Source organism: Taudactylus pleione, unplaced genomic scaffold (assembly GCF_031769625.1).
Source record: "Taudactylus pleione unplaced genomic scaffold, aTauple2 ptg000039l, whole genome shotgun sequence".
Lineage (NCBI taxonomy): Eukaryota > Metazoa > Chordata > Amphibia > Anura > Myobatrachidae > Taudactylus > Taudactylus pleione.
In genome coordinates, this window is record NW_028284441.1 from 1,809,163 (window position 1) to 1,881,251 (window position 72,089).

The following is a 72,089-nucleotide window of genomic DNA, read 5'->3' on the forward strand; positions in this document are numbered from 1 at the left end:
TCATCTTCTCCACATTTTGTGGAAGCAACCTCCTACGCCTTTCGCTGACAAGGTTCCCGGCTGCACTAAACACTCTTTCGGAGTACACACTGGAGGGGGGGCAACTCAGGTAAAATAGAGCCAGTTTGTACAGGGAACTCCAAATTGCTTCTTTTTCCTGCCAGTACAGGTACGGACTGTCTGACATGCCTACTTGGATGCTGTCACTGATGTAATCCTTTAACAGACAGACGCACGCTTGTCGCTGCTGCTTTGAGGATGCAAGTGCGGCTACAGCCCACACAATTCACAAAGACAGAAAAAAAAAGAAGAATATTTTTATTGTTTGTGGAGCGCACTTTGAGGGTTACACCACCCTTTAACAGGCAGACGCACGCTTGTCGCTGCTGCTTTGAGGATGCAAGTGCGGCTACAGCCCACACAATTCACAAAGACAGAAAAAAGAAGAAGAATATTTTTATTGTTTGTGTAGCACACTTTGAGGGTGTCACCACCCTTTAACAGACAGACGCATGCTTGTCGCTGCTGCTTTGAGGATGCAAGTGCGGCTACATTGCACACAAGTCACAAACACATTAAAAAAATAGTTTTTTATTTTTTGGAGCACTTTGAGGGTTACACCACCCTTTAACAGACAGACGCACGCTTGTCACTGCTGCTTTGAGGATGCAAGTGCGGCTACAGCCCACACAATTTACAAAGACAGAAAAAAGAAGAAGAATATTTTTATTGTTTGTGTAGCACACTTTGAGGGTGTCACCACCCTTTAACAGACAGACGCACACTTGTTGCTGCTGCTTTGAGGATGCAAGTGCGGCTACAGCCCACACAATTCACAAAGACAGGAAAAAAAAAGAAGAATATTTTTATTGTTTGTGTAGCACACTTTGAGGGTGTCACCACCCTTTAACAGACAGACGCACGCTTGTCGCTGCTGCTTTGAGGATGCAGGTGGAATCTAGACGGGATTTGGAACCGGGGACACACTACCTCCATCAATTGTCTAAATCCCACTGCACTAATGGCGGATACCGGACGCACATCTAACACCAACATAGCAGTCAAGGCCTCAGTTATATGTTTTGCTTCAGGATGACTGCTGTCGTACTTCATCCTCATCGCTGGGGACTGTTGGAGGGTCAATTGTTTAGTAAAAGTAGTGATGTTCCTACTTCCTCTCTGGGATGATGAACAACTCCCAGCAGCAGCAACAGCACTAGGAGGAAGTGGTTCTTGATCTTTCCCTATTTTATTTTTATCGGAGAAAGTTTGGTCCTCCATTTATGTTATATTGATATATACATGTGGCTAAAGCGCACACAAACACAGAAAATATTTTTTTATTTTTGCTGGAGAGTAGTGCACTTTGTGGGTTACACCACCCTTTAAGAAATGAGCCAGCCGGCTCTTTACTTATGGGACACAGGCGCACGCTTGGCGCTGCTCTTTTGTTGATGCACGTGCAGCCACAGTGCACACAAGTCACAAACACAGAAAATAATATTTTTTTTGGATTGGACTGGAGTGTACTTTGGGGGTTACAGCACCCTTTAACGGTCAAGCCAGCCGGCCCTTTACTTATGACACAGGCGCACGCTTGGCACTACTTTGTTGATGCACGTGCAGCTACTGCGCACACAATTCACAAACACAGAAAATATATTTTTTTTTGGTTTGGACTGGAGTGTACTTTGGGGGTTACAGCACCCTTTAACGGTCAAGCCAGCCGGCCCTTTACTTATGACACAGGCGCACGCTTGGCACTACTTTGTTGATGCACGTGCGGCTACTGCGCACACAATTCACAAACACAGAAAATTATTTTTTTTTTGGTTTGGACTGGAGTGTACTTTGGGGGTTACAGCACCCTTTAACGGTCAAGCCAGCCGGCCCTTTACTTATGACACAGGCGCACGCTTGGCACTACTTTGTTGATGCACGTGCGGCTACTGCGCACACAATTCACAAACACAGAAAATATTATTTTTTTTGGTTTGGACTGGAGTGTAGTTTGGGGGTTACAGCACCCTTTAACGGTCAAGCCAGCCGGCCCTTTACTTATGACACAGGCGCACGCTTGGCACTACTTTGTTGATGCACGTGCGGCTACTGCGCACACAATTCACAAACACAGAAAATAATTTTTTTTGGGTTTGGACTGGAGTGTACTTTGGGGGTTACAGCACCCTTTAACGGTCAAGCCAGCCGGCCCTTTACTTATGACACAGGCGCACGCTTGGCACTACTTTGTTGATGCACGTGCGGCTACTGTGCACACAATTCACAAACACAGAAAATATTATTTTTTTTGGTTTTGACTGGAGTGTACTTTGGGGGTTACAGCACCCTTTAACGGTCAAGCCAGCCGGCCCTTTACTTATGACACAGGCGCACGCTTGGCACTACTTTGTTGATGCACGTGCGGCTACTGCGCACACAATTCACAAACACAGAAAATATTTTTTTTTTTGGTTTGGACTGGAGTGTACTTTGGGGGTTACAGCACCCTTTAACGGTCAAGCCAGCCGGCCCTTTACTTATGACACAGGCGCACGCTTGGCACTACTTTGTTGATGCACGTGCGGCTACTGTGCACACAATTCACAAACACAGAAAATATTATTTTTTTGGGTTTTGACTGGAGTGTACTTTGGGGGTTACAGCACCCTTTAACGGTCAACCCAGCCGGCCCTTTACTTATGACACAGGCGCACGCTTGGCACTACTTTGTTGATGCACGTGCGGCTACTGCGCACACAATTCACAAACACAGAAAATATTTTTTTTTTGGTTTGGACTGGAGTGTACTTTGGGGGTTACAGCACCCTTTAACGGTCAAGCTAGCCGGCCCTTTACTTATGACACAGGCGCACGCTTGGCACTACTTTGTTGATGCACGTGCGGCTACTGCGCACACAATTCACAAACACAGAAAATATTTTTTTTTTGGTTTGGACTGGAGTGTACTTTGGGGGTTACAGCACCCTTTAACGGTCAAGCCAGCCGGCTCTTTACTAATGACACAGGCGCACGCTTGGCACTACTTTGTTGATGCACGTGCGGCTACTGCGCACACAATTCACAAACACAGAAAATATTATTTTTTTTGGTTTGGACTGGAGTGTACTTTGGGGGTTACAGCACCCTTTTGCGGTCAAGCCAGCCGGCCCTTTACTTATGACACAGGCGCACGCTTGGCACTACTTTGTTGATGCACGTGCGGCTACTGCGCACACAATTCACGAACACAGAAAATATATTATTTTTTTAGCACTTGGGGGGAGCACCCCTGATGGACAGAGCACCCCCTGGACAACACTACAGCACCCCTTTAGGACTGGGACACTGCACAGGACTTTGGAGTGGACACAGCCCCTATGGAGAACTGACTGCACAACACAGTCCAGCCAGCCCCTATGGACTTTGAAGTAGTGGACACAGCCCCTATTAACAACAGCAGCACAGCACAACACAGCCAGCCCCTATGGACTTTGAAGTAGTGGACAACAGCAGCACAGCGCAGCACAGCACAGCACAACACTACTCTGCACTACACTACACTACACTACACAGCCCAGCCAGCCCTAACTCCCACCCTCCCTCTTCACTGTCCACAGCCGAGTGAGAAAATGGCGCCGACGCGGGTACCTTAGGATCCAAAACCCGTGAGACTCGGAAGGCGGGATGATGACGTTTTGCCTCGATTTCAGATCCGAGTCAGGCGGGAAAAGTCGAGCCTGACTCGGATCTGCCTCGGATCGGGGGGGCTCGGGGGGGTTCGGATTTCAGAAATCCCAACCCGCTCACCCCTAATTATTAGTCATGTCAATTGTAATTAAGCATCAAATTATAAATGTAGACAGTAGCACGGTCAGGATATCAGTAGCTACACATATATCAGCTGATAATAGGCAGTTAGTCTAATGTCATAGGGTCAATGGGCTGAATTTGACAGCAATCTCCAAACATAAATGCAGAAATTAAGAGTATCATTATTAGACATGGTAGAAAATGCAGAGAATGAATACGTCCAGCCCGCATCTGCTTGTGTGTATCAGCATATTTCAACCACACCAATAGGCTAAAAGTCTGGTCCAAACTGTATGATAATCTTCTTATGCCTTTGTGTCTCCATCTTAAAAAAGAGTAACTGATAGTCCGGCAGATAGAAATTGATTGCATTTAGCAAAGACCACGCTTTAGTATAAATAATATGTTTTAGCAAAATGCAATCTGGAATGTTATATACTATAGAGAACCTGTGTCACTGTTATCACTTTATAGCACCTTGCATGCTGAATAAACATTTGCACTGTTCATTTTCTGCTTAAACTATGAGACTAACCAAAGGTCTGGAAAATTGACAGACATCCTTGGGGTTGCCTATAAAAAGATGAAAGTCTTTCTACACAGGTGATTTGAAACCACGTGATGGGCCAAGATTATACAGCCAAGGTGCAGTGGTAATTTATAAATCAATTTGAGAATAATTTGATAATAAATCCAATTTTAAATGGTCTTGAACTACAGTAAATCTAACAAATCAAAGAAGTCACAATAGCTATTAATTAAAAAAGAATAAAAAAACTAAAAGACTTATTACATAACTTTAATTGATGGTCCACAAAAGTCCATTAAGGTTGTACTTGTTCTGTAACAGGGATTATTCTATAGGACTCTTTTCGTGGGAGACATGTGTCCTTATGACAATGTGCTTGACCTTTTCTTCTTAGATTAATTTTGACATCAAAGTGCATATTTTGGCATGTTTCCGATCTCTTTCCTCCCTTTTTAAGCAACACAACAGTTTCCCGCTAACTATTAATAAATCACTATGGAAGAAAAGTATTTGTTTAACCTGTGACACATTCTTGACAAATTGTATCAGAATAATCTGCTGGTATAATTCTTCTCAGAGAAGATGACCTACGTTACGCATGGTTTGGCGCAGTATAAGTGTATTTGAATATTCCATGCGTCAGTTTTCTGACGACAAACAACAAAAAAAGACATACATACTTCTATGGGAAAAAATGCCGGATATAATGTTTCCGTGTTCGTTTTGTTCCTGTCATGACACGGTATTCTAGCATATTGCTAAACCTCTTATTGACTACCCCTTGACTTTCTACATTTGCTTGTATTATCCACTACCCACAGGAGTCACTCTGCAGTAGCTGCAATTGTCAATGTACCACAAACAACCAGTGGTGGGAGCTTGGCGGTACAAATCGGTACAGTGTACCATTATGAAATGAGTAGCCAGTATGCTGTACCCGCCCGACCACCTGACTGCTGCCATTAGCTGCACACCTGTGCCATCTAGCGAGTCACAGCGCTCGGCGGCAAGAAGTACCCGGGCGCACGGGCCTGCCCATGAGTGACCGGAGGAGACGGACCCTGGCACGGGTGAACAGGGGCAGCCCAGCAGCTCCCAGAGCGCTGGTCATGCCTCACAGTGCCAAGAAACGAGGCGGGTGATGCACCACTGCAGATAACATACAATTACAAAGTAGACTACAGCAACTCAATGCTACTTAAACATACAATGCTACAAAAATAAAAAGCAAAAACTTTCTAAAAGGCTACATTTCCGAGAAGTACAATACATAGATTTGTTTGATAACTTCAAAATAATCCCACACACAAAGACACGCCTGACAACAGTTTTGAATTCTTAGATTGCCAGAAGTGCCACGGGGCATGATCTGTTGGAAAAGGGGTGACATTTCAGACAGAAGAAACTACATTTGAAACAGGTGCAATCCGTGCTCACCGTCACCAAAAGTAATATCAAGATAGTGTTTACTATAAGAGGTTGTGGGCTGCTGCTGCTGTGCTGTGGGCAGGAGCACTTTAAGAGAGTAGGGGGCCCGTGTGCAGCCTCCGTTTGGGCCACCTCCTCTCTGTCAGCGCAGGAGCGTGGTAGATTCTGGCTTCATGCCAGAATCTATTGCGCATGCGCGGTTCTCCGGGGAAATGGCGCCTGCACCTAATTTCCCGGGGACATCTTTTCTGCGCATAAACAGATCAATGGGAAAATGGCCTCCGTCATTTTTCCAGTGATTATTTTGCTACTCTGTAGCACTGGTCCGGCGCTGCGGAGCAGCACATCGGAATCTGCAGAGTATGCAAGTATGCACAAGATTTACCTCACGTTATGTATTAGGAATATTTTGTAGTCCCATCGGTGCTGGCTGTAATCTTGTCAGTTCTGATGCATCATCACCTCAAAGATAGGAGAAAACAGTGACTGTAATATAGTACTATATGTTCTGTAAATGTACATTTACACAGATATATTTAGAGAAAAACCTATAAATGATGTTCTTTTTAAGAAAACAATTTTGAAACTATGGCCCTCATTCAGAGCCACTCGCTAGCGGCAGTACGCTCGTTCCGAGCGATGTTCGCACATCTGCGCATGCGTACGGATCGTTATACGCATGCGCGAACCAGTCAGTGCGGCCGAAATTCATGTGCTCGCAATATAGCGAATGCCTGCTATTTTGAGTGACAGAATGAGGCGTATGTGGGTGGAAGGGGAAGGTGCTTGAAAATGAGGAGTGGAGATCCGAACGCAGGCGCGCTTAAAGGTCAAAACGGGCGTTTTATGGGTGTGCATAATTAATACAGCAGCGTCATTGACCACGTCACTGGGTTATTTTATAGCCAGAACTGCTCGCAAGATTGTGGTAGCAAAAACCAACCACAAGAATAGCGAGCAGTTCATACGCTGGTCGATGTACTCGATTAATCTAATAAATAGCGGACATGACGTATGGTGCGTGCGGCCAGGGGGCGTTTTTAACAAATAAACGAGCGTATGTTTTGCTCGCTCATTCAGACTTAGAGGTGTGAACAGACTGCAATTTGCGAACTGACCATTTGAATAGCCACCCCTTGTTTTTGAACGAACGACCGCAAATAGCGAACGGCTCTGAATCAGGCCCTATATCTCATATATAAATATGCTGTATGCTGTAATATATGCTGTATGTATTGTGTCCTGATGACGGCGTGGTAACCTCGAAAACGTTTGAGAATATACATCGTTTTTTCTTGTCGCTGTCTCCGAGTGCCAGTTCTTTCTCCTTCTATATATATATATATATATATATATATATATAATCCACATTGATGGCCGGCACTCCAACATATCAGTAAACTGAATGGCCCGGGTGCACATCCTGGTGGCCTGTGAATTGACCCCTAAACACATACATATGTGATGGAAGGCACTCCAAGGGCTTAATGAAAAATGACCACAGCACACCGCTGGACAGACCAATGTTTCAGATACTTTACTGCATTTCAGGTCCTTGAAAAAAGATGCAGTAAAGCATCTGAAATGTTGGTCTGTCCAGCGGTGTGCTGTGGTCATTTTTTCATTAAGTCCTTGGAGTGCCTTCCATCACACACATGTGTGTATATATATATATATATATATATAAATATATATAAACATTGGAGGGGTCAGGAACATGTTTCTCAGTCATGTGACTATTCTCACATCCCTCCATAGATCCACCTGTATTAAAATAAAAAGGGAAAAAGAGAAAGAAAAATGTAAACGTGTAGAAATGATTATTTAAAAAAAGGAACAAGCTCACCGCTTTAGGCTTTTCATCTTATGATTGGGTCTCCTTCTTCTGCTCGGTGTCCTTCAGATACATTGTAAGAAAACGTCCAAATCGTAGCACCGCGTACAGCACAGGGGACAGATGGTGGTAATTTGTAGCCATTGTGTCATACAAGGAACGTGGAACGTGTGGTGGCAGGATGTTACGGGCATTTCCATTCCAACTCTAATCTTGGAGATACCGATGACACAGCATGGTACTTCCTCTCCTTCTCCAACAGTGCGCCTGCTGTAGGTGGGAAGATGCAGCAGAATGAGCCTCAGGATGGGCCTCAGCATGAGGCGTTCTCCATTCTGCACAACTGCTACATGCTGGCTGGCAGTTGGCTCATTTCTTGATGGTCGTCTTCTTGGGGATGGTCTGTCCTTCTCTGTACATGATACATTCAAAATGTGTCATTTTGGGGGGAAAAAACTGCGATGTTTGGTACATACTGAGGAAGGAGGCAGTAGGTGACAGCAGCAGAAGTGTTACTCTAAACCAAACCAACAGTGTTACAATAACAGAAAAAACAATTACGAAAAATAAATAAAAATCTATTAAAAAAATTATACAATAAAAATAGATGAAGAGTAAACCCAATTAATAAATATATTATCAGATCCTAATCACACGTAAATATCCCTATAAAAAAGAACATGCATATGAACCATAATAGTCTTTCTACTACCAAAAATATATAAATCACAAGGAACTCCAATTAATTTTATCATTGAGCCCTTTAGGGCGAACCGTATCCAGTCGAAAAAAAACACTGTGCTTCCATATTAAGCAGAATTCTTGATCTATGTCCACCTCTCAGTGATCATGTGCTGGATAGAGGCCATAGAATGTCTGGCATCCTTAAAATGACGTGTCACTGGCTGGTCATTTTCTTTTTCTGTTAATGCCACTTTAATAGAGGATCTACAGTATATATAGGGCCATCCATTCGTGGAAGTTGTGTGTTGTTTGCCCTACATAATAAAGTCCACAGGGACAAATTATGAAAATATACTATGAATACGGACGTGCATGTGAGGACATGGTTAATCTTGTAAATTATATCCTTGTGTGGATGATTGAACGTTTTACCATTGATCAATTAAAAACTTGCAAGTGACACAATTCATGCACCTATAGTAATCCGGAGCCTTGGTGTATACATTCGTATTTGGGGCACATTTCTCCCAGTGATGTCAGTATGAACTAATAAATCTCGCAAATTACGGCCTCGTCGGAACGCTGCAATGGGTTTATTGATTGTAAACACTGAAAGATCTTTGTCTGAGGCCACTATAGGCCATAATGCCCGGGTAGCTCTCTTGATGATAGGACTCGCTGTTGTATAATCACTTGTCCATGGTATCAGTTGGTTTGTTGTCCTTCACCTAGGTACTAGGAGATCCTCACGTCGCAAATTCAATACTCTTTCTTGGCAACCCGCATAGTGGCTCAGTTGAAGAGGCACCTAGGAAAAAAAACTGGCATTTCTTCCCAGGTCTCGAGCAGGGTTTTATGCAGGAGAGACCTGGGTAAGGCTCAGTGTAAATGGGTCATCTGACCGTGGACTCATTTACAGCATGGTGATTGGGTGAAATTGGAAGGTGTCTTCATACAGGGAGGCTGTAATCACTCCCTGCCCGTTTTCCCGGTGACAACTGTGACATCAGACACCCCCCCAGAAGGAGAAATCGCACAGGCACAAAAATAGGAGACTAATACCACTGATCGCGCCCCCCCCCCCCCCACTGGATTTGCGCTGAGCTAAGGGGCTCCCAGTGCCCTCCTTCTCAGCGTCGCCAAATAGGATCTTTTATATTTTTCTAAGTGGGAATGGCAACATCTCTTACGATTAGGTCACGCCCCCCATTAGTAATGGTACCCAGGCCGACTCTCTATGACCCTGCATCTTTGAACGCAGCAGCTGTGCTAAAATATGCAAATGCCGCAGGCACCTCCTCCCGGCTTCTCTGACCTGTTACTGCATCTGGAGTAGGGATGAGCGGGTTCGGATTTCAGAGCACCCCCGATCCGTATCGTATGGGAGTCAGGCTCGACTTTTCCCGCCTGACTCGGAACTGAAATCTAGGCAAAATGTCATCATCCCGCCTTCCGGATCTCGCGGGTTTTGGATTCTATAAAAGGTCCTCTCGTCGGCGCCATTTCTCACTCCGGTTGTGGACAGTGAAGAGGGTGGGTGGGAGCTAGGGCTGGCTGGGCTGTGTTGTGCTTCTGTTGTCCATAGGGGCTGCGACCACTCAGTCCATAGGGACTGACTTGGCTGTGTTGTGCTGCTGTTGTCCATAGGGGCTGGCTCGGCTGTGTTGTGCTGCTGTCATAGGGGCTGGCTGGGCTGTGTTGTGCAGCCAGTTGTCCATACGGGCTGTGTCCACTCCAAAGTCTATAGGGGCTGGCTGGACTGTGTTGTGCAGTGTCCCATAAAGGCTGTAGTCCGAGAGGGGTGCTGTAGTGTTGTCCAGGGGGTGATCTGTGCATCAGGGGTGCTCCCCCAAAGTGCATTCCAAAAAAAATATATTTTTTTTTCTGTGTTTGTGAATTGTGGGGGTCATTCAGACCCGCTCGCGAGCAAAGGACACTCGCAAGCGGGTCGATCCGTCATGCGCATGCGCGAGACCTGGCGAGCGACGAGGAATACGTCGCTCGGTGTCTCGCACCAATGGGGGCGTGCTGTCGATGGTGAGTGACAGCACGCCCCCTTTGGTGGGCGTGCCGGGGGCGTGGCTGCCAGACGGAGACGTTCCCATGGGAACGCCTACCGTCTGAAGACGGCCCCACTGACATCAGTAATGATGTCAGTGGGAGTGATTGTGGCTCTGATAGAGCCAAAAGCAATCCTGGGCTTGCGGCAGCGAGACCCTATCGCAGGGTCTCGTCGCAAGCCCGATGGTCGCGATGGTCTTGACCATCGCGACCATCTTTTTGGCCGCCCGCATATGCTGTGGGTGGTAAAATATTTTCTGTGTTTGTGAATTGTGTGCACTGTGGCTGCACGTGCATCAACAAAGGAGCAGTGCCAAGCGTGCGCCTGTGTCCCATAAGTAAAGGGCCGGCTGGCTTGTCCGTTAAAGGGTGCTGTAACCCCCAAAGTGCACTCCAAACAAAATAAAAAAATATTTTCTGTGTTTGTGAATTGTGTGCACTGTGGCCGCACATGCATCAACAAAGTAGCGCCAAGCGTGCGCCTGTGTCATAAGTAAAGGGCAGGCTGGCTCGTCTGTTAAACGGTGGTGTAACCCCCAAAGTGCTCTTCAAACAAAATAGAAAAAAAAATTCTGTGTTTGTCAATTGTGTGCACTGTGGCTGCACATGCATCAACAAAGGAGCAGCGCCAAGCGTGCGCCTGTGTCCCATAAGTCTGTTAAAGGGTGGTGTAACCCCCAAAGTGCACTCCACAAAAAATAAACAATTCTTTTTTTTCTGTGTTTGTGTGCGAAATGTATGCGCAGTAGCCGCACGTGGATCAACACAGCAGCAGCACCAAGCGTGCGCCTGTGTCATAGGTCAAGGGCCGGTTTGGACATCTGGTCCGGACTGAAGGACATGCCAACAATTTTTGACAAGTCTACTGTCACTGCATATGATGCTGTCACCATTGACAGAATGGTGGAGGATTACATCGGTGACAGCATCCAAGTAGGCATGTCAGTCAGTCCGTACCTGTACTGGCAGGAAAAAGAGGCAATTTGGAGGCCCCTGTACAAACTGGCTCTATTTTACCTGAGTTGCCCCCCCTCCAGTGAGTACTCCGAAAGAGTGTTTAGTGCAGCCGGGAACCTTGTCAGCGAAAGGCGTAGGAGGTTGCTTCCACAAAATGTGGAGAAGATTATGTTCATAAAAATGAATTATCAACTCTTCCAGGGAGACCAGCCTCCAGAACGTACAGAGGGACCTGTGGTAGTGGATTCCAGCGGGGATGAATTAATACTCTGTGAGGATGAGGATGCACACAACACTGAAGAGGGTGAGGAATCGGTGGATGAGGAGGATGAGGATGACATCTTGCCTCCGTAGAGCCAGTTTGTGCAGGGACAGATTAACTGCCAGCTTGTTTTGTGGGGGCCCAAACGAACCAACCATTTAAGTCGTGTGGCAGACCCTGGCGCTGAAATGATTGGTTTGTTAAAGTGTGCATGTCCTGTTTATACAACATAAGGGTGGGTATTCTCTATGCTTCCAGCTCTTCGGCAAGACAGACTTTTATCGGAAGCCAGTGTCCTGGCATAAGCATATTGCTAAATTGCATGAAAATTTTGATTAGTTTTTATGTGGATTGTGATAAATAGGGCCCTAAGGGGCATATGTACTAAAAATCACAGAATTGAGGGAATTGGTTTTTTAATTTCCATTTCATATCATGTCAGGGTTGCCGACATTTGGCTCCCTCCTTCTGGGAGGGAGCTGTCTGGCAACCACACGGGGAGCGTATTGCTGCGAAAATGGGGCGTGGCCTGTAGCATAACACGTCATTGGGGCGGGCACAGGGCATGACAGCGCGATCGCGTCATCGTGGCCCAGCCCCCTCTTCACAATGCCGAGATTAATGGCATTGTGAGGCAGGAGGCGGAGCTACAATGACGCGGTTTAGCACAAATCCCGTCACCGCCCCCCCCCCCCCCGCCTGGCTCGGAACTGGAATCGAGGCAAAACGTCATCATCCCGCTGTCAGATTCTCTCTGGTTTTGGACTCTATATAAGGTCCCGCAATTGTCGCAATTTTTCATTCCGGCTGTGAGTTAGGAGGGAGCTGGGAGCTCAGGGCCGCTATGCGCTCGCAATCGGGTCGATGGTGGCCCAGTGTGCATGCGCACGACGGAGCCGGCTCCGTCGTGCGCATGCGCGAGACCCGGATAGCGATGCGCAAACCGTCGCTCCGGGTCTCGTACCAAAGGGGGCATGCTGTCGATGTTGAGTGACAGCACGCCCCCTTTGGTGGGCGGGCCGGGGGAGTGGCTGCCCAAACGGAGGCGTTCCCATGTGAATGCCTCCATTTGGGGGCGGCCCCACTGACATCACGAGTTATGTCAGTGGGAGAGATTTCGGCTCTGTCAGAGCCGAAATCTCTCTGGGGCTTGCGGCAACGAGACCCTACCTACCCTATCCTGCATTGCTACGCCTACTGCTGCCGCTGCTGCTGTTGCTGCTGGGAGTCGTTCATCATCCCAGAGAGGAAGTTGGAACACCACTACTCCTTTTACTAAGCAATTGACCCTCCAACAGTCCTTAGCGAGGAGGATGAAGTACGACAGCAGTCATCCTGTTGCAAAGCGGATAACTGAGGCCTTGACTGCTATGTTGGTGTTAGACGTGATTCCGGTATCCGCCATTACTGCAGTGGGATTTAGACATTTGATGGAGGTAGAGTATCCGTGGTACCAAATCCCGTCTAGATTCCACTTCACTAGGCAGGCGATACCGAGACTGTACAGAGACATCAGAAAAAGTGTCCTCAGTGTCCTAAAAAATGCGGTTCTACCCAATGTCCACTTAACCACAGACATGTGGACAAGTGGAACAGGGCAAACTAAGGACTATATGACTGTGACAGCCCACTGGGTAGATGTATCGCCTTATGCAGCAACAACAGCAGCGTCACCAGTAGCAGCATCTCAGAAACGCCAGTTTCAGTAAGAGGCACACCGCCGACAACCTCTTAGAGAAACTGAGGGAAATCATCGCAAAATGGCTTACCCCACTTAGATTCTCCTGGGGATTTGTGATATCTGACAACACCACCAATATTGTGCGGGCATTACATCTGGGCTAATTCCAGCAGGGCTAATTCCAGCACGTTCCATGTTTTGCTCACACAATAAATTTGGTGGTGCAGAATTTTCTGAAAAAAAACAAGGGCGTGCAGTCGTGTGGCAGACCCTGGTGCTGAAATGCTTGGTTTGTTAAAGTGTGCATGTCCTCTTTATACAACATATGGGTGGGTGGAAGGGCCCAAGGACAATTCTATCTTGCACCACTTTTTTTTCTTTGCAGTATGTACTCTTTGGGGCCTAGTTTTTCAAACTGCCATCCTGTCTGCCACTGCAGTGCCACTACTAGATGGGCCACGTGTTTGTGCCGCCCACTTGTGTCGCTTAGCATAGTCATCCAGCTACCTCGTTGCAACCTTTTGGCCAAAAACAATACTGTGAGGTGTTCAGAATAGACTGGAAATGAGTAGAAATGAATGTTATTGAGGTTAATAATAGCGTAGGAACAAAAGAAATAAAAAATTCTGTGATTTTAGCTGTTTTTATGCTTTTTTTCCCAAAAAATACAGATCCAAAACACAAAACCCAGAACCCAAAACACGGAAGGGTGGTTTTGGCAAAACCAATCCTGATCCAAAACACAAAAAAAGATCCAGATCCAGAACCAAAACACAAAAAGTGGCCGGTGCACACCCCTAGTTTATACAGCCGACTTGCTGGGGCCGGGAGGCTTGCCTGCCTTTCCGGGGGGGCTGGGAGCAGCACACAATTTTTGTGAGTCTCCCGCCTGAATCGGGAGGGTAGGCAAGTATGTATCATGTTTTAATTTTTTTTTAACAAACTATGGGGTCTATGTACTAAGCAGTGATAAGTGACAGAGTGAAAAGTGATAAGTCTGTGATAAGTGCCAGACAATCAGCTCCCAACTGTCATCTCACAGGCTGTGTTTGAAAAATGACAGTTGGGAGCTGATTGGCTGGCACTTATCACAGACTTATCACTTTTCACTCTGTCACTTAACACTGCTTAGTACATAGACCCCCATGTACTTTGAAGATAGTACTGTAACGGGGACAACGGTGGCAAGAACCTGTGTCCCCACGAGTTACATTCATGCGGGGCCAGCATAGAGGGGCGTGGCCGGGCACATTACACAGTGTTTAGGGGCAGAGCCAAGTGATCACGTCATTTTGGTCCCGCTACACAATGCAACGTGAAGCAGGGGGCAGGGTCATGATGAGGTGATTCAGCGCGAATCGTGTCATCAGCCCCCCCCCCCCCCCCTGCTGTGGGTGTTTGTGGTTGCATTTCAGGGGAGACTGGAGGGGCCAGGAGGCTTGTCTACTTTTCTGGGGGGCTGGGAGCGGCACCCAATTTTCGGGAGGGTCCCAGCCACATCGGGAGAGGAGGCATGTATGTACTAACTGCTTTGGGGCTCATTTACATTTGGATGTAAATCAATTTTATGGCAAGCTTCTCAGATATGGCATTATACATCCGCTTTACCGCGCCCTCATAGATGTCTGAAAAACTATTATTTTTGAAGTTTGGTACATAGAGATCAGACCATAGTCCTCATTGAGAATAATGGGGACTGCGGTCTGAAGCACTTATTAGCCTTTTGCAGAATATTTCTGTGAACTATATTGCATTAGGCTATTGGTACATAGCATTAACAGGCATACATAAAAGTATACAGAAACTACAATTTCTACATAATATTATGAAACAGGGGCTTCATAAATAGACCCCTAAAACATTAAAGTCCTGAAACATTTTCTCTGTATGTTGTGCATCAGACTATTAGGGGAAAACCCTGATAGTAAAGCTACATGGCTGCATGCATGCTGAGATGGAAAAGTAGAAAATAATGTTTCTTAATACATTCAATTATACAGGGGGAGATATATCAAAGCTTGGAGAGAGATAAATTGTTGAGCGATAAAGTACCAACCAATCAGCTCGTAAATGTCATTTTTCAAACACAGCCTGTAAAATGACAGCTATGAGCTGATTGGTTAATACTTTATCCCTTTCCAAGCTTTGATACATCTCCCCCATAGTTATATATGTGCCCTATCATTTTTAAACGGATAAGATAACGGTTTAAGTTTTATTTACAGACATGTAACAACAACATTGTTTAATAATAAATATAAACTTTGCAGCAGCTGCCAAATAATTGAAGTTCCCTCATCCACCCCTCCGGGCACCGCTTTGCCTGCTGGGAATGGCAGTCCAGTTTCTGCTCTCACCGTGTCTCAATGACAGAGATACTATCCACTTGAACTACATCTCCCGTTACTTAGTGCCCCCAGCGTCTATTGAATCTGATTATGTATTCTGTGCAGGGCATGCCGGGAGATGCAGTGCTCTGCCGCAAACAAGCCATAACATCTAGCCGTCGTAAAACTACAACTCCCACAATGCACAGCTTGAAGAACTGTGAAGTCTAGTTGAAAGAAACATCAAGTAAGTAACTCGTCCGTCAGGCCCCGTTCTGCCCAAGTAGTCTCTTTAGTTTAAGAAATTATTATTATTTTTGTTTTATTATAATAAATATAGTGTAAAATGCACATGTGTGGTTGCTGCCCATGGCGGAGACTGGTGTTTGTGTAGCTTTCTTTATGGTATTTCCTACATGATGAGTTGTCACATGGTAGTCCTTGTGTATTTCTTTTTGTCTGAAAGAAGAATTGCCTGGTGTGGAATGTGTGTGCTGAGGTTAGGATGCATAATCTACTGACATTATTTACATCTCATTCGGTTTCAAAATGTGATTAGATTGCAAATTGATTATTGTTCACATTATATAACACTAATGAGGGCTGCTGCAAGAATGTGCCCTGCCTGATGCACAACTAAATCTGCAACCTCTGTCACTGACCATTTGTTCATTTTTATGTGGAAGAAAGGAAAATGCAAACAAAGGCTCCGCACCGGTATATAGTGACACTTGTACTGTTCTTTATGTATTGGCCAGTGGTTCCCAAACTTGTTTGAATCACGGCGCACTAGAGTATCAGCATATTGTCCACGGCACTCCTGGGCCAAAAGTTTTTGAATGATTTCTGCAAAAATGAAATGTAGTAAATTGTGCTTATACGTCATCCTTTAGGGTCAGTTATGTGGTGGATGATAGAGCTGCGCTTTATGTCCACCTTTTTTTATTCTTTATTGGCAGCCATTAGCACTGGTGGTGCCTATCACATTGACTAAAAATAATTTATTTGGTACTGGACCACTAACCAGTGGCACCTCCTGCACGTGCCCTGAGGCACCTAGTTTGGGAAACCGTGGTATAGGCTGCTGTTCGTGCAAAATTAGGTTACTTGTTTATATATGGTTTATGTGGAACTGAGTTGGTGGGAAATGGAAAATAGAGAAGAAATAGCATACAGCACAGCTAGTTGCATTACACACTAAACAAGAAATCACATTTTGTTGGCTGGTTTACTTCTCGGACATGCTGTGTTGGAAACGCGTCTGTGATCACATTGAAATTGCAGTTTTACGTTCAGTTGCCAAAATGGTTAAATTGAATGCTGCAAGTTTATTTTAATTTGCTGCAGCTGCCCACCATAGTATTCATTAACCTTGCTGGTTGCTCAGGATCATACAAATGATATATGCAGAGATTCTCTGTATCTTCTCTGATGCAGGATGGTGCTATGTAGCAGTTGTGCTACTGAAGAATACAGAAGAGTCAGTGAATAGTTTCTGAACTGAAAACTGATGTCAATGTCAACCTCATGGAGTTCTGTCACAGGAGTCCTGCAGGCCCCTCGTCACAGCGGCACTGATGGCCTGTGTATGCACGCCTCCACACACCTACTGTATAGGATGATGGTTACTGCCTTTAGGACAGGTTCATGCTATTTAGTGCAGTCCTGGGCAACCTGTAGCTCTCCAGCTGTTATGAAACTACAAGTCCCAGCATGCTTTACCAGCTGATTGGTAGGAGGCTATGCTGTGGCTTGTAGTTTCAAAACAGCTGGAGGGCCACCGGTTGGCCAGACCTGATTTAGTGCCTCTGTATTTGTAGAAGTATTTTAAATATCAAAAGTTGCAGTACCTAATATGTAATATAAATGCAAAGGAATACATGTGTTTAATAAAAACAGAAATTGTGTTATATTGTTACACTGCAGCACTACTGTATATATTAGGGAACACAATTTTCTACAACAAAGGAAGTTTAATTTCCATTCTCTTGAATTTTGCACATCTCTTTATAGGTGCTGTAACTAGACATTTGTGGTCCTTAAAGTTTTGTAAAGGCCCCTTTGTACATGGTACTCTCCTATAGATGGTGATCACCCAGAGCCTCTGTTTATATTCTGTAACAAGATTCCATATTTGGCTACTCATCTCACTTTCCTCTCCTGCCATACGACATCTGCCTCCTCTCTCTGCAGCCTGCTTTCCTGGCTCCCTATCCCACTCAGAATCCAGTTCAAACTCCTCACCCTCACTTACAAAGCCCTAAACCACTGCTCCCCTTCCTGTGTCTCTAACCTCATCGCTATCCACACTCCCTTCCACCCCACCTCTGACCAGCGCCTCTCATCCACCCTGGTCACTTCCTCTCATGTTTGCTTCCAAGATGTCGCCAGAGGTGCCCCATCCTCCCGAACTTACTTGCTTGCTCTTACAGACTCTCAACCGGTCTCCTCAGCTTCAAACCTGCCCTTAAAACTAGGGATGTGCAGGCTCGGATAGGTTCGAGTTTGCACGCTGAGTTCGGATTTTTCCCTCCAAAAAAACGGAACTCAGAAAGAGGCAAAACGTCATCTTGCATGGACAAACATCATCATTCCTGGACAGGAATGATGATGTTTGTCCATGCAAGATGACGTTTTGCCTCTTTCTGAGTTCCGTTTTTTTGGAGGGAAAAATCCGAACTCAGCGTGCAAACTCGAACCTATCCGAGCCTGCACATCCCTACTTAAAACATACCTTGTTATTAAAGTGTACCAGCCTTCCTGATAGCTCGATACTGTTCTCCTCTACCCCTCCTCTATATATCTTTCTCAGTTCACCCCTTCCCTTAGTATGCAAGCTGTTACAGGCAGGGCCCTCCACTTGTTTATCCCTAGAACACATTTGTCACCAGTGCTTTGATCTCCTCTCCTTCAGCCGCTCTGTTTGCTCACCCAGTCATTGGATACAGGATCACTGAGTACTAAATCTTCTCACCTCTGCTTACTCCTATACCCTTGCCCCTATCCATCTATTCAACCCAGCCGTTGGTCGCGGTGGTTATCCCAGCCTGCGGCCTCGGTTGCAGTGCTGGAACCACTAATGCAGCAGGGGGTGTCGGACACCTCTTGCTGCATTTACATATTTGCTAGGACGGAATTGCAAAGCTGCTTGCGCGCTGGTTTGCAATTCCGTCCACTACTGACCCACCCCTTTAGTCCCATAATTTGCAATTAAATAAAGTAACCGGTCAGTAATCTGTCCAGAGCAAGTTAGACAATGACAGCATGTGTGATTGGTTGCTATTGTATAGTACACATTAAACATCTGCATGCAATGAGTTATACAGACTATAATAGAATACAATTTTGAAGATACTGCAGAAAACAGGAGATCTCCCTAGCGCAGAAACAAGTTTTTGAATTTGGAGAAGCTAATACTGCATATTATTGTTCCTTTAGGTTATCTAATGACAGCAAATTACACAGAGCTGTGCCGAGAATGTTTATTCGCTCTCATCAGTCCCTGCCCCAGTGGAGCTTACAAGCTACATAAGTACGGCCACAAACACTCACCAATCACTTTAGATAAAAGTCAATAAATATATCTGTATGTTTTAGGAAACCTGGGTAATTATCTGCAGTTGTTACTATCAGCAGTTAAAGAGTTGAGCTTGTTGAGAATGTCAAAAATATTGTGACACAGTAACAACTGGGAGTTGTGTGTGTTGTAATGTCTCAAAACCTTGATAATTATCCAAAGGAAAATTAATAATATTCTGCAATCTTGCATATCATCAATCCAATTACTCTGATCCGGGTTTCTGTTGTTTGGAGCCGGAGTACCTTTACCCCATTAATAAACATTCATTTGGTTTACTCATCAATCCTACTTTATACTCCCTAACAACCTTTGGTACTGTAGAAATCGAGAGAATTGACATAAGGATCACAGCACAGATCCTAGTATGTCAGCAAGAACTTCAAAGACACTACATGAAACAAGGTCTGTCATTTCAGTGGATTTTGGGTTTACAAGTACATGACCACTAGTGTGTGTGTGTATGTGTGTATATATATATATATATATATATATATATATATATATATATATGTGTATATATACAAATACCAAAACAACAGTATGGTATAACCCTACAACACATGGGAAGGAATGCCTGTAAACTGAAATATGGCAGGTTTTTTTCCCCATGTTACTGTTATTTTGATTTTTATTTTTATTTTTTCAGATCATTTGGGGTATTTACCCTCTTACAAAATCTGACAAGTTTCAGGATCACTGTCTGTAATCTGTAAATTTCTGTGTGATAGACACTTGTATCCTGCAAGACTAAAGGCCCCCATACATCAGCGATGGATTTTTGCGATGTTTCGATCCAGCAACCTGGCATTGCAGGATCACTGAAATCCAACATGTTGGATTTCACAGATATGCCGATCAAAAAATGATCGTGATTGGCAGATAGGTGAAATTTAACATGCAGAATTTCACCAATCCTGCGACGGATCACGGAACATCAATTGCCACCTGTCAGCATTTCCGATCACATCGCGGCGATACGTCGCAGATGTATGGGGACCTTTAGACCATGTACACATTATATACACCTCCTTACAGTTAATAAATGCTCCGTGACCAAGCTATCAGCGAAACGTGCGTTGGGAGAGACGGATGCTCGTGGCTGCGCAGCACGCGGCATCCTCCTAGCAAGTTTGTACCCAGTGGTATTTATCTTATTTATCTGTTTAGTTACTCCACTACTCCTGAGTCCGCGCATCAAGCGCATTGCAGCCTATATCGTCTAGATCAGGGGTCTTCAAACTTGGCCCTCCAGATGCTGTGGAACTACACATCCCAGCATGCACTGCACATAGTTTTAGCATGCTGTTATATCAAAAAGGTGGCAGTGCATGCTGGGATGTGTAGTTCCACAGCAGCTGGAGGGCCAAGTTTGAAGGACCCTGGTCTAGATAGACACACTTACAGTTGGTGACTGTTTGCATCTCTGTTCCCAGAGACACCAGTATGCTTTATTGTATTCTATCATACAGCTCCTCTCACTGATTTCAAATTTATATGGAGTGTTAGTAGGAGTCAGCGCTGCAAGGACACCACTATCATACAGTAGGAGTCAGTGCTGCAAGGACACCACTATCATACAGTAGGAGTCAGCACTGCAAGGACACCACTATCATACAGTAGGAGTCAGCGCTGCAAGGACACCACTATCATACAGTAGGAGTCAGCGCTGCAAGGACACCACTATCATACAGTAGGAGTCAGCGCTGCAAGGACACCACTATCATACAGGGTTAGTGGCTCACAAACAGGCATATTGTTTTGTTCATAGAGTTTTGTATTGCCAAGGCATTTGGTATTTCCATGAGCTATATTTAATTCTATCATGGATAGTATTGAACTCATATACGTCTACTGAATATTACCCCCTCACATCAAAGGGGATTATGTCAAAAATATGTGGTAACCATATCTATCATTCTTTGGATACTTTTGTTATAACCTTACTTGTCAAGTTTATGATATTAGAAAATTGTCTCCTATGGTTATAAACGATATAGAGTGATATGAACATTTTCATTTACTGTGTCTTTTGTTATGCAAAAGAGTGCAGACTTTATACGTTTAAACTAGTTTTTTAAATCCAATTATCTAATTAGAACTACCCTTTGTTGACATAAGCGACTCACAGTGGTATTAATATTTATACTTACTACATTTGCCATCCTATGAAAGAGCACAGACTGCAGACGCTTAATGAGATACTCTTATCAAAGGTTATTTGTTTAAAAAATTTCAGATGTCAGTATTTTCTTTGGTAATCAACAATGGTAATAGATTGTATACAGCACCTGTGATCTTCATTTCTGAATTATATGTATCACAGTTGCTTTCTTTGTCATTATTCATCTTTTTGCCTATGATAAATTAAATATTTAGTAGATCTGTGGATTAAGTATACAGCTAATAGGGAAGGTCTTTTCAGAAATATATGAATAATTTGTCATCTGTGTGATAGGTGACCAATAATATTATTATACTGATTGTCAACCATATGAATTAATGTGACATCCTGTCCACACTGTCTGCTGTTCTGAAATTTCTATTAACTGCGGGCTATCTCATCAAAGTAATACTCTCATTGTGTGTCCGATGCTTTATGTATGACACTCGAAAGCAGAAATGAAATATGAGCAACGTCCCTGTTAGCCTGTTGTTTCCACAGGCAATTTGTCCTCCTGTAATCTCTCACTCCTCATAGATAGCTCTTAGCATAGGTGAGGAGTAGTAGAATGAGGAGAGACAACTCTATGCCTGGACTTTTCTAAATACTCTTATACCCACTACTCATTTTTTGGGTACTACTGCTACAAGATTAAACGTACATTTACTATTATCTAACTATATTATATTATATATATTACTTACATATTTCGCCAGTCTCAGGGTGTGATTATTTTAATTGTATTTAATATTATGTGTATTGTCTTTGTATAATGTATTTGTATATTCCTTTTTTGATATCTATTGGACATTTTCATGTTTTTTTTTAGACATTTATAATAAAGGTTAATTTTTAAGGACATACCTCTATGTCCGGTCTTTGATAATCAAATATAAGAGTGCTCGCACAACAGAGTTCCTTTTTCTGTTTCTTTTCTATCTAGTTAATAAATGCCGCTTCCAAGCAAAACTGCAGTTCCACAGTGCTAATGGCATATTATTACATGCATCATACAGAAATTATAGCATGATGCATCATGAATGTCTGCCATTATTTCCCGTTTTCAGTTTAGTGGTCTCCCTTTTAGTAGATGGCGTTTAATCGCCTGATAGTGATACGCAGACAAGGGTGACAATGTACTCAGAGTCAGGATAATAAAATAAATTACGAGTAAGCTCTCTAGGTTAATCTTTGAAATAATTAGCAACATGTTCTCTAAACAGGAAATGTTTGACAATGTGCAGAGATCGTTTGGTGTCCTTTTAAACGTGTAACCTTGCTTTAATGTAATAAATAAGGAAAGCAGGTCTGAGGGTAGCTTTTGAAGTGCACTCTGCAATCATTAAGCTGTAAACAGCTGATAGAGCACCTCCAGCTGGTAAACCATCCATTATAACAGTATTGTCTGCCTATGGGTCGCTTATCTAGAGGCTGTGCCTCCTCTCACACTAATAAACTGGGAAGGATTAGGCTGCCGTTTAAAAACCAAATTCTCCAGTGTAAGTTTATTAGAAGCAGCAGTACATCCCCATGGGAACGCGGTGACATACGTTCTTCTTCTGGGAAGTACACAAGGAAAGTTTGACTTATTAATTGCTTGTTGATTGTTCTGTACACATTACCCTGGGCTGAAAAGAAGAAAAATGTAATCCTGGCACAATAGATGTTGAAAAGTTACTGGCTTTACCCTGTCACCCCGGTGTTTTCATGCTCTATCTACGTTTATTTTCTCTTATGATTATCTTTGCACTGTTTATATGCCATTACTGTGTTATTCTATATCCCATTCTCTGCCTGTGGTTGTCTCACTGCTATTTGTCACCAGGCATGTTCTCCTTCCTCCTACAGACCACCGCTGATTTAACGAATCAGATTTGTTCTGCTCATCCTGCTCTGATGCCATTCTCTCCTGGAACAGCATGTGGTGTCGCAGGCTGGCATCGCTCTATCCGGGAACCAGGGGGCTACTCGCCAAGGGAGTAAGAGGACAACTCCGCTGGACACCCAGATTCCATGAGTCTGCTTCATTAGTGACTCGATGGCTCAGTACAGCCCCAGACGTTCAGGAGTGCTCGTGGGTCCTGCACAAAGATCATTTTGGTGAGTTGAAACAGGCACAACCTAGCAGCATTTTGCCTTTAGAAATTAAACCTAGTTTGGATTTTAAGGTGTCCTATTTTATTTATTGTGTTACCGCTGTAGCTGATCTCAGACTAAGAATCTTATGAAAAATTACACAGTATGCAGCTTTTTTTTAACCAATATAATACAGTTATGCAGCATGCATGGTTTTTACATCATGAAAAGATAGAAGGCTGTAATAATTTAGACATTATATTCAGTTCTTTTTTTTGTGCAAGATCAAACCGCATGCAAGTTATTTTCTGGTAATCCGTGTGACCAGCAGATGTTAAGCCCCTACACTGTAGAAAAATAAAGAAGCATAGGAATGGTCGAGGATCCCACCCCCATCCTGGCTTCAGTAAACTTAGGGGCACACTCATTTGACTCATTTTGAAAGTGGGGAGCGGGGCCAGCAGAGGGCACCATAGAGCTTGTTCTGGTGATCCCATATACTACTCACCAGAGGATTATAACCAACACTATAGAACAGGGGTAGCCAACCCTGGTCCTTGTGAGCTACCAACAGTGCATGTTTTCCAGGTCTCCTCACAGAATCACATGTGAAATAATTATCTTCACCTGTGGATCTTTTCAAATGTGTTAGTGAGTAATGAATGCACCTGCTGGGTGATCTGGAAAACGTAAACTGTTGGTAGCTCTTGAGGACCAAGGTTGGCTACCCCTCCTATAGAAAATGTTATGGGGGGATTTAATTACCAGTGCTGTTTACCCCGCAACTAAATGCTAGTCAATTAAATAGCACTTACGGTAAATCAGGGGTTAACGAGCAGAAACCCACTGATTCAGCGTAAATGGTGCTGCCTTCTCACAGACTTCTAATAGCAGTTCCTGAAGCTGCAAGGAAAAGGCCATCACTGGTAATAACGCGCGAGGTTAACCCCGCTAGTGGCTGTGGGTAATTGGCCCCGGGTTAAACCTTGCAGCTAATTTAATTTCCATCCAATGTGTTAGAGAGATGGAGGGGTTCTAATGTCCAGATCTCCCCTATTTTGTGTCAAAATAAAACACATTTACTGCTGTAGGTTTGTAAAATGGTACAGTAGGCCTTGTTTAGCTGCCATATTATTCCTACACATTATTCCTACACATTATATTTGTTTTAGTTAAGAAGTAAAAAGAATTCCTAAAGCAGATGGAAATCTGAGTGTGGAATCCTGCTTTTTGCTAATTTGAAAAGCTGGATTAATGGCAAAGTAAGAGCCATAAAGCGTTTCTTAGTAGTGTTCATAAACAAAAATAATAAATGCCTGCGTTTGCCTGTAGCTCAAGGTCTTACAATTTCCCTTTCGGGCAGTTTTTATCTGCCGTGTATAGTTAGTAAGTGTAAGCATACTATTTTTTTTTTCTGAAAATTCTTATTGGAATGTGACCAGCTCCAAAATAGTCTCTGCACAGAGGTGAAAGAGTATATCCTGGTTCACTTTCTCTTATTCGTACCCCTTTTTCTCTCTATATATGGTCATATAAGGCCAATCTGTTACAAGTTTATCTTTGCGTCTTAAAGATCTGTTCGGTTCCTGATGTGCCTTGCAATATAATAACCTGGCATCTTGAAATGTAACAGATTTCTTGTGATCTTTCATAGTAATTCATTATTGTCATTCTGTCCACCATCTTCTTATGTGCGGTTACAAGTAGGAGTCTGACAGGTTAAGCTGTAGAACTTTAATCTCAGCACCTGCATTTTAAATACTCCTTCACTCCATCCTGCCTGTGATCTAACAGCCTCAGGGGCAAATGCAGGATTTCTAGAGGGAGATCTCCAAATGCTTTTATAATGAGTGTGGGCAGCCTATAAAGAGGGCATAAATAACACATAGCAAGCTATAGTTTGCCTCATGCAAAGCGCAGTGTATGTAATGCATCAGACCTATACAGGGCCATGGGATCACAGTAAGCCATTTGATGCAGCAGTAGGGTCAGCTATACAAAGTACAGTGCATGTAATGCATCAGACCTATACAGGGCCATGGGATCACAGTAAGCCATTTGATGCAGCAGTAGGGTCAGCTATACAAATGCATCAGACATATACTGTACCTGGCCAGCAGTCACAGTAAGCCATTAGATGTTGCAGTAGCTGAATGTATGTATACATGCCATAATAAACATACGTCATATAACTAGTAGGAGACCGAACTGAGCTGTCTAGCACACATCCTCCCACCTCATATTAAGACACCTGTCTCTTCTAACTGGCAGCTGCTGTCTGTTCTCTTGGGTCCAGTGTGGTAATTGAGCGCTCAGATCCACACGCACAGTAGAATGGGTAGGAAAAGTTGCTGCCACTTTTCATGCACAGCAGCTCTCTTCCATCCCTCATAGTACATTCTGTGGTCATAGCTCTAGTAAAATCATATTATATACTTTACCTATTGTAGCCATGATTTAAGCTGCTGATGGGGGACTTCTGGGCAACAGGAAACCCCCCTCCCCTTGCAATATTGCCTATGAGCCTGTATGTATTGCATAGTGGGCCTGATTCATAGATGGATGCAATGGTGAATACGCATGCCCAATTGAGTGTTTGATTGCCATTGCGCATGCGTACAGGCACTGCGATTACACACGCACAGAGGAATCCATCGGATGAGTGAGTGACAGACTGTCAGTGTTTGGGGGTGGTCAGAAAAACGCTGGCGCGTCTGACCATCTGGACGCTGTTACACGGGCGTGCATAAATAAGCCCTTGCGAGCTCCTACACAGCTCTGCGTGTCAGGAGATCTGCCAAAGCTGTGGCAGGTCAGACCTGCCACAAAGGAAAGATGGCCGCTCGATATGTGTCGGTTACCAATATTTACGCAGGTAAGCCATGTTGTACGCAGGTGAGAAGGCAGCAGCGGGCGTCTTTATGCTGGCTGAGCTTTGGCATGCATGAGCATATTTTAGCAGCTGCGTTCCGTGTTCGAAATTGCAGCTGCGATTGCATCAGCGTCCATCTCTGAATCGGGCCCAGGAAACAAACGTTCTTGTGGGGGGAAGCAACACTTCTCCTGAGAGCCTGAGAAACATAGGGGAGAAGGGTAGTACCTATCTCCCAGTGCACAGCCGCCATGAACACTTCACATTACAGCCTTGGAGAAAAAGGTATAATGGTGAGTAGAACACAGAAATGGTGTGAGGTGACGCCTATCAGACACAAGGCAATAAGGATTAATAACCTATTTTAATCACAATATCACCATAAAAATGCAAAATACACATATCCTAAAAAAAAAACATTCACATGTACATATTAAATATCCAAACCGTAAAATGAATCTCAGCAGAGGCCTAAAGATAGTCTATATATCCTGATTTCACACGGTACTAAACACATAGGTGCCTGTGTTGTTTTCAAATAATTGAAAGTTGATATTTATGTAGCCACAATGATTCTAAAATGTAGCAGACAATGTTGCAGTAAAGTTAATACATTACTGTATTAAAGTTCTAGTGACACATTTCTAAAAGCTTCTTTTTATAGAATGTCCTGAGTGGATTTTATATACTCACAATCCTGGATTAGTATAATGTAGGAAATGATCCAGCTCCTCACTAATTAGGCTGCATGTGTGAGTGAGCTGACGTGTCCAGACCATCCGTATGCACCAGACAAGCTGTACAGGTCTCTGTCAGGAGACCCAGCGTATTCCAGCAGTTACCCAGCATCTCCAGCAAAGTAATGAGAGCAGGGTCCGTATTCACAATAAATTGCAGTGGAACAACAGTGTTCTTAATACAGCGACTGGGTATTCACTCTCAGTTAGAGCAGCATGCACCTTCTAATAACGTCTTTGGTAGATCCATGGATTCCGAATTACAGGTGATGGTAATGTAATCTTGTGCAACGTCCTGATTGGACTGCTGTTTACACATAGTATTTTGTAAGTTTGCTCTGAGAACAATATTATTAAAGGCTAGTGTCTTTTCTAGTCCGACATGTTTACAGTGTTGACTTTAACTGCAAATTGTTTCCATTTATGCAGAGCTGTTATATTCTGGCACATGTATGCGCTTTGACTATGTGTGGCTGCGTGATCACTGTCGTTCAGCTTCTTGTTTCAATACCAAAACCAACCAACGCAGTTTGGACACAGCCAGCGTGGAGTTGGACATCAAACCTGCAAATGTCCGAGTAGATGAGACCACCCTATACCTAACATGTAAGTTCTGGGAAAACCTTCAGTATATTCTTATATGGTGCTCCGTTTTCTCTTTGGGACATGCGCAGGACCCATTCTGCGAGTCTAGCCCTTGAATGCCTCTGCCTGATTTACAGGCAGAGGCATTTAAGGAGCGGTGAGGGGGCGGGTCGGTGCTGTTCTCGGAAATGGGGCGTGTCCAGCCCGTTTTCCCGGAGTGGCAAGCCCAGAGACGTGGATGTATGCAGTATTATGTACTTGGAAACCGGCCAGTCTGAGTAAACTGAGGCTTAGTCAGCTATCCGGCCGCCCAGGCGCAATCCACCATCGCGACCACCGATGGTCATGATGGCGATCCCAGCCTGCAACCTCCGTCACAGCGCTGGTATCGCAAATGCAGCAGGGGGTGTCATTCACCTCCAACAATACAATACAATACACTTTATTGTCATCAACAACAAAACAGAACATGTTAAATTGTCAACGAAATGTCAATTTACAAACACTTCAGCATGTAAAACATTTCCATAATACTCAGGTCAGTGCATTTTAACGGTTCAATAGACGAACAGTTACTGGAAAGAAGCTATTATATAACCGCTTTGTATGTGCGCGCACTCTCCTAAAACGTATATTTGATGGTAATCTTTCGAACACCATATAAATGGGATGACTAGGATCAGCTAGGATACCTCTAGCCCGCTTTAATACTCTACTCTCATAGAGAACTTGAATTTGAGGTAATTTCACTCCTATTATTTTGCTTGCAGTCTTAACCACCTACTCAAGAGCACCCCGATCTGCAGCAGTACAATTCCCTAACCATGTGATAATCCCATAAGTCAGGACACTCTCTAAAAACTTAGCAGCGTCTCTGTACTCAGACAAACTGACTTCAGTCTCCGCAGGAAGACAAGGCGTTGCTGCGCCTTTTTTACCATAGCTGAAGAATTCAAAGACCAGGACAGATCCTTTGAGATATGAACTCCTAGAAATTTAAAGGAATCCACCTCCTCAATGACCATATCATCCAAAACCACCGGTAATTTGGGTCCACAGCCCACCCTCCTAAAATCAATTACCACCTCCTGCTGCATTCGCAGTATTGCAAAGGCACAATTGCAAAGCTGTCTGCATGCAGCTTTGCAATTGCGTTTTCCCCCTTCAGAGAGTGTTTTCTACCAAGCAGACTTGCTCATGCTCATTTCACTGTAATATAACAGCTGTGCTGGTGAGGGTTGTTTTCAAGCCTGAACTTCTATGTTGAAAAAACCTAAACACGTTTCCCTGTAAGATCACTGTAACTAAAAGTGGAGCTGTCCTTTAAGTGTGTAGATCTCAAGCATATACATCTTCTATGGTTCCATGCAAATGACAAACTGCTGTCTGCTCGATGCTGCTCATGACTTTGTTCTTCTGGTTTCCCCATGTACCAGGGCCAGATGGGCACATGACACGGTATGGCTTGGAGTGGTTGTCACAAAATAGTTATGAAGGACAGAAGCAGCAACTTGTGCAGCCTCGGATATTATGGAATGCAAAGATCTACCGGGATGCAGAGGTCCCTGCCGTCAGCTACTCGGATTTCCTAGAGACAGACGAGGGGCTGAGAGACTTCCTGCATAATTTCCTGCTGTATGGTATTGCCTTTGTTGATGATGTTCCAGCCACCCGGGAAGACACCAAGAGAGTGGCGGAGAGAATTAGCCATATCCGGTAACTTGTTTTAGAACAATCCTTTTTGTACCGTTTCTATATTTAGATGATTAACACCTTCTTCATAAGGATATATCTAAAGGTGTCTGTATACTAGGAGAAGAATGTAATGGCCATCTATGTATGGACATCTCCCATCTGGAAAGTCCATCACAACCATCTCCATCGACGGAAGATATGAAGGTCTCTTTCAGTTATCAAAATTGGAACACCAAGACCTGTGATGTTCACCCAGTGTACCCCCCCAGCTCAGTGTGTATGTATATGTGTGTGTGTGTATATATATATATATATATATATATATATATATATATATATACACAAACCGAAGTCACTTTACAATTTCAGTCCAGCCTCCATGCTGGATTTTGATTGATTACCACAGTCTGGGAGAGCTGTTTTTTTCAGATGGGTGTGTGTATATATATTATATAAAATTATACACACACACCTCTGAAAATAACAGCACTCCCAGACTGTGGTAATCAATCAATATACAGTGCTTTACTGTGTAACAAGGTTTCAGGGTCATACATACATACACACACATTACTTTTAAAATAATTGTTATAACTACCACTTAGTTGGATTTAATCAATAATTCCACCTCAAGCTTTATACTAATACGTATATTGCGGCAAATAAAAATGTACATTTAGTGCTCCAATGTTATACCTTCAGCATGGACGTAGCTATAGTGGCGCGCTTGACCCCGGTTAAATACTGTAATTACATACCGATTTCCCGGATTTGCCTAAGCAATTGGGTAATGTGCCATAATCTGTCTTTGGAGGGCACTGTAATTTGGCATAATCTAACCTGCTCATTGTAATGTTGTATAATATGTACTGGAGGGCACTATAATGTTGCGTAACATGTACGGAGGATCACTAATGTGGCACAAGATGAAATGGAGGTACTACAGTATGGCATGGTATGAATAGTGGGCAGTGGCACTGTAATGTGGCATGATATGAATTTGTCACAGGTGTCTCTAGAAGAATTGGGACAGGGGCCCCTTCAAAGTGTTACAATGGGGCGCATAAATTTACGGCTATGCCTCTGACCCCCAGCATGGATGTTGGATTGAAATTGTAAAGTGGTTGAATATTATCAATTCAGTTTGTGTGTGTATGTATGTATAAATATATAATATTATAGTTATTTATGAAGCAAAACCTGTTGAGCAGGGACGGGGAAGTCCATTAAAAGTAAGGGCGCATTTACGCAAGGGCAACACAACTGCAGCAATGCCGGCCAGGATTAATTATATTCTAGCGCACAGCTGAAGCAAAAATTTGTGCTAATCATCAGCGATGCTATCTACCCGCTTCTGATTAGCTGCTTGCATATCCCATGGATGCTAAACAATGCTGCACTGACCTGCTGGTTATGCGTCTGCTACCTCCTGCATTGAATGTGGATGTGATATGAGCCAGTGTCACTTGTCTGTTAGCACAGACATTTTTGACCAGACGCCACTGGTCACAATCATTAAGCACACGTGTTCAGCCACTGCACTGTCCACGGTGGATGGTAATGCCTTTCATGAGGGGTGACACCATAGATCAAGGAATGTTGAATGTCCCATCCGTCGGGCACCCACTATCATGCCCTGTTCAACCTCCGATAATTTACATTGCCTTGCCATGAGCAGCCTAGCCAGTGTTCAAACTGACCCACAAGATGTCAGATTACAACTGATGCAGATCTGGGAATTTCCCAGACTTCACAGTATGGTGACGCCACCTACCATTATAGCGTTCCCGCTAGGCTGTTTCAGCGGGGCGCCGCGCCCTGCCCTACTTCTGAAACGGCATGCGGGTGCAGTCCCCTCCCGCAAACTGTGGGTGTGGAAAACGGCGGTGCAACGGTCACCGCCGGTGAATGGATGCCGCGAGCATGAGTCCTGACATCTATTCACAGTGACCGCAGCACTTGGGGGCTGCCCGGCATGTCCGTAAGTGCCAGGCACACCCCCAAGGGTGACTAAAAGGGGATGCGTCATAAAGACGCGCCCCTTTTCGGGCACGCGCAGACGTGCCCTTTTTCTAAGTCCGGTGCCCGGCGCCGGACCTAGAGTGAACACTACATTACCTTTACATACTGCTATCCCATGACTTTTGGCATTTCCGTGTATAAATACTGTATAGTAATAATGTTTAGAGACCTAGAAATGATGTTGACTGTCACACCTAGCACAACAGTGACCTGTATAGCGCCCCATTCTTGCAATTCTTTCTTTGTAGACCATCTTCCAGCTGCTTAGGCTGAAGCTCCCCCACCTTGTGTAGACCGTATGCAGCTATAGATACAGTGGTGTTTGGATTACCATATAGTATGTGTTTTAGAAGCACTTTACCTCCAATGTGCTTGCTTGTTTATTAGTCAGTTGCACCATTATTATTTAACATTAATAATCAGATTTAGCATTGATAGCAAAATTATTGTTAAATTGTTTTGGGACTTAATCACATTTTAACTTTGGCTGCACTTGTTGGGTAACATGACATGTAGCATCTTATTCTTAACTTGCAGAGAGACTATTTATGGTAAAATGTGGGATCTCACATCTGACTTCTCAAGGGGAGACACGGCCTATACTAAACTGGCCCTGGACAGACACACAGATACCACCTACTTTCAGGAGCCTTGCGGGTGAGTTTGATTTCAGTAACATACATGATGCTGTGTTTTGTTTAACTGAAGGAAAAAAAACTGCTAAAACGTTTTCTCTTTCACCCACTTTCCTGTCGATAGTAAATTATTATTATTTTTTTTAATTGTTATAGGAGGCTGGATATCTGGCTAATCCCACATTTATATCGCCACCATTTTCTTTGCCTTATTATATGTAATATTACCTTGTACAGTGTGTTTCCACTTTTTGAGCAAAACAAAAAAGTTCTATCCACTGAATGTATTATTTAGGCTATACAAGCTTTGTATTATTTACAGAAGTCGGCTGCGTCTTTTTCCATAAAATAACACACGTGTGATATGAAGCAGTTTTTCCTCTGATCTCCAAATGGTTTTTTTGTGAGGTTTAGTGGCCCAGCGATGTGCCACAGACTCATTCATAAATTCCACCAGCAGAGGGCAGCGCAGGGTAGACAACAGTCAGCTCTCCTGCCTGCTAGCACTATTGGATGCATGTAAACTGGATATACAGATGCGTCACAAGATGTCTGCCGCGATTCCAGTGCAGTGCAGTTTTCCTACATTTTACTTAGGATTCGTTTATTTCTCGCAAATGAATTGGACACATATAAAGCATAATGATACATGCACGCGTCACTTTATATCGCACCTGTCTTTTGCCTCTTTATACACACTGCATACTTTTTCCATCTAAGGGGTCAATCCAATTAGGTGCGAATTGTGAGTAGCGAGTTTGTTTCTTGAAACTCGCAGACTTCGCATCGATGCGCGCTCCAGAGAATTCTCCAGTCCAATTAAAAATGCCTATTCGCGCTACTCGCAGCGGAGGGGTGCGAGTTGACTGCCAAATGGGATGTGAAAGTAGTGCATGAAAAAGTGGGGAGACCATCCTGAACCCCCCAAAATGGATCATTTTGTTAGCAGGACCATATAGAAGGCTGTTTGTGGGCATTCGGAAGGTACTGTAGGTTTTTAATGGTGTCATATGGCTGATTTGTGTTAATTTTTTTTAAAAATGCAAGAAATGTCACACAACTTAAACAAAAAATTAAAAGGAAAAAAGTAATTTCGGGGTACTTTGAGGGCACCTTGAAATGTTTAGCAAAAAAAAAAATGCTAAACAATTTATTTTTCAATTTAAAAAAATATTGTAATTACATTTGGGGTGCCTAAACTAACGAAAAAGTTGATTTGGGGGTAATTTGAGGACAATTTATTTTTTTATTTCCCCCCCACCCCCAAAAAAAAAATTACATGTAATTATTGGACTACTTAACCTAATTGGATACTTCCAAATACCTAAGTAGTAATTAGGGGGGTTTCCAAGGTGTTCAGCACAGTGTCCCGACATTTTAACCTTAAGATAAAGATTTCCTTTCCATCTCTCACCCCCAGGGAGGTGCGAATGAAAAAATGCGAGTTCAGTCTGACCAGTGCGAGTTGCTAATCGGATTGCAAAATGAATTCGCTGTGCAAATTCCAAGAGAAAATAGCAACTCGCAGTTTGCACCTAATTAGATTGACCCCTTAGTCTGCATATAGTGTACTAGGTACATATGGAGTAGTATTTCTGTAGCAAAGGAATCGGTATAAAGTTGCAGATACAGATGTGTACACGTACGTATAGCCTCCTTGCATGTTTAACAGCCCTTCACTACTCTGTAGCGCAGAGCATCTTTTCTTGTGCAACTTTTTCCCTTAAAATGCATGTTATTTGCAAACAATAATGCATTGCTGGTGTATCTGCGTGTGAAATGCTAAGTTACAGTGTCAGCAGCTGTGAGTGTAACGTAGCATTTCGCATGCAGATGCAGTCACACACATATCATTGTAATCAGCAGAAGCTGCCTGGGCATCCTATTCACATCAATGTGATACGACGCATTTGAAGGTAAAAAAGACGCACTAAAAGACTTCGGCGCTACCGAGGCGCACGACTCTGACACATTATGTGTAACATGACTTGTACAGTAGTGCACGGAGGATAGATGTATGTGGATAATCTGTAAAGCTGCTTTGCCATGTCAATGGTTCATCAGCCAATCGAAAAGTGAAACTCTCAGTTCATATATGTACATTGCTTGTAAAGAAAGTATGTGTCATCCCTATTTCATAAGTAACTCTGCTTCTGCTGTGATTACAGAGTTTTTGTAAGTGTGTGATTTTTGGGCTGACTTGAGGCGGTTCTGTTATTTGTGTCCTCATGTTGCAGTATGCAGCTGTTCCACTGTCTGCGGCATGAAGGCACCGGGGGGCGCACCCTGCTGGTCGATGGCTTCTATGGCGCTGAACAAGTCCGTCAGTTTCACATTGAACATTTTGACCTGCTCAGCAATGTTCCGATGAAACATGAATACATTGAGAATACAGGAGGAAGTCACAATCACATGGTGGGGATTGGCCCAGTATTAAATGTTTATCCCTGGAATAAAGAGCTTTATATGATTAGGTGAGTGGCATCTGTTTAATAGAATAGTTTACTGAATATTGCCTTTTCCATTTCAATAAAAGTAGCCGGTAACTCAAAAGTTTAGAACGGACATAAATATTTGAACTGATGATGTTTGGCTTTAATAAAACTGCTTTTTAAATGTTTAAAGAGCTCACCACCTTCACCAGTCAGTCATGCTGTGCATGATTAGAGTTACAGCATACTTGCCAACTTTCTAATAAAAATTTCATGGAGACCGAGGGGATGTGTCCTGCTCTGCCGGTGAGGTGTGCCTTTGTCCACCCATATCTGTCCAGCCCCACCAGGTACAAAAATGTCCCATTAAAAATGGGTGCATTTGCATTAAAATAGTTGTGACGTCCAAAAGCAACATTTATACAGTAACTTTGTAGCTTTGTAAAAGACAAATACTATCTACTAGTGTAGTGACAGACATCTGCACAAATATGGCATTGTAAGTTACTAAACTCTGCATCATTTTTAGAGTAAAGAGAGCTGCTGGCCCTTTTTGTGTACATGAGGGCATAGAGGAATCCTGATTGTACTAAACTACTGCGGCAACTGATTAATGGAGAACTTGTTACACAGTAATGAACGTACCAGAGGTTATACCAGGTTTCTGTAATCCTTTCCCTGGGCTGTAGATCAGCTGGTCCCAAGTAGGAGGGGAACCACAAGCCATCCCTTTAGGCCTTGTAAGTACTGGAAGATGAGGATCAAAGTTTCCCTCTCTGCAGGTTTCCCTACAAAGTTGGCTGCTGGGCAGTAGAAGAGGACCTACGATCCGGAGAGGAGTTCTAACGTTTCTGTATCCCTATGAATTGATTTTAATACAAGGAGAGAGCGAGCGGTCTCCGTCAGAGAAAGAGCCAGCAGATAATGCAGCTCCTCGGAGATGCTCCGCATGGGATGTCATAGTCCTGACGCTTTCTTGTCCATCGTCATGTGCAATACAGCTTTTATTCTAGTCCATGCACATCCGGGATCTTTACCTATCCTCCCAGGGTAACGGGAGGTCTCCTATTATTCCGGGTTAAAATAGCTGAAGTAAGGTTTAGCATTGTTGCTATAAATAACTATGTATGCTGTACTGTACATTATATATTATCAGTTTGGGCTATCTCGCCTGTATGAGACATGTCTAAAATCCTGCATGTTTCTGCCAGTTTGAAGTGCGCTCATTAGAAACAATTGGAGTGGTCGTACCAAAACGCGTGGTTTCAATACATGACCTTTTATGTTCAGTTTGGCCATTAGCTGACCTGATTGGACTTTAGTAGTACTTCATTTGGTTACCAAGATTCCAATAATGACAACTTAGATCACAACAAGATCGTAAGTAAGAAATAATATTTATTCTCAGCTTCAGTGGAGCCATTTTATACAGGTAAATTATGTAATATTCCACCACACATATACAATCCAAGTTAAAGCATAAAGAAACTAATATTATGCAACAAACATTTTTCATAATAGAACAGTTGATATTTGATTATAATAGGTTGAGTATACAATGAGTATAATAGGTTTGCTGGAGAGAGTGTAATACAATAACACAACAGACTAACAAACAAATGGACAACTATCTCCTCATTCATAATAATCTCCTCCAAACTACACACAATAAACGTTGGCACAACAATAAGGTTACAAATGGTTTAACCTTAACTCTGATTAGTTAGTGAAATATATTCTGTTTATTTAATTACTTATTAGTAAACAGATAAACAGCGCCTAATAAACAAATGACCCTAGTGTTATTAATAATCATTTAATGTAATTTATATTCATCACATGACGTTCCCCAAACAGGATGTAGTCTGGAAGCCGACGGTCTAAATGCCGACCGCTGGCTTCCAGACTCTCTAATCCCGGCGTGGTACTAATGACAGGCGTTGAGAACTCGACACCTGTCATTATCCATATGCCGAAAGACCAACGCCCGGCATACCGAACGAAGGTAAGCCGGGCGCGGACAGCCATGTGGGGGGAGGGTTAGGTTTAGTGTTCCCGGGGGGGATTTAGGGTTAGGCACCCCCCTCCCCCGGGAGTTTAGGGTTAGGCTAGGGGAAGGGGGGGGTTAGGGTTAGGCACACCCGGGGGGAGGTTAGGGTTAGGCATTTCCCCCCCGGGAGATTTAGGTTTAGGCTGCGGGGAAGGGGGGGGGGGGGGGAGTTAGGTTTAGGCTCTTGGGGGGGGGGGTTTAGTGTTAGGCACTTGGGGGGTTGTAGAATTAGGTTAGCGATACTTACTTTAGGGCCGATCGGGATCTTCACCCTTGCCGGGCTGCCGCTGTCGGGATTTGAACGCCCATCCAAACTGCACATCAAGAAGTGTGCAGTAATGCAATACCATCCCCTAAGTGTGAAAAACTGCAGAGATGACAGCTGTAGCTGTTATTGTGCTGAGAATTATCAGCACTTTTCGCCCCCTGGGATCGCTATTTAACAAGTTCGCACCTGTCGAAATCCTGCCAAAAGCTACCTCTCCGGCGATGCATTATCTCCAACGTCGGTTCAATGCTGAGGAGAGAAGTTGTCCTACGGTGTCAGCACTGCACATGCCCAGTGAGCACTATAGGCTCTGTGTGTACTGTACAGCATCTGTCAGATCACAGACTGCTCTTTGGAACTATATGAATTGACCAAATGACAACAATTGATTTCCTGCTGACTCTCATTTGTGAGTTGGATCTTTTATACAATCTATGAGGCAGATTCAATTACCCGCATGTTGTCGCACGGTCTGTACTTCTGGGTACAGTACCCAGAACTATTTCATTATAGACTGGAAAACAACCTGCATACTTCACCAAGGCAGCCATAGATGCTGATTTCTGCTCACACCCTCCATAGGTACAAGCAGGAATCGGCGTTCACTGCTGCTCATGGTTTGGTCACAGGTCTCTAATTGTTGGGAGAAGCCTCCTGCAGCCTGTCAGAATAAGGGAGAGGAGGCTGATCACTGCTGCTCATGCTTTGGTCACATGTCTCTAATTGTTGGGCGAAGCCTCCTGCAGCCTGTCAGAATAAGGGAGAGGAGGCTGATCACTGCTGCTCATGCTTTGGTCACATGTCTCTAATTGTTGGGCGAAGCCTCCTGCAGCCTGTCAGAATAAGGGAGAGGAGGCTGGTCACTGCTGCTCATGGTTTGGTCACAGGTCTCTAATTGTTGGGCGAAGCCTCCTGCAGCCTGTCAGAATAAGGGAGAGGAGGCTGATCACTGCTGCTCATGGTTTGGTCACAGGTCTCTATTTGTTGGGCGAAGCCTCCTGCAGCCTGTCAGAATAAGGGAGAGGAGGCTGGTCACTGCTGCTCATGGTTTGGTCACAGGTCTCTAATTGTTGGGCGAAGCCTCCTGCAGCCTGTCAGAATAAGGGAGAGGAGGCTGGTCACTGCTGCTCATGCTTTGGTCACAGGTCTCTAATTGTTGGGCGAAGCCTCCTGCAGCCTGTCAGAATAAGGGAGAGGAGGCTGGTCACTGCTGCTCATGGTTTGGTCACAGGTCTCTAATTGTTGGGCGAAGCCTCCTGCAGCCTGTCAGAATAAGGGAGAGGAGGCTGGTCACTGCTGCTCATGCTTTGGTCACAGGTCTCTAATTGTTGGGCGAAGCCTCCTGCAGCCTGTCAGAATAAGGGAGAGGAGGCTGGTCACTGCTGCTCATGCTTTGGTCACATGTCTCTAATTGTTGGGCGAAGCCTCCTGCAGCCTGTCAGAATAAGGGAGAGGAGGCTGGTCACTGCTGCTCATGGTTTGGTCACAGGTCTCTAATTGTTGGGCGAAGCCTCCTGCAGCCTGTCAGAATAAGGGAGAGGAGGCTGATCACTGCTGCTCATGGTTTGGTCACAGGTCTCTATTTGTTGGGCAAAGCTCCTGCAGCCTGTCAGAATAAGGGAGAGGAGGCTGATCACTGCTGCTCATGGTTTGGTCACAGGTCTCGAATTGTTGGGCGAAGCCTCCTGCAGCCTGTCAGAATAAGGGAGAGGAGGCTGGTCACTGCTGCTCATGCTTTGGTCACCGGTCTCTAATTGTTGGGCGAAGCCTCCTGCAGCCTGTCAGAATAAGGGAGAGGAGGCTGATCACTGCTGCTCATGGTTTGACAGGCTTCGGGGATGCAATGCTGTGTAAAATGAGAGGGACCAGGAAGTAATCAGTGATTTCTCGGTGAAGTCCCTTTATGGTAAATTGCCCGTAGCAGTGATAACCTTTTTTCAGACGAAAGTGACTGAAAGAGGGGCTATCACGGCTTGATAAATAGCCCCCATAACTATAAATTTGCAATATTTGGACATTAGTGTCCATTTCACAAAAATCTGCATTAAATGATGTGTTTTTGTTTGCTAAGTTAAGTCTGGTAACATGTCGCTATTTCATTAACAAAAAGGTCATGTTTTCAGGTACAACAACTATGATCGCGCCGTCATCAACACAGTCCCTTACGACCTAGTGCGCCGCTGGTATACTGCGCACCGCGCCCTGACCAGTGAGCTGAGGAGGCCGGAGAATGAGATGTGGGTGAAACTGAAACAAGGCAAGGTAGGATTGGGGAAAGTCCGGTGCATTGAAAGCTTAGTTCCCTCCTATTTTTATTACTGTTTTCTGTGATTGAAGCCGTAGTTTATCTGGCATCTGTTTGTGGTGATTGATTCACTTCACGTAATGTGAACAGGAAACGGTTTCATATACTTTAGCCCTGTTTTCACCGCTCCGCGTGACTTGGTGCGCTTGTTGAGTGGTAAATTGTTTCACACAAGACCGTTTTCTGATGAAGTCACTGAGCACTTCATTCCATAAATGTTGCAAGCTTCTACTTTCCTAAGCTTGTAAATAAGAGCTTAGTACAGGGCTCGCTAACATCTAAGGGCTGGCACACATTGGTAATAAAATCATATGCTGGAAGTGCGTTTAATACCCATCCGCAAAGCCTAGTAAGCACTGTTTAAATGCTCCCATACATACATACATACATACATACATACTGCCTGACAGTATTTGTGACACTTCAATTTCAGCACTGCCAGCAGCATTCACATTCTAAAATATAAACCTGATTTTGAGTACAAGGCCTAATAGACACGTGATTGGACCCTACCTAAGCAATATGGACATCTTCCTGGGCATTTGCATATAGTACAACCCCAATTACCCAGGCATTTATAGTTTCGCACACATGTAGACACTGAATTCTGTGATTTATAGCACAACGGAGCTCTTTTCAGAATTGTAGAGGATTTACAGGTACAAATTTTGGGAAAGATGGCGGGTAACTAATTTCAAGGGGCAAATATAGAAAACAAATTTGTGCTGACCTCAAGCGCTGTAAATACAGTATAACCCAGCCTTAATTATTTGGTGTGGGCCCTATTAAAACCAAGATCCAAAATAAATACTAATCACTAGGTGCTTGGATATGCTGACCACACTTTCAGATTTAAAACTGTTACTTAATATAGAATCTTTTCCTTTTGTATCTGGATTCTCACTCCTACCCTTTACCTCCACCCCCCTCCTTTGTGCAAACTACATACAGGAAAGTAGAGGGTTGACCGCTTGTAAAAATAATCTCTCCAAATCAATTCTTTCTTAGATCTGCTTTTTCCAGGTATATTTTCCTTTTCTTTGATTCTCGTCTACATATTCTCCTTTCCGGACAGGCAGTGGCCTGACTCTTGTCTATCCGCCATGGGCAGCTTTCTCCTGTCGCAACCCGCTCCGCTGGATTTTCACCCCGGATGTTCCTACCACATTGTGGAGGCTGGCAGGCCACTGGTCCAGCACAGTGTTTTAGTGATAGACTTGCGGTGATTGATAAATGTCACTGGAGATTAATGTCCCATCATATCCTCCTTTCACCCGTCCGTCCCCCTTTTGTCTTCTGACAATACCCCCCCACCCCCTTATTTTTATCAAAATCACACACACACACACACACACACACACACACTTGTTATAGTAAAAAAAAAAAAAAAACTTTTAATTTTAATAATTTTTTCTTTTTTTTTCGTTTTAAGTGTGATGTACTTCTTAACAGGATACCATAGACACAAATCTCTACTCACTGTGGTATTAGCAACATATAGTTGCACATGAGTATATGCAAACTCTTTGTGGGTTAGTGTAAAGACCATATCCTATGACGTGGCGTTCCATTGTCTTACCAAATGATGCGTCTGACATTTTGTTATTGAGTTACTTGTAGAAATACATTGAGCATATTTACGAGCCTTTGACTTTTAAGGCACATCAGGTCAGTGCTGGCCGATTTACATCATTAAATCTCAGATTCTCAATTATCATTTCAAATCGGTTTGGGTAAGCGATCCCGGCACTGATAATGTCGGCAGTCAGAATTCCAGCAGTGTAATCCTGACTGTGGAAATACTGACGCAAGTAAGTATCCTAACCCTACCCTAACCCACCATTCCTGCAGCATAACCCCTAACCCCCCAGCAGCCTAACCCTCCCTCTATTGCCTAACCCCTAATCCTAATACTTATTGTCGGGATCGCAGCCGTCAGGATTCTGGAACTGGGATTTTGACCTCCGGTATTGCATGCGCTGGGATGCTGACTACATCCTTTTCAAATCCTAATGGTAGATTTACTTGCACTCGCATGTTGGAGAAAGGACATACCTTACACAATTATTATATATATGACAATTGTGGCTTGTACATCATTCCTTATAATATATCTGTGTTCCTAATGGACACTGAATTTTATTACATCGAAACTCGCTGCTTCTACAGTTATCATTAACAGGAGTTTCTACATATATTCACATAATTTGTGAATCACATTTTTAAACTGAATTTTTAGACCTGTGAAGATCTTATTTAAGCCCCAAATAAATGGCTGCCTCCACTGCAAGCAGACTACACGAGCACTGTAATAAAATGTTATTATGTTGGTGTGTTCAGAAACTAATCTAATAATTCATCTTGTTCTAGGTACTATTTGTTGATAACTGGAGGGTACTGCATGGACGGGAGTCCTTTACAGGTTATAGGCAACTGTGCGGATGCTATCTTACTCGGGATGATGTGCTGAACACTGCACGTTTACTGGGCCTGAAAGCCTGATCACCAGAAATTTCCACACCAGTATACAGACAGCCGTTTAACCAAAGTGTCACGGATCCCGCAAGGTCAATTTTCTAGCCTCAATCCAATGGATCCTCAAGCTTGTGCCAACCCAATTTAGCAAGATGCTCAACGCGTTTCTGTCCTTTTGCCTAAATAGGAACTATTCATTCCGCTATTAGCTCTTCATTTTACCCTTTTATCATTTTACAGAAAATCTTTTAACTGTAATTGTTTCTTTTCATCACATAACTGAAAGTTGTATGTAGAAGGTATTATACAGTGCTCTGATCCTGTGTATTCGTCAGCAGTAGGCCTTGAGGACAATACTTATGGTTAAAATTACTATGGCAATGTGAGGCCATCAAAGTCTGTATCTGAGATCAGCAGAAGCTCTGGTTGTTTGCTACCAATCTGAAAAATAAAATCATTTTACTATTAGCCTCCATTGCAGAGATTAACATAAACTGCACTATTCATGTAACATGTCCTAGGCAAATATGGTTTTAACATGTCGACTAATCCAGTGTTTTTATGGTCTTTTATAGACACTTCGAAGACCATTGTCTATTCTAAAATTCTCCATTAAATGTTTACTTGTCATACTTTATATTTTTAGAAATGCCCAGTAAGGCACATCATCATGTTTTTCTGCTTGGAAAGCTTTGTTTCTGCATATTTCAGTTTATCAGCAGATGTCTTTGCCATATTATTATCTCCGCTGAATATAAATTACATTTCATCTAGTGACCAATATGACACCACATTGCCAAATTATGATTACAATTGTAGAATTTACATGGAGCGTCTTTCATGGGAATTCCCTATAACTCTTGCCTAGCAGGACGAGCCAGATATATTCACCTTTTCCATCCAAGATAAGCAAATATGCAGTAGATTTAAAACTTTAATTTGAAAATTTGTTATTTTGCATACTACAAAATGGCATACCTGCCAACTGTCCCAATTTAGGGCTGTATTAAACTGGAGGCGAAAACCTGCGATTTGCGGAAAGTTTTTGCCGATTTGCGCTTTTCACCTGTTTTCAAAGTATCCCCGTATTCAATTCCTGGACGTTTTCGCCTTGACGAAAACTCCATAGGCAAAAACAGGCAAAAAAGTTTCTCCAGCAAAGGCAGAAGTAAAAGAAGTACAAAATCCATATTGGTTCAGAACCCTTTGGACCCTAATGACTAATTAGGCAAAAAAAAAAAATGATCCTAATCCCCCCCCCCCCCCCCCCCAAAAAAAAGACATGTAATTTTTGGGTCGAAAATGTAAAAAGTGTTGGAAAATGGGTAAAAAGTAGGGGGCCTGGTATTTTGTTGGGCTATAAGGTTGAGACAGGTGTTTTTAGGATTGCAGCAGATGTATTTTTAAGATTTTTTAAAATCTTCACTTTACAGACACCAAAATATGATAGTACCCATTTACATGTACCCCAAATTCAACTACAGCACTTATATTTCTAAATTGCTTTATATCATTTTTCCACACTTATATGCATATTTGTATAACAGCCCTTTGACTCAATATACCTTCACTAAATACTTTTATTGGGGCTATTAATCCTTTTCTATATTGATTCCCAGGGTCAGTTAGGCTTTTTATGGGGTACAGACTGATTTCCCCAAAATATGATGGCCTTTTCGCTAGTTTCGCTTTTCACTACATTCGCCTATTCGCATTTTCGCCTGTTTTGGAATAAATAGGGAGAAAAGCGGGGATGCGCATGGCGAAAACATCGCGTCCAAACAGGCGAATGAAGCAAAATCATCCCGCTTTTCTCCAAACCGGACTTTCCGCCTCTAACTGAATTCAGCCCTTAGCCGGACATTTCCGATTTCGGAGGTTTGTTCTAACTGCTGGGAATGTTCGGCAGAATGAGCCTGATACCCACCATGGAGATAGAGGAGGAGATTTATCAAATCTTGGAGAGAGATAAAGTGGAGAAGTTGCTCATAGCAACCAATCGGCTTTATTTTATTATTCTAGCACTGCAGCTGATTGGTTGGTAATTTTTCTCCAAGATTTGATAAATCTCCCCCAAAGTATGTTGCTCTCATAACTGCCGCACAACCATGGGCAAGAGTGGTGGCTTCCGCACACACCTGTCACAAGTAAAGAACTGAGGCAGAATATATTAAAGTAATGATATAATACAGACACTCCTCACTTAATGTCCGAGTTCCGTTCCTACGACTCGGTCGTTAAACGAGCAAATATGTATAATGAAGCTGGAAAGACGATGGCACATTCAACAATTTTAAATCGTAAAAATAGAGTGAAAGAGTCAGAAGGATATACAGTACTGTACTATATATGCATAATTATAGTACAGTTTTGTATACATGTACTGTACCTGTATACAGTATGCACAGCAATCATTTACCTGTACTGTATTGTATTATGAATAAAGAAAAGGAAACTGCTTTACTTTGCATAACTTGTTTTATTTAGCTTTTTTTTTTTTTTTTACTTTGCAAAACTTTTATTTTGAGTAACTGTTTACTTTCCATACAGTACAGTAATTTTGCATAACTCTTTACAGGACTGTACAGTACTTTACAGAACTTGTTTGTTTTATTTTGAATAACTTTACTGCGTACTACTAGTTAGACTTAGCATAACTGTTGCATACTGTACCTTTACAGAGCATAAACAGGACAATCGGAATAAAAAAAATATAGATATGAAAAACAGACATTCTAGCCAACAAATCCTTCATCAAGTAATGCGTCATCATTGGTGTTATCAGGAAAGGGCTCAGGTAAGGGAGATGATGGCAAGGAAAGGGAAGGACTTGTAAGGGTAGGGGTACTGGGTATAGCTTTTGAGAAGAATCCTGTTAGTGTGGTCAACTTTGTAATTTTCTTTTTTTCGTCATAAATTTCATGATAGCATCGTAAAAGTTCATTCATTTGCCGTTCCACTTTCGTGAACCTTTCAACATTTGGATCCATACCCTCTAGTTGTAACATAGCCGCATTGACTTTCGAGAACACACCAGCTAACCCCTTTACTGTGAACTTCTTTTGTACTTCTTCCATTCTTTCCTCCTTCCAACTCTTCCAGGTGCTGCTGTGCTTCCAACTCTATTAGATCTTCGTTAGATAGCTCTCCCTCGACATATTCCACTATATCTTCAATATCTTCCACTTCAAGATCTAAATTAAGCACGTTAGCAAGTTGCACAGTTGTTTGAATTGTGTCATCGACATGCTCATCTATGTCAACCACTTTGACATTATTCACAAGACTTTTTAGGCATTTTTTCCATATGTCTTGCATACAATTTTCTGTCACTTCCTCCCAAGCGGATTCTATGTTCTTTATGCAGTGTAAAATGTTGTATGATTTCCAAAAATCACGAAGGGTTACTTCATCATTTTCTGTTGCCGAGACAATTTGGAAAAGTTGTGCGCAAATAGTATGCTTTGAATGTAGCTATAGTCCCCTGATCCATTGCCTGTAAGATAGCAGTGGTGTTTTTAGGCAGATACACTACCTTTACATCTGAGTTTACATCATCAAGATGCTGGGGGTGTCATGGGCAATTATCAAGTAGGAGGATAATTTTAAAGGGAACACCCTTTTTCCAGACAATAATGCTTGACCGGGGGTATGAAGCAGTTGGTAAACCAATCCTCAAAGAAAGCTTGTGTCATCCATGCCTTGTTATTTGCACGATAGTATACGGGAAGCATGTTCTTACTGACCTGCTTGAATGCACGTGGGTTCTGGGAGCGATAGATGAGCAAAGGCTTTAACTTAAACCCAGCAACATTTCCACCCAGCAACAACGTGACCCTGTCCTTTAAAAGCCTTGAAACTGGGCATTGTTTTAGCTTCTTTGTGTATGTACGACCTTTCGGGCATTTTCTTCCAAAAAAGTCCTGTTTCATCCACATTGAAGATGTGTTCCGGACGGTAGCCGCCTTTCTTGATGATTTCATCAAATTGGTCAACAAATTTTTCAGCTGCTTCTACGTCAGCACTTGCTACCTCACCGCTGATACTGCGATTATGCAGGTTGAATCTCCGACTAAACCGTTGAAACCATCCTTGGCTTGCCGTAAATGTTCCACTGATTCATCCTCCTCACGTATCTTCAAAGTTTTAAAGATATCGCGTGCCTTGGCTTGAATAATTTAAAGGCTCAGTGGCATTTTTTTTTGCATTTGGTCATCAAACCAGATCGCCAGTAATTTTTCCGTTTCATGAATGAGGCCTTTCTGCTGCTGGTACGATATCGCTGCTATATCATACCGTGTGTGGGCATGATATCGGCCAGTGCGTGCTCCCGTGGGGTCGTACATCGCACCTCCAGATCTTACTGCATGTTCACTTGATTTGGGGATGTGATGTGCTATCCCATGCAGCGCTATGCCGGTGGGAGAGGGGGGTGCCGGCATATCGGGTGGTCGGCCACCCGATCGCTCCGTGTGTGTGGACCGCCCTTTATGTCGGCTGTCGGAGCGCAAGTCACATATCTCAGAGCCTCCCCTGTCATACTCCTGAGATTTGATATAAAATGATTAGAATCAATGGAGAGCCGCAGGTTACTAAAGTTCATTCTGCGGTTCCCACCATTAACTTCAATGAAGGAGCCGTTCATTGGCTGAGAAAGGCAGGGGCTCACCTCTCTCAGCCAATGAACACTCAGATACGCCTCCTATTGCCCATCATTGACTTAAATGTCATCAGCTAGAGTAATATATCAATATATTATGCTCTTAACATATTTTAACCTAATTTGTGATGCAGTCAAATCATTACAGTTAGCAGTACACAGGGAATGGTGCGACTGGGGGTGTTCAAGTTGTGGATATCCCAGGTGATAGGAAAGAAGTCTCTTTATTTGATGTGCAAATACACATTTACCTGTAGTGTGAGAATGAGAGACCGTGAGACTATGGAAGTACTCAGCAGTTGTAAATGACGGAAGCTGCACTCAGATGCTAATCACAGTGGTAAAACTTATAGACCACTTCCATCACTGTAATTTGTGAGTCATAATTTCAGACTTTGTTTTTTCTAAATCTACATGCAACAATCCTGACCAGGTAAGTAGAAGTGTGATTTTTATTGTAACTATGCTTTTCTCTACAAACTATGCACCAATACTTCTTGCTTATACTTCCCAGGTACCCCCAGAAAGCTGTGTTTTAGGGTGATATGTAGCCAGTGGTGTAAGTTTATCCCAAACGCACGGAGGCAAGTTATCACTTAGTGCCCCCCTCTCCCCCATATTTACAGCCCTAAATGGGGTGAATATATATTGTGGGCGATGGAGGAGGTGACCCTTCAATGCTGGCGTCTCCATTGTCTCCCTTACTACTGCCCCTGCATGTAGCCATTGTTTACACACAGTGGAGGCAGCCATGATGTGCCTGGGCAGTTTTCATGATAATCCACTATGATGCAGTAGCATGACTGAGGCATGAGTCACGCAGAGGTTACAGGGAGCTTATAGGCTGCATTGTTATGTATAGATCATTATGTATAGATCATTACAGCTGTGCTGGGCTGCACCGCATGTGTTAGTAAATAGGCTCTAAGAAACTGAGGCGCTGGACCAGTATAATGTGCAGATAGAGGAGCGCAGTTCCAGCCCTGCACCCAATGGTCCTAATCTGGAGAGTTACAAACTGGTAACTCCGGAATCATTCATACATCTCATAGGCAAACGCAGGGGCAGTCTCCGTCTGCCTGGAAACCCCCCTCCCCTGCCCACACCATGACCACAATAGAAATAGTAATATAGAATGTTACTAGTGCTGCATGTTCTTCACAGTATAACAAATGAAATATTTAGCACCACCTGTGGATCTTTTAACATGTATCAGCCAGTAATAAATAACATGTGCGCCAACTAGGAGATATGGAAAACATGCACTGTTAGAGATACACTGCTATAGAGCCCAATATGTACATATACAGTATGTCCAGGGCAGTGCTAGGTTCCTCTGCTGCTCTCCCGAACTTGTTCTAATACTCTGGAATGGAGCCCACATCTAAAAAAAAAAAAAATGCATTCAGCTGAGGCAGGATGTCCCTTCTGCCACATTTAATGGGTTACAGTGATTGCTGGTCCTCTATATGCTGGAATTATGACACGCAATATACTTTGTATGACGCATATTAAAGCTGGTTAAGTGCTAATTATGCCCTGTTCATGGACTGGCCACACTCATTCTAAAATCAGGCATTTGGAAACCCCCCTCTAGAAATCCTGCGTTTGCCACTGCATCTCGCCCTGAGACACTTTAAACTTATTTATTGTCTTTGGGGCTGATTCAGTAAGGATCACTATTGCAATCGCAGCTCTGTAATCGCACGCAGACCCACTGCGAAAATATGTTTGCAATGCCGTTGCAGCCTAACATAAAGGCGCCCACTACCCTTACACACATCCGTAATACTTAGCAAAATAGCGAAACCATCAGTAACATTGAGTACCATTGGTCCCTCACTCATAATTACAGCAACCCTGACGTCACTTAGAAATTGCAAACTTCATTGCACACAGTGAGTACTCAAGCTGCGTATGCCATCGCAATGGCTAATTTATGCACGCCCATGCAACGGCGTTCAAATGCACTGACAAGCCTGTGTTTCCCCGACCACCCCCAAACGGTCACTTCCTGTCCATCACGCTGTGATTTGTCTGCGTAGTCACTGTGATCGCGGACCTGATCGCAGTGAGGCCGCGCACGTTCGTTGTGATGTATACGCATGCACAGAATGCAACATTCGGCCGACTGCGTGCATAATCTCAGTTGCGATCTGTAATGACTCGGGTCCTTTGTGTATTATTATGTTTAGGGAAAAGAGAAGCAATGCATGTGTTCATGATTAAGCAGAATATGAGTTTTGGATAGTGGGTGTATATGTGAACCTGGGCGCTCCTGAGTGTAAGCAAGCCAGGTAGGTAGGAAGTTTTTCCCTAGTGAGAAAATGAGGACTGATTGGAAAGAAATGGTGCTACCTACTCTGGGTGCTATTCCAGTTTAACCATTATGAAATGAAGGTTTCAGATGTGACATGAAACAAAAATTTACATTTATTCATTTGAATAAAAACATGAAATAAAAACATGAATACACATGAATTGCTCAAATATGGCGGACGCAAATCTGTCCAGAATATTTTGCAATGGGATGAACTGGGGTCACAGGGAATACAAAGATGGGTCAGGGGTAGGATAGGTGCACGAATGATGTACAGAAAATCTGGGGAGATGGGGAGCCAGCAGGTGTTGGTTGCAGGATTTCCGGGTTGCCCTGCAATGGCTCCAAACGTTTTTAACCCAAAACGGGTTGGGATCCTGTAGTTGTCCTTCTGGTCCAGGAAAATGACACAGTTGCAGATTGTAGATTTCCAACGAGTTTCGAGACGTATGGTGCATACACACGGTCAGATTTTTCCTTCAGATATGAACGATAACGATTTAAAAATCGTTCAGTCGTTCATATCTGAAGGAAAATCTGACATATCTGACATACCTGAACGATGGACAATCAACGATGCGCGTTCCCGTTTGTCAGATAACGATTTCTGACATCTGATGTGTTTGCAGTCAGACTTGGACGATTCCATTCCTTTTAATGCAGTCAAAAATCGTTCAGTCGTTCAAATCGTTCAAATCGTTCAAAACTTTGGTAAAATCGTTCAAATCGTTCAATCGTTCATCTGACAAATCTGACAAATCTGACCGTGTGTATGCTCCATTAGTCTCTTCCTCAAGGCTGCCTTGAGGAAGATACTAAGTCTCGAAACGCGTTGGTTCCCCATCTCTTCTCGGGTAGGATTCCTCTATTCTCTATCCATTAACTCACCAGCAAGACAGTACAATCTGCATTATTTACAAACTTTTGCATGTATCCAGTTTATTTCTTTACTGGTAAATTTCTATGCATGACTTTATCCTAAATTGGATTTTCTGTACATCATTCGTGCACCTATCCTACCCCTGACCCATCTTTGTATTGCCTGTGACCCCAGTTCATCCCATTGCAAAATATTCTGGACAGATTTGCGTCCCCCATATTTGAGCAATTCATGTTTTTATCTCATGTTTTTATTCAAATGAATACATTTATTTTTTTGTTTCATGTCACATCTGAAACCTTCATTTCATAATGGTTAAACTGGAGTAGCGCCCAGAGTAGAATATGAGTTTTGTATTTGGAATCCTAGATGCCTCAAACCCTCAGCTGTATGTCGACATGGAGCAGAGACTAGTGGCATTGTTCAGCGTGCTGGCTGGGGCAAGGGTGTTGTGTTACGGGTGTGGATTAACAGATAGACACTAAAAAGGTCGACAGTGTCTAGACAGAAACCAGATGTTAGACAGTCAATAGGTCGACTGGGACTAAATGTCGACATGTAAGAATGCTGACCGGTACAAATGGTCAACAGGGTCAAAAGGTTGACATGTTATCTTTTGTTCTAGCCCTAATCTTCTCCCTAACCCTCCCTCCTGGTGTCTAACCCTAACCATCCCATCTAGTGCCTAACCCTAACCCTCTGGTAAGTGCCTACCCCTAACCCTCTCTCCTGGTGCCTAACCCTAACCATCCCATATGGTGCCTAACCCTCTGGTAAGTGCCTACCCCTAACCCTCTCTCCTGGTACCTAACCCTAACCTTTGGGGTAAGTGTCTAACCCTCCGGTAAGTGCCTAATCCTAACCCTAAAAAAAAAAAAATTGTGTTGATCATGCTTGTGCAGGCCATTTTTTGCTTCGACCTTTTGATCATGTCGACCATTTGTTCCTGTTGACCTTCTTACATGTCGACCTTTAGTGTGTCGACCTTTTGTCCATGTTGACCTTTTGTCCCAGTCGACCTATTGACTGTCTAACATCTGGTGTCTATCTAGACATTGTCATGCCAACAGTAAGCATCCTGAGACCATTCATGTGTGGGGTTGCTTCTCAGCCAAGGGAGTGGGATCATTCACAATTTTGCCTAAGAACACAGCCATGAATAAAGAATGGTACCAAAACATCCTCCAAGAGCAACTTCTCCCAACCATCCAAGAACAGTTTGGTGACAAACAATGTCTTTTCCAGCACGATGGAGCACCTTGCCATAAGGCAAAAGTGATTAAGTGGCTCGGGGAACAAAACATCAACATTTTGGGTCCATGGCCAGGAAACTCCCCAAACCTTAATCCCATTGAGAAGTTGTGGTCAATCCTCAAGAGGCGGGTGGACAATCAAAACCCCACAAATTCTGACAAACTCCAAGCATTGATTAGGGAAGAATGGGCGGCCAGTCAGTCAGTATGTGGCCCAGAAGTTGATTGACAGCATGCCAGAGCGAATTGCAGAGGTCTTGAAAAAGAAAGGCCAACACTGTAAATATTGGCTCATTGCATAAACTTAATGTAATTGGCAATAAAAGCCTTTGACACTTATGAAATTCTTGTAATGTTACTTCAGTATACCATAGAAACCTCTGACAAAAAGGTCTAAAAACACTGAAGCAGCAAACTTTGTGAAAACCAATACTTGTGTCATTCTCAAAACTTTTGGCCATGGCTGTACTCCACAGTTTTTACTACTAAATGTAAAAGAAAATATTATAAATATCTGCTTTGTATTATTCACATTTTTTTTAGTCAAGTCTGGAGTAAAAAGTGTATGGCAGATGAGGCACTGCCTCCCCTGCGTACCTTTTCTGCACATCCCTGATCAAAACACACCAAATTTCCAGCACTATATACGGCTGCACCTTTGTATAAACCCCACATGAACGCCTGGGTTCATATGTGCATCTGGCTCTGATACTAGTCAGTGCCTCCCCAGTCATTTACCTCACTGGTTTAAAAGCATGGTCCTGCTTCGTCCATTATCGAGGCAAAGCAGGACCACTTACCGATGTCGTGTGTTATAGAAGCAGTTGCTGAAGAGGAAGACTGTTAACTCACCTGTCTGGAAAAGTCCACTCTGCCTCTTGCGGCTGCTTTGACTGGTGCTTGCAGTGCATCTGCGAGTGGGCCGATCAGAATCCCCAAGCGGCACCCACGGCTAAGTGAAAAAAAAAAAAAGCTTTATTGTTTTTTGTAATCATGTGGCAGCATATTCTGACAGCCGTTGACAGTGCAGTGGTGAGGCAACAACATCTGCAATTGTTGGATCGGTCAGTGCCAGTGACCATTCATACATTGCCACACCAGATCAGCGCCCTATGTAGGTATAGCGACACCGATAATGACAGAGGCACAAGACATTGTGATCACTTCCCTGCATTACTACATGCAGGAAAGCGGTAACTGCAGCACATAACATGCACAATTACCAATTTTACACATATCACCCCTTCATACATCGCCTCCTATGCTGCCTGTGGTCCTCTGTTCTGTTTAATGGTAATAAATGATATGATCTAAAGCCTGCAGCTATAGCTATCATAACCAGGGCCGGCTCTAGGGGTGTTCAACCTGAGCGGTCGAACAGGGGCGCCACCCATAGAGGGCGCACCCTTCCCCAGTATCCCGATTTCAGCGGGACAGTGCTGTCCCGCTGTTCAATCCGTGGGCCGAAGTGGCCCATGGGTGGTCTAATCAGGGGTTGGGGACCCCCACCCCCACAGCTGTGCAGCGATGCCGGGGCCCCGAAGTCTGAATGGATGCTGCACGCGGAATCCATTCAGTGCCGTGAAAGGGCTGGGGAAAACCCGGCTAGTAAGGCTCCCCCAAGCCTGACGTTATTTGGAGGCATGTCATGCGGACATGCCCCTCAAATAACGTCATGCCGCATGCGATAAAGAACGCAGAGCACTCGGCCGGCACAGGGCGCTACTAGCCCTGGAGCCGGCCCTGATCATAACACTAATCTGCTCTATATATTTCTCAGTTATCTATTTAACTTACAGTAAATGTTGTGTTACATCACTGATCTATACTGATACTACTTACTGCCTGCAATGGTATTTAGATCAGTACGCCTGCCCTGCAATGGACTGGGGCTGCAGATGGGAAACCCAGCACATGGATTGGTGGCTGTGTTTTCAACATCAATGGCTAGTTGCATCCAAACCATTCGATGATATGACCATCGATGGTTAAACTGTGTGTATGCAAAGGAGAAGTCAGAGCTTTGTGCATGTGCACATGAGCTGTACTGTGGGCACCACTTCCGGGGGTCTTTATCTAAATACATACAAGCCGGCAGACATTGGCTGAGCATCAGAAAGAAGCATCTAATGGCTGTCAACCATTGCAAACACAGTGTCCAATGGGAAAAAGCTTTTCCACTGGATCGGAAACATCGATGGTTGCTAACCATTGGTTTCCAATGTCCATCCCTACCATGGACGCTATCCATGGAATGAATGCAGCTATACAATCTAAGAAATAAAAAACAATCTGGTGCAACTTATTAAGATATTGATAGCTGATAGGTAGCCGCCCCTAAGTGAAGGGAAAGTGTAACCTTCAAAACATAGAAAGGCAACTAATAAACAAAAGGTGCTATCTGTCAGACAATATGTAATAGATATTTTGAAAAATCTGAATTTATTACACGTACATGCGCATAAAATACAAAGTCCAAACTGTCAATGAATTAATACACAGTTAAATATTGAAGAGAGTTTAGTAAACTATCCGCTGAGGCTTGTGAGGTTTGGCGCATATTGTTGAGCATATAGCTAATAGAAGGATAACACTACTAATCTGTGACTAATAGGAGCTGTGTTACTGGTTGTGTTATATCTTAGATAGGTCACTGTGATAATTACATCCGCTATAATATATTGGGATAAGGAACAATCCAAGTGGCTTTGATTGACTCATTTTGTATAACAATCTACTAATCATGTCATATGCTTAACAATATGCTCCAACACTAACAAGCCTCAGTGGATATTACACTAATCTCTCTTCAATATTTAACAGTGTATTAAATCACTGACTCCTCCCCCAATGTTTGTCTTTTCAATGGCTTGTTTGGTGTCTTTTATCTCTCTATTCCTTTGCTTTTGATCCTTTGTCTCCAATTTTGTATGTGTACCTCCCTTACCTGCCTCACTCCCCCCCACTCATTCATGCAGCCCTCGCCGGGTTATTGGGTAACCTGCCTTAAGATGCCCATACACCTAACGCGCGATTCTGCAATGGGATTGGAAACGCTGATCCACCTGTCGGAAATGCCGACCGGCAGCCATCGATGAAACCCTCCATGTTGAATTTCACAGATTTGCAAATCACTATAATATTTTAATCATGGATCGGCAAATCTGTGAAATCCAATAAGTTGGATTTCACCGATCCTGCAACCCGGCATCTCCGGATCGCCGGTACGCGACAATCTATCACTAGTGTATGGGGGCCAATAGCTGCTGCTGCTTTAACATACTCTCTCCTATGTTGTTTACCCTACTCTATGACCTGCATTCACACATGGGGCTTTATTTCCGAAGTGGCGGCTTCTGTAAGCCAGCGGGTTTGAGATGAATATTTAAAACGGCATTTGCAGTCGGTGTGAAGCCCAACCCTGCTTTGCATTGATTGCAAGTGCCCTTTTAAATCTCCAAGCTACTGCTGATGCCAAGTGGTGGCTTACAGAAGCTGCTGATTAGTAAATAAAAACCCATGGTCTGCTCACTGCCTTTGTCCTCCATGTCTGGCTTCTTGAGATAAACAAACGCTACTGTAACTCTATCCACACATAGACAGAAGAAACAAACATCACATACAGACAAGGAAATTCAGAACATTGTAATTTAGAACAATAAGGGGTCTATTTACTAAGCAGTGTTAGGAGACAGAGTGAAAAGTGATAAGAAAGTGATAAGGTGCCAGCCAATCCGCTCCCAACTGTCATCTCACAGGCTGTGTTTGAAAAATGACAGTTGGAGGCTGATTGGCTGGCACCTTATCACTTTTCACTCTGTCTCCTAACGCTGCTTAGTAAGTAGACCCCTCAGACATTTCTGAAAAGAAAGGAAACCCCACAGAGATCAAATACGCTAATTTATGGTACTGTTCATAACCCTAATTTCTGTATTTTACAGGATTATTGATAGAGATTAATGATACTTAACTCTAAATCGAGGAAGCACACCACTGAATAATTGTATCAAGAACAAACATGGAAGAATAATTCCTATAAGTAATCCAAAAGAGGGCACTCAAGGATTACATCAAAGTTTTTATTAAAGAAATATCATTTAAATTTGGATGACACAACTAAATATAAAACCACAAAATATAACAAAGTGTAATGTGGTGTATTCTACACACCAAGAGGTCTATTTACTAAGCCTTGGATGGAGATAAAAAGAACGGACATAAAGTACCAGCCAATCGGCTCCTAACTGCCATGTCACAGGATGTGTTGGAAAAATTACAGGAGCTGGTTGGTTGGTTCTTTATCTCCGTTTACTTTATCTCCATCCGAGGCTTAGTAAATAAACCCCCAAGTTACCAAAAAGTACAAGTGTAGATCATTTGTGTAAATCATAGTCGCTTTATCAGGGGAGATGGGCTACCTTGCTCTGGGGCATGCACGGAGAAAACTCTGGCACGGTGCATATCTCCAGGAAAGTGGTGGCGATGCCATTTTCCCAGTGATTTCTCTATTGTGCATGCGCATATCTCCAGGAAAATGGCGCCAGTGCTATTTTCTGCAGCTGCAGTGGAGAGGTAAGATTAGTCAATAAGTGCAGGCTAAGCGGTGTGGGCGCCCATTGACTCGGGTCCGTGTACATGGCACACACTGCACCAATATTAGAGATACACCCCTGGTGTAAATATACAAGATCCTTTTTCATTCAAGAACAATTCCTAATTTACCGATACAGGTTTTGAGTGGTGTAAGTGCCTGTCTAAAGTTGATTGACCATTCTGCCTGGATGATAGTATGACTTGGTAACTATTGAACTATTTCCACTGAATATGGATCCTGATAATTGCCTAAAGTAGCTTTAAATTGCTCTTGAAATGCTCTTGAAAATATTGTCTAATATTGATTTATGGCCCTTATCCCCCCCTACCCCTTTCCCAAACCAGTAACATCCTCCCTCCAGTGGAAAGACGTAATTTTTTAATCCCTGCATGAAGCCTCTGTGGATCCTAGGTAAAAGGGATCCCCTCAAACCTTGCAGCATACTTACCTACGGTCGGGAGGCTCCCAAAAATTGGGTGGTGCTCCCGGCCACCCGGAAGAGTAGGTAAGTCTCCAGGAACCTGCCACCACCAGCCCGCACCACCCCCGTTGCTGCCTGCACTCCTCGTGGTAGCCCACTTCCAAAGCAAAAGTGGGCAGTCCGGGGGGGCCGATGATGCAATTCACGCTCAATCACGCCATCGTTACCCCGCTTTACATCGCCTGTAATAACGGCTATGTACAGCGAGGGGCGGGGCCACAATGACCCGATTGAGCCACCACGCCCCCCACACTGCCTACCCATTGCTATTCCATGCCCCGGAGGGGGCAGCCGGAAAGTAGGTAAGTTTGCCTTGCGGTGAGGGGGGGTCAGAAGACACTTGTCCAATAAGGGACCTTTTGGCTCCAGGGGTTAAGGAAAAGGGGGGCCCTTGAGAAGGTGTATAAAATAGAATCCCTGGTGCTAATTCTGGAACATATGAGGGTATTGTGTGGAATATAACCAGCAGCCAAGGCAAGTGAGGAATCGCCAATCCTCACAGTAAGAAACAAAAATAATATCTGGTGCAAAATATTTATAATAATATATTTAATAAAAAACTATTCAGTAGGCATATTAGGAACAGTAATATATATTAATGTCATCGAATATATATATATACAGTCAGGTGCATAAATATTGGGACATTGACAGAATTCTCATATTTTGGCCTCTGTTCACCACCACAATGGCTTTGAAATGAAACAAACAAGATGTTAACTGCAGACTTTCAGATTTAATTTGAGGGTAATTACATCCAAATCAGGTGAACGGTGTAGGAATTACAACGGTTTCTATATGTGCCTCCCACTTTTTAAGGGGCCAAAAGTAATGGGACTATCAACTCAAAAGCTATTTCATGGACAGGTGTGGGCTACTCCCTCATTATTTCATTATCAATTAAGCAGGTAAAAGGTCTGGAGTTGATTCTGGGTGTGACATTTGCATTTGGAATCAGTTGCTGTCGACTCTCAATATGAGATCCAAAGAGCTGTCACTATCAGTGAAGCAAGCCATCATTAGGCTGAAAAATCAAAACAAACCCATCAGAGAGATAGCAAAAACATTAGGTGTGGCCAAATCAACTGTTTGGAACATTGTTAAAAAGAAAGAACGCATCGGAGAGCTCAGCAGCACCAAAAGACCCGGTAGACCTCGGAAAACAACTGTGGTGGATGACAGAAGAATTATTTCCCTGGTGAAGAAAAACCCCTTCACAACAGTTGGCCAAATCAAGAACACTCTCCAGGAGGTAGGTGTATATGTGTCAAAGTCAACAATCAAGAGAAGACTTTACAAGAGTGAATATAGATGGTTCACCACAAGATGTAAACCATTGGTGAGCCTCAAAAACAGGGAGACCAGATTAGAGTTTGCCAAACAACATCTAAAAAAGCCATTACAGTTCTGGAACAACATCCTATGGACAGATGAGACAAAGATAAACTTGTACCAGAGTTATGGGAAGAGAAGAGTATGGAGAAGGAAAGGAACTGCTCATGATCCAAAACATACCAACTCATCAGTGAAGCATGGTGGTGGTAGTGTCATGGCGTGGGCATGTATGGCTGCCAATGGAACTGGTTCCCTTGTATTTATTGATGATGTGACTGCTGACAAATGTAGCAGAATGAATTCTGAAGTGTTTTGGGCAATATTATATGCTCATATTCAGTCAAATGCTTCAGAACTCATTGGACGGTGCTTCACAGTGCAGATGGACAATGACCCGAAGCATACTGCAAAAGCAACCAAAGAGTTTTTTAAGGCTAAAAAGTGGAATGTAATGCAATGGCCAAGTCAATCCCCTGACCTGAATCCGATTGAGCATGCATTTCACTTGATGAAGACAAAACTGAAGGGAAAATGCCCCAAGAACAAGCAGGAACTGAAGACATTTGCAGTAGAGGCCTGGCAGAGCATCACCAGGGATGAAACCCAGCGTCTGGTGATGTCTATGCATTCCAGACTTCAGGCTGTAATTGCCTGCAAAGGATTTGCAACAAAGCATTAAAAAGTGAAAGTTAGATTTAGGATTGTTTAGTTTATCCCATTACTTTTGGCCCCTTAAAAAGTGGGAGGCACATATAGAAACCGTTGTAATTCCTACACCGTTCACCTGATTTGGATGTAATTACCCTCAAATTAAATCTGAAAGTCTGCAGTTAAAGCACATCTTGTTTGTTTCATTTCAAAGCCATTGTGGTGGTGAATAGAGGCCAAAATATGAGAATTCTGTCAATGTCCCAATATTTATGGACCTGACTGTATATATATAGCATAAAAAATGGATCAGAAATACAGCAAACGGAATAATAATAATAATAATAATAATAATAATAATAATAGATAAATAAAGCACCAGTGTGCACAAGAAACTGAAAGGAATAAATGGATATACTGTCAAATCTATATGTTCATAATGAAAAATAAATAAACCAGCATATAAATATGTGTCCAACGGTAATGAATACTTTGATGTTTGAGTGTCCTTTATCCAAGTATTATAGGAGATATAAACAAGGACTGTCTCCAGCCATATAGGTGTTAGTTATAAACACACAATTAATTTAATCCTCCTGTAAAAAGTTCATCATAAGCAGTGACGTAACTAAGGCAGGTCCAGCAGAGGGGGCGGCGCCGGCCAGGGCATCGTACCCGCACCACTCGTCCCCCCGCCACCATTGCTCCCTTACCAATAAGTGTGTGCATCTGTGTCAGTGTGTAAGTGTGTATGTATCCGTGTCAGCGTGTGTCTATGTGCATGTCTTTGTCGTCAGGGTACAAATACTGTAGGGGATCTATGTATAGATCCCCTTCAGTATTTGTACCTGTAAGTGACGTGGAGTGGGGGCGGAAGTGCGGTCCCATGCCCATACAGTCCACAAAAAGAAAAAATGTGTTCGCTCGCCACAGGTTTTAATTACCCATCTATGCTCACGTGGATGGTAGGAAATTACGTTGAACTGTAACTGATGACATCAGGGTACAAATACTGAAGATCTATCCACTACCAAATACACACATGTGACAATAGTACAAGCCCAAAAAATAAAAAAATTGCTCAAAATAAGGTGGTTAAAGAGAAAAATTTACTAAGCACTCGTATATACTTTTCTCTGTCCAGAGCATACCCTGTCATTTGTAGCTATGTATTTAGGGAATATCCTATGTGGAGTTTTTCAGTCCCTCATTCACATGTCCTGATAGTGTGCTTAGAGGCGACGCCCGGGGGGGATGATGGTGTCTTGGTATGTGACCACGCCCAATTTTGCCGCGTGCCGAAGGCACGCACATATAGTTTGTTATGTGTATGGGGATGGGGGTGATGTTCTTCATCTTGCCCTGGCCTCCAAAGACCCTAGTTACTGTATGCCACTGATCATAAGCCTCCTGGAGCAACTGAGTGTAATAGTAATATAGCTTTATAATGAAGGGTAAATACAGCGGAGAGTTCCTGCTGGAGAGTTTGCTCACTGTTTAATGCAAGTCTTGTATGGTGACTGTGTCCCAGGTAAATGTCATCTCCACTATGGATATATATCCATCCGGTCTGTGAGTCTGACTGGCATGTAAGATGGAAGGGGAGCTTGGTCTCTTCAGGTGTCCATGCAGCGCACGATGTTCAGCCATTGTCCGTGTGAAAGATTGTTGTATGGGAGCTGTTTCCACACCCCAGCGGCAGCCAACAGAGGCAAGGTATGCGGAGGTTTCATTGGAAGCAAGCGGCAGACGTCCAGGAATAGTAAATCCAGGCCAGGTGCCTATCACCTGTCACATTAACGCGTTCTCCTTACCAGAAGGCTTTTTCAAGAAGCAGGTATAAGTGTTTTTGTCCCTGCTGAGTGTTTTTACACATTTTTGGGGGTTACTTGGGCGAGTGAACACTGTCCTGGGCTTTCAAAAAAAAAAAAGATTCCTGATTGCTGTATAAGGCAAACATTGGTATAATAGTCACAATTCTTAGCATAAAGATGGAGATTAAAGGGCCTGTGAATTAATAATTGTGGCAGTGCTGCGATTATTATCAGTTAGTATCTCAGCAGACTTTTTAATTTAAGTATCCCCGCTATGTACTAAATGTTGCTGATAAAGGCAAGTTGTCAGGTAAGTCTAACCAGGATATCTGGAAAGGAAAGGGTTAATACAGCCGGAGAGTAACTGAAGAGACACACAGCAATGGTGTCAGACAATACTCTAACTCTATTAGGCATGACAGGCATTTATAAAGCTTCTTCATTGGTTATCTTATAATTTCTGAGCATGCGTAATCGTTACTTCACAATTTGATTAAAGTCATGTATACACTGGGCGCTATTACTTGTATTAGCAGCAAGGGGGCAGCATTGCATTAATAATCAGCAAATACTAATGCTAAACATTCCATGACACATAATTAAGAGGTTCTGATAATGAAGATGGTGACCTTGCATTCCAATATTTGCTTATACATCTCTGCTACTTCCCACAATAGGCACGTAGAACTGTTTACCAGCAGATGTACATTCCTGTCTTCACCATTTAATTTGAACAAACGTTATTTGGAGTTTAACTCCAGGCAGTGGGATTAGAGGGCCTGATTCAGACCTACTTGCTAGGATATGTTCGCTCGTAGCTGCCGATGTTTCGCAATGTGTGCATGCATCGCACTGCGTGAACTAGTCCATGCGATCGCCCCATGTCTAAAGACTCCCCGCCAGAATGAGTGACAGGTCAAGCCATTTGTGGGTGGTGACAGGGGTTGGATGATGAAAACGGGGGAGTGGAGGTGCGAATGCAGGTGTGTCTGAGCGTCTTAACTCCGTTTCAGAGGCGTGCATAATTAAGACGGTGCGGCATAGTACACGTCACCTGGCTGGATTTTACACTGAACCAATCGCAGTGCTTGCAGTAGGGTATGTTCAACCACAAGCGCTGCGTTCGCTTCCGATGGTACTCGATGTTACAGATGGTTGCATACATCGCCTGCCTTGCTGTTAGCTAACTTTGCATACGCATCGAACGAGCAAACGTATCTAGCGAGCGGCTCTGAATCGGGCCCAGAGATCCATTAGTGTCACTATCCCAGTTGCCAATCCAATCTACATACTATCTACTACTATTCATCTAAAAAATAAAGCATCTGTTATGGGAACTACTCATGAAGGGTAAGAGCATAAGTAATGCACTCAGCAAGCACAGTTACTTATTGACAGGACTGGGATCAATCCCTCTTATGAAGCATACACACGGTCACATTTGTCAGATGAACGATTTTACCAAAGATTTGAACGATTGAACGATTTTTGACTGCATTAAAATGAATGGAATCGTCCAAGTCTGACTGCAAACACATCAGATGTCAGATATCATTATCTGACCATTGGGAACGCGCATCGTTCATCGTTCATCGTAAGGCATGTCAGATATGTCAGATTTTCTTTCAGATATGAACGATTGAACGATTTTTTAAATAGTTATCGTTCAGATCTGAAGAAAAATCTGACCGTGTGTATGCACTAGGGGAGAGCGGGTTCGGATTTCTGAAATCCGAACCCCCCCGAGCCCCCCCGATCCGAGTCAGATCCGAGTCAGGCTCGACTTTTCCCGCCTGACTCGGATCTGAAATCGAGGCAAAACGTCATCATCCCGCCTTCCGGGTCTCGCGGGTTTTGGATCCTATATAAGGTACCCGCGTCGGCGCCATTTTCTCACTCGGCTGTGGACAGTGAAGAGGGAGGGTGGGAGTTAGGGCTGGCTGGGCTGTGTAGTGTAGTGTAGTACAGAGTAGTGTTGTGCTGTGCTGTGCTGCGCTGTGCTGCTGTTGTCCACTACTTCAAAGTAGAGATGAGCGGTTCGGATCCTGTGGAATCCGAACCGCTCCGAACATTGGGGATCCGAGTCCACCCGAACCCTGTTCGGGTGTTCACTGCCTGACTCGGATCCCCGTTCGGGCCGAACGGCGGCCGCCTGATGTTGGATTCTCACTAGAGAATCCGACATCAGGTCTCCTATTGTGTAGGGCAGAGCGCTGTGATAGCGCTCTGCCCTACACAGATACAAACACACAGCCGCCAGCGGCAGCTGTGTGTTTGTTACAGCAGCCAATGAGAGTCACACAGACTCTCATTGGCTGCTGCACGGAGGGAGTCGGCTGGAGCTTACACATGAGCTCCGTCTTCCGGCTCCCTCCGCAGTGTGTGACAGGCTCAGCAGAGCGGACGGCGCGGGAGCGGGGAATCAGGAATCAGGTAAGTTTTTTTTTTTTTTTAACTTGTGAAAGTTGTGCAAGGGCCGGGGGCGCTACTGGGGGGGGTCTGCTACTGGGGGGGTCTGCTACTGGGGGAGCCTGCTACTGGGGGGGCTATACTACTGGGGGGGTCTGCTACTGGGGGGGCTATACAACTGGGGGGTCTGCTACTGGGGGGCCATACTACTGGGGGGGGCTTACTACTACTGGGGGGGCTTACTACTACTGGGGGGGCCATACAACAGGGGGGGCCATACTACAGGGGGGCTACTACTGGGGCAGCTTACTACTGAGGGGGGCCTGCTACTGGGGCAGCCTACTACTGGGGGGGCCATACTACTGGGGGGGCTGCTAATGAGGGGCATACTACTGGGGGGCTGCTAATGGGGGGCATACTACTGGGGGGGCCTGCTAATGAGGGGCATACTACTGGGTGGCATGCTAATGGGGGGCATACTACTGAGGGGCATACTACTGGGGGCACTGTATAGGGGACCCTACTACTAAGGGGACTGCATAGGGGGCACCACTGCTGGGGGCATTGTGTAAGGGACACCGCTACTGTGGGCATTGTGTAAAAGGGGCACTACTGTGGGCATTGTGTAAAAGGGGCACTACTGTGTGTCGTAACATAAATAAGAGACACTACTTTATGGTGTAATGTGAATCAGGCCCTATGTGCGGTGTAATGTGAATAAGATTGTGCACTGTGACTCTTTGGGCTGTAGCCCACTATGTAAACAAGTACTATGACTCTGCTGGCCGTACCCACTGGGTGGGTGCACTACTTTTCATTTCTGCCACTGCTATGTGGCAATGTGTCATAGATGTGCTTTATACTGTGGTGTCTGTGTCATTGTGCCGCTGCTTTGTCGCTTAGTAATTAGTCAGTTCACTGCAACCTTTGGCCAATAATGTTGAAAACAATATTAAAAGCTGTGATATGGTCTAAATTGACTGGAAATTAATGTTATTGAGGTTAATAATACTCTAGGAAGAAAAAAAAGACCAATTTATGTGATTTTAGCTTTTTTTGTCAATTTTTGTAAAAAAAATCCAAATCCAAAGCCAGTCACCGCAGTTTGGCAAATCCAAATCCAAATCCAAAGCCGGACGACGAATTAGAACCAAATCCAAATCCGGCAAAAATGGTCCGGCGCACATCCCTACTTCAAAGTCCATAGGGGCTGGCTGTGTTGTGCTGTGCTGCTGTTGTTAATAGGGGCTGTGTCCACTACTTCAAAGTCCATAGGGGCTGGCTGGACTGTGTTGTGCAGTCAGTTCTCCATAGGGGCTGTGTCCACTCCAAAGTCCTGTGCAGTGTCCCAGTCCTAAAGGGGTGCTGTAGTGTTGTCCAGGGGGTGCTCTGTCCATCAGGGGTGCTCCCCCCAAGTGCTAAAAAAAAAAATATTTTTTGTGTGTTTGTGAATTGTGTGCGCAGTAGCCGCACGTGCATCAACAAAGTAGTGCCAAGCGTGCGCCTGTGTCATAAGTAAAGGGCCGGCTGGCTTGACCGTTAAAGGGTGCTGTAACCCCCAAAGTACACTCCAGTCCAAACCAAAAAAAAAATTATTTTCTGTGTTTGTGAATTGTGTGCGCAGTAGCCGCACGTGCATCAACAAAGTAGTGCCAAGCGTGCGCCTGTGTCATAAGTAAAGGGCCGGCTGGCTTGACCGTTAAAGGGTGCTGTAACCCCCAAAGTACACTCCAGTCCAAACCAAAAAAATAAAAAATTTCTGTGTTTGTGAATTGTGTGCGCAGTAGCCGCACATGCATCAACAAAGTAGTGCCAAGCATGCGCCTGTGTCATAAGTAAAGGGCCGGCTGGCTTGACCGTTAAAGGGTGCTGTAACCCCCAAAGTACACTCCAGTCCAAACCCAAAAAAATAATATTGTCTGTGTTTGTGAATTGTGTGCGCAGTAGCCGCACGTGCATCAACAAAGTAGTGCCAAGCGTGCGCCTGTGTCATAAGTAAAGGGCCGGCTGGCTTGACCGTTAAAGGGTGCTGTAACCCCCAAAGTACACTCCAAACCAAATAACAAAATATTTTTTCTGTGTTTGTGAATTGTGTGCGCAGTAGCCGCACGTGCATCAACAAAGTAGTGCCAAGCGTGCGCCTGTGTCATAAGTAAAGGGCCGGCTGGCTTGACCGTTAAAGGGTGCTGTAACCCCCAAAGTACACTCCAAACCAAAAAAATGTATATTTTCTGTGTTTGTGAATTGTGTGCGCAGTAGCCGCACGTGCATCAACAAAGTAGTGCCAAGCGTGCGCCTGTGTCATAAGTAAAGGGCCGGCTGGCTTGACCATTAAAGGGTGCTGTAACCCCCAAAGTACACTCCAGTCCAAACCAAAAAAAAAATTATTTTCTGTGTTTGTGAATTGTGTGCGCAGTAGCCGCACGTGCATCAACAAAGTAGTGCCAAGCGTGCGCCTGTGTCATAAGTAAAGGGCCGGCTGGCTTGACCGTTAAAGGGTGCTGTAACCCCCAAAGTACACTCCAAACCAAAAAAAAAATATTTTCTGTGTTTGTGAATTGTGTGCGCAGTAGCCGCACGTGCATCAACAAAGTAGTGCCAAGCGTGCGCCTGTGTCATAAGTAAAGGGCCGGCTGGCTTGACCGTTAAAGGGTGCTGTAACCCCCAAAGTACACTCCAGTCCAAACCAAATAAAAAAATATTTTCTATGTTTGTGAATTGTGTGCGCAGTAGCCGCACGTGCATCAACAAAGTAGTGCCAAGCGTGCGCCTGTGTCATAAGTAAAGGGCCGCCTGGCTTGACCGTTAAAGGGTGCTGTAACCCCCAAAGTACACTCCAGTCCAAACCAAATAAAAAAATATTTTCTGTGTTTGTGAATTGTGTGCGCAGTAGCCGCACGTGCATCAACAAAGTAGTGCCAAGCGTGCGCCTGTGTCATAAGTAAAGGGCCGGCTGGCTTGACCGTTAAAGGGTGCTGTAACCCCCAAAGTACACTCCAAACCAAATAAAAAATTATTTTCTGTGTTTGTGAATTGTGTGCGCAGTATCCGCACGTGCATCAACAAAGTAGTGCCAAGCGTGCGCCTGTGTCATAAGTAAAGGGCCGGCTGGCTTGACCGTTAAAGGGTGCTGTAAGCCCCAAAGACTCCAAACCAAATAATAAAATATTTTCTGTGTTTGTGAATTGTGTGCGCAGTGGCCGCACGTGCATCAACAAAGGAGCAGCGCCAAGCGTGCGCCTGTGTCCCATAAGTAAAGAGCCGGCTGGCTCATTTCTTAAAGGTTGGTGTAACCCACAAAGTGCACTACTCTCCAGCAAAAATAAAAAAATATTTTCTGTGTTTAGCCGCACGTATATATCAAATCGATATAACATAAATGGAGGACCAAACTTTCTCCGATAAAAATAAAATAGAGAAAGATCAAGAACAACTTCCTCCTAGTGCTGAAGCTGCTGCCACTAGTCATGACATAGACGATAACATGCCATCAACGTCGTCTGCCAAGGCCGATGCCCAATGTCGTAATAGAGGGCACATACAATCCCAAATGACAAAGTTCAGGAAAATGACCTTGAAAAAAACATTTAAATCAGCTGAAGAGAAACGTAAACTTGCCAATATGCCATTTACGACACGGAGTGGCAAGGAACGGCTAAGGTCGATCCCTAGTATGTTCATGACTAGTGGTTCAGCTTCTCATGACGATGGAAGCCCTCCTCCCACTAAAAAAATCAAAAGAGTTAAGCTGGCAAAAGCACAGCAAAGAACTGTGCTTTCTAAGAAGATATCACAAATCCCCAAGGAGAGTCCAAGTGTGGTGGTGGTTGCGATGCCTGACCTTCCCAGCACTGGACGGGAAGAGGTGGCTCTTTCCACCATTTGCACGCCCCCTGCAAGTGCTGAAAGGAGCACCCACAGTCCACTTTCTGATATGCAAATTGAAGAAGTCACTGTTGAAGTACAACAGGATGAGGATACTGGTGTAGCTGGCGCTGAGGAGGAAGTTGGCGAGGAGGATTCTGATGGTGATGTGGTTTGTTTAAATCAGGCTCCGGGGGAGACAGTTGTTGTCCGTGGGATGAAAAAGCCCATCACGGTCATGCCTGGGCAGAAGACCAAACATTCCACCTCTTTGGTCTGGCAATATTTCTATCCAAATCCGGACAACAACTGTCTTGCCATATGTACCATATGTAAAGGTGAAATAAGTAGGGGTAGGGACGTCAACCACCTAGGAACATCCTCCCTTATACGGCACCTGCAGCGCGTTCATAAAAAGTTACTGTCAAGTTCAGAAACTTTGGCTAAGACCGTAAGCAGTCCAGGGACACCTAAATCCCGTTGTCCTGTTGTATCCAAGCGCCTGCAAACCACACCGTCAACTCCCTCCTCGTCAATTTCCTCCTTAGTCAGGATCGGAAGTAGTCTTGCAGGCCATGTCACTGGCATGACTGACTCTCCTATCCGGGATTCCTCCGGAGGATCCTGCATTGCTACGCCTACTGCTGCCGCTGCTGCTGTTGCTGCTGCTGGGAGTCGTTCATCATCCCAGAGAGGAAGTAGGAACACCACTACTTTTACTAAACAATTGACCCTCCAACAGTCCTTAGCGAGGAGGATGAAGTACGACAGCAGTCATCCTGAAGCAAAACGTATAACTGAGGCCTTGACTGCTATGTTGGTGTTAGACGTGCGTCCGGTATCCGCCATTAGTGCAGTGGGATTTAGACAATTGATGGAGGTAGTGTGTCCCCGGTTCCAAATCCCGTCTAGATTCCACTTCACTAGGCAGGCGATACCGAGACTGTACAGAAACGTCAGAAAAAGTGTTCTCAGTGTCCTGAAAAATGCCGTTGTACACAATGTCCACTTAACCACGGACATGTGGACAAGTGGAACAGGGCAGACTAAGGACTATATGACTGTGACAGCCCACTGGGTAGATGTATCACCTTACGCAGCAACAGCAGCAGCGTCACCAGTAGCAGCATCTCAGAAACGCCAGCTCGTTCCAAGGCAGGCTACGCTGTGTATCACCGGTTTCAGTAAGAGGCACACCGCCGACAACCTCTTAGAGAAACTGAGGGAAATCATCGCCCAGTGGCTTACCCCACTTAGACTCTCCTGGGGATTTGTGATATCTGACAACGCCACCAATATTGTGCGGGCATTACATCTGGGCAAATTCCAGCATGTCCCATGTTTTACTCACACAATAAACTTGGTGGTGCAGAATTTTCTGAAAAGCGACAGGGGCGTGCAGGAGACGCTTTGGGTGGCCCGAAAAATTTCTGGCCACTTTCGCCATTCAGCGACTGCGTGCCGAAGATTGGAGCGCCAGCAAAAACTCTTGAACCTGCCCCGCCATCACCTGAAGCAAGAGGTTGTGACGCGGTGGAACTCAACCCTCTATATGCTTCAGAGGATGGAGGAGCAGCAAAAGGCCATACAAGCCTATACATCCACCTATGACATAGGCAAAGGAGGGGGTATGCACCTGACTCAAGCGCAGTGGAGAATGATTTCCGTGTTGTGCAAGGTTCTCCAGCCCTTCGAACTTGCCACACGTGAAGTCAGTTCAGACACTGCCAGCTTGAGTCAGGTCATTCCCCTCATCAGGCTTTTGCAGAAGCAGCTGGAGAAAGTGAAGGAGGAGCTAAGATGGAGCGATTCCGCTCGGCATGTGGGACTTGTGGATGAAGCCCTTCATTCGCTTTGCCAGGATTCCAGGGTGGTCAATCTGTTGAAATCAGACCACTACATTTTGGCCACCGTGCTCGATCCTAGGTTTAAAGCCTATGTGGTGTCTCTCTTTCCGGCTGACACAAGCCTGCAGAGGTGCAAAGACCTGCTGGTGAACACACTGTCAGCTGAAGCGGAACGTGACACGTCAACAACTCCTTCTTCATTTTCTCCCGCAACTGGGGCTGCCAGGAAAAAACTTAGGTATCCTAAGCAACCCGCTGGCGGTGATGCAGGGCAGGCAGGACCAAGTTTGGACATCTGGTCCGGACTGAAGGACCTGGCAACAATTTCTGACATGTCTACTGTCACTGCATATGATACTGTCACCATTGACAGAATGGTGGAGGATTACATCGGTGACAGCATCCAAGTAGGCATGTCAGACAGTCCATACCTGTACTGGCAGGAAAAAGAGGCAATTTGGAGGCCCCTGTACAAACTGGCTCTATTTTACCTGAGTTGCCCCCCCTCCAGTGCGTACTCCGAAAGTGTGTTTAGTGCAGCCGGGAACCTTGTCAGCGAAAGGCGTAGGAGGTTGCTTCCACAGAATGTGGAGAAGATGATGTTCATCAAAATGAATTATCAGCTCTTCCAGGGAGACCAGCCTCCAGAACGTACAGAGGGACCTGTGGTGGTGGATTCAAGTGGGGACGAGTTAATACTTTGTGAGGATGAGGATGTACACACTGAAGAGGGTGAGGAATCGGTGGATGAGGAGGATGAGGATGACATCTTGCCTCCGTAGAGCCAGTTTGTGCAGGGACAGATTAATTGCCAGCTTGTTTTGTGGGGGACCAAACGAACCAATCATTTCAGCCACAGTTGTGTGGCAGACCCTGGCGCTGAAATGATTGGTTTGTTAAAGTGTGCATGTCCTGTTTATACAACATAAGGGTGGGTATTCTCTATGCTTCCAGCTCTTCGGCAAGACAGACTTTTATCGGAAGCCAGTGTCCTGGCATAAGCATATTGCTAAATTGCATGAAAATTTTGATTAGTTTTTATGTGGATTGTGATAAATAGGGCCCTAAGGGGCATATGTACTAAAAATCACAGAATTGAGGGAATTGGTTTTTTAATTTCCATTTCATATCATGTCAGGGTTGCCGACATTTGGCTCCCTCCTTCTGGGAGGGAGCTGTCTGGCAACCACACGGGGAGCGTATTGCTGCGAAAATGGGGCGTGGCCTGTAGCATAACACGTCATTGGGGCGGGCACAGGGCATGACAGCGCGATCGCGTCATCGTGGCCCAGCCCCCTCTTCACAATGCCAAGATTAATGGCATTGTGAGGCAGGAGGCGGAGCTACAATGACGCGGTTGTGTGGCAGACCCTGGCGCTGAAATGATTGGTTTGTTAAAGTGTGCATGTCCTGTTTATACAACATAAGGGTGGGTGGGAGGGCCCAAGGACAATTCCATCTTGCACCTCTTTTTTTTTTGCATTATGTACAGTTTGGGGCCTAGTTTTTCAAACTGCCATCCTGTCTGCCACTGCAGTATCACGCCTAGATGGGTCACGTGTTTGTGCCGCCCACTCTTGTCGCTTAGCATAGTCATCCAGCTACCTTGGTGCAACCTTTTGGACATAAAAACACTATTGTGAGGTGTGAGGTGTTCAAAATAGACTGGAAATTAGTGGAAATGAAGGTTATTGAGGTTAATAATAGCATAGGAGCAGAAAAACCTACAAATTCTGTGATTTTAGCTGTTTTTATGCTTTTTTTTAAAAAAATACAGATCCAAAACACAAAACCCAGAACCCAAAACACGGAAGGGTGGTTTTGGCAAAACCAATCCAGATCCAAAACTCGAAGAAAGATCCAGATCCAAAACCAAAACACAAAACACGAAAAGTGGCCGGTGCATACCCCTAGTATGCACCATTACATATACAATGGGAAGGAAAATAATAACAATGAATCCACTGATCATGGATAAGAAGTCTTCAATTTTGATGAATCTGATAAGCTGCATGTGAGACAGTTGCGTAGTCCATCAGGTTGTTGGAGGTCACAATGGATGCAGTAAGGACTGATTGAATTATACCGAGGTGTCCTTTGCATAGCCAGACCAACGATAATGTCAGCTCTTTTATCCTTTGAAGTAAAACATTTCATTCAGCCCCGCCCCCTCGTGGTAAAATTGTTGCGATAGGCTAGAATTTGCATAGGGAGTTGGGCCAAATGACATGATTCATGTAGAATCATGTTTTAAGCCCCGCCCCCTACACGGAGACCCGCGATCGCCGCGGGTATTCTCCTCATTCTGCCCACTTCACTAGGAAGTGGGCAGAATGCGGGAGAATTGCCTACCCTTCCGGGGGTGCGGGGGGTTACCCGAAAAATCAGGAGCCTCCCGCGAAAACCGGGAGGGTAGGCATGTATGCTACAGCAGCATGTGTGCTGCATCGAACTGGACCGATGCCGATATCCGAGAGCTACTGCTCATCAGGACATAGGAGGAAATTAAACGCCAGATGACCGGCACAGTTAAACATGCAGTAGTGTACCACAATATAGCCAAGATGCTGAAGTCCCGAGGGATAAAACGCACACAGCAGCAGCAAGTGGTAAATAAATTGAAGGCCTTGCGTAAGCAGTTCACTAAAGTGCACGATCATAACCGCAACAAAAGTGGTGCAGGCCGCAAGGAATGGGTGCATTACCAATTGTGCTACAGCGCTTTTGGAAATACAGCGCTTTCAAACCCCATAGCACTGTCCTCCTCAATTGCGCCATCCTGCTCCAGCCAGCAGGAGGATAGTCAAGAGGTACCGGCTACACAGGTTACCCTGCCGTCCTCGCAAAGCAGACCAACATCACAGCTCCTACTGACCGATGAGCCTGGAGAAAGTAGTGGGATGGATTCATCTGTGAATGCTGACAGTATCGCTTCCACCATAGATGAGGTAGTTGAGACAAGCTCAGAGACTGCGCCCCCTAAAAAGACCCCTCCGCTACGCGCTAATAGTAAGTATTTTAAAAAAGAAAAACACCCACATCACACACACACACACACACACACACTACATTCACTTAAATCCAAATGGTAACTGTTGCAGAGTGCTGCTAGCGTGCAGGTAGATAGAAGGCCACAAGCACATGTACGCAAACACCACTGCTATCTTTACGTCGGCTCAGTGCATATTATATTTGTGTTTTTGTTTTTCCCCTTTGCAGTCTACAATGTGCCACCCAGAAAGAAGAAGCTCAACAGGTCGGAGCAAGCGGCTAGAGCGATGACTTCTGTGATCGTGGAGCATCTCCGTGAATTGGATGCCGACATTCTGAGGCAGGAGGATGCTAGATTGGATCGGTTTCTAGAGTCCGAAAGGGAAATGCAGCAGTCATTTATGAGGCAATTAATGGATATGCAAGAGAGACAGGTGTCTTTTTTAGAGCGCACATTTGCTCATGGTTATCCCAACCAAACACCGGCATTACCACAGGCCCCAGTGTACCCACAACACAGATTTGGGCAGTGCAATATGGGGCCCAATTATTACAAACCTAGCACTAACCCTAACACAACACAAACAAACCAAGAGTCACCACAGTATACAGTGTATAGGCAATTGCCGTAAACATGGCCATTTTAAATATTTTATCGTTGTACCAACCGGTACATGTTCTATTTTAGTTTTTTTTTTTTTTATGTTGTGTGGCTAAAATTATAATGTTTATTGTGTGAAGGCACTTTTCATTTTTTTATAACTTTATAGTATATTGTTTTGCCCGCAGGGATCTATAAGGCACTTTTCTTTTATACTGGGCATACAATGTTTGACATTTTCAACAATCTGAGAATGTGTTAAAACTGTTCTATTAAAAAACACAATATATGCACATGGTTAAAGTAAAAAAACAAAAAACTTTAAAACCAAATAAACCAAAAACATGTTTGGAATATGAAATTTTGCTTTTTTATTTTAAATCAATGGGAAAAGCAGGGAAAAGCAGGGATTACCCGGGTTCAGTGTGAATGGGGCAAACCCAGGAATAACCCGGGTCAAGTTGCAGTGTAAACGGGGTCTGAAGCCGAGTTCGACCCGGGATTGACCAGTGTTCAAATTCCAGGGTCGGACCCGGGATTTTGGTGTAAAAGGGGTATTACTAATGCTCTCTTATACCCCTTTTACACCAAAATCCCGGGTCCGACCCTGGAATTTGAACACTGGTCAATCCCGGGTCGAACTCGGCTTCAGACCCCGTTTACACTGCAACTCGACCCGGGTTATTCCCGGGTTTGCCCCGTTTACACTGAACCCAGGTAATCCCTGCTTTTCCCTATAGATGTCATTAAAAATGGTCTTTTTTAAGGGCTGACAAAAGATGAGGTCACAAAAGACAACAAAAGAGAGGGGTGGGGACTGCTTACAGCATTGCAGCAATGATGGCAGACAGAGCACATGTGGGTATTCCCGATGTCCTCACTGTTTTCAGCTTTCTGTTGATTTCAGCAACAGAGAATTGGATGCA

General features: G+C 44.1%; 1 protein-coding gene and 1 pseudogene across 4 annotated transcripts; both read left to right on the plus strand.

The window, feature by feature from the left end:
• The first annotated feature begins 15,734 nt into the window (after positions 1–15,734).
• TMLHE (trimethyllysine hydroxylase, epsilon) lies at positions 15,735–43,916 on the plus strand. 4 transcript variants are annotated; one of them, XM_088452880.1, is made up of 8 exons: positions 15,735–15,820; positions 23,163–23,414; positions 27,429–27,605; positions 29,021–29,300; positions 31,839–31,958; positions 34,174–34,410; positions 38,810–38,948; positions 41,362–43,916. In XM_088452880.1, the coding sequence occupies exons 2-8, from the start codon at positions 23,234–23,236 to the stop codon at positions 41,491–41,493; spliced, it is 1,266 nt and encodes a 421-aa protein (XP_088309006.1). In that variant the 5' UTR covers positions 15,735–15,820; positions 23,163–23,233; the 3' UTR covers positions 41,494–43,916. The 4 variants fall into 4 exon arrangements, with proteins under 4 accessions (XP_088309006.1, XP_088309019.1, XP_088309024.1 ...); XM_088452893.1 differs by lacking the exon at positions 15,735–15,820 and adding an exon at positions 16,052–16,072; XM_088452898.1 differs by lacking the exon at positions 15,735–15,820 and adding an exon at positions 16,269–16,290.
• A 26,090-nt stretch (positions 43,917–70,006) lies between these two features.
• The window catches only part of LOC148538560 (uncharacterized), a 3,021-nt pseudogene continuing 938 nt past the window's right edge, over positions 70,007–72,089 (plus strand).

Bases quoted from the DNA above. Each gene is read 5' to 3' on its own strand.
- TMLHE (XM_088452880.1), top strand. From the start codon at position 23,234: ATGTGGTGTCGCAGGCTGGCATCGCTCTATCCGGGAACCAGGGGGCTA. The intron at 29,301-31,838 runs GTAACTTGTTTT...CTTAACTTGCAG, and splicing joins GAGAGAATTAGCCATATCCG to AGAGACTATTTATGGTAAAA. The intron at 31,959-34,173 runs GTGAGTTTGATT...CTCATGTTGCAG, and splicing joins TACTTTCAGGAGCCTTGCGG to TATGCAGCTGTTCCACTGTC.